This window comes from Colius striatus, chromosome 1 (genome assembly GCF_028858725.1).
Source record: "Colius striatus isolate bColStr4 chromosome 1, bColStr4.1.hap1, whole genome shotgun sequence".
Lineage (NCBI taxonomy): Eukaryota > Metazoa > Chordata > Aves > Coliiformes > Coliidae > Colius > Colius striatus.
The window spans coordinates 28,040,640-28,112,728 of NC_084759.1; the positions used below are offsets into that span (position 1 = coordinate 28,040,640).

General features: G+C 39.7%; 2 long non-coding RNA genes across 5 annotated transcripts; one reads left to right on the forward strand and one right to left on the reverse strand.

Moving 5' to 3' along the window:
* The first annotated feature begins 4,921 nt into the window (after positions 1-4,921).
* Positions 4,922-52,294, forward strand: LOC133625243 (uncharacterized). Of its 3 annotated transcripts, none has more exons than XR_009818551.1 (4): positions 4,922-5,480; positions 33,229-33,279; positions 49,723-49,836; positions 49,949-52,294. It is a non-coding gene; the product is annotated as an uncharacterized LOC133625243 (long non-coding RNA). The 3 variants fall into 3 exon arrangements; XR_009818553.1 differs by lacking the exon at positions 4,922-5,480 and adding an exon at positions 15,632-15,761; XR_009818552.1 differs by lacking the exon at positions 4,922-5,480 and adding an exon at positions 30,928-31,013.
* Positions 42,817-57,814, reverse strand: LOC133625244 (uncharacterized). 2 transcript variants are annotated; one of them, XR_009818558.1, is made up of 6 exons: positions 57,705-57,814; positions 52,962-53,036; positions 48,251-48,321; positions 45,326-45,552; positions 45,130-45,211; positions 42,817-42,934 (listed from the first exon to the last, which is right to left on the reverse strand). It is a non-coding gene; the product is annotated as an uncharacterized LOC133625244 (long non-coding RNA). The 2 variants fall into 2 exon arrangements; XR_009818556.1 differs by having other exon boundaries at positions 45,130-45,552.
* Positions 57,815-72,089: the final 14,275 nt, after the last annotated feature.

Here is a 72,089-nt window from a genome sequence, read left to right on the forward strand (position 1 = left end):
GGCTGGGACACCGCTATCCGAGCCCAGATTACCGCTTTTCTTTCGCTAAAGGCTGTCATTATTTGCTGTGTATATCCTCCCACAAGTCAAACGTGACGAGCACGTTTTAAACCCTCCACTAATTTACGCAGAACAAAGACGTTTTCTAGCTACGCTAGGAAAGTAAAAAGAAAACGAGAAAGAAAGAAAGAAAAACCCCAACCAAATCCGAATCAATTAAAACTAACGATTTTTTTCTTGGACAGCTACCAGTTTTTTGCTCTTAGCGTCCCGGGGCTTTCATTTAACCTCGGTAACACCCTGAAAGGCTACCGTCATTTTGCATACATTGCATCGTACCTTTACAGTCCTGTACTACAGAGCAGCACCGAGCTGACCGCAGGCTGCCCGGATAGCTAGTTTGTTCGGTAAAAGAAACGGGACGACGCGCACGGGGTTAATGAAATCTTGCAGAGATCCAGATGGCATGACTAAAAATCAACCAGTCTTTAACAACCTGGTGGCACACGCTGGATATAGACAGCGATGTCTGAAAAAATAATTACGAAATTACGTAGCTCTGGACACACCCAAAAAAAGTTTCCGAAGTGAAAAAAAAGAGGGGGGGAGGGGAAGCCCCCAAAATCTCGGTAAAAGTGACTGGTGTTAACTGCGGCTGCTTATCTTCGCCTTCGCTTTGACGCGCAGGTCACGTCCATTCCCTCCACAGGTTTCCCGGAATCTCACTCTTCGACCCCATTCTCTGGGCTTGACTGCACGGAGAGCGGTTTGGAAGGAGTTTCGCCGGCCGCCTTCGCCCCTCTTCAGGACTGTCCAATTCCTCTGGGGGCATTTGAGCGAGGGGCAAGGGAAGGGGTCGGCAGGTCCTGGGGCTGCCCTGTCGAGCCTAGGGACTGTGGCCCGAGGTGAGCCGTAGGGCTCCCGGAGAAGCCCCGGGCAAAGCGCTAAGAGAAAGTGCGAGATGTCGGAATCGCTCCCGCTTCGCTGGAAGCGGAGAGTCATTGGGTTAGCCCCAACACAGCCAAAACTCTTCTCACCTCTTACTCCTCCCTCACATCTCTTTTTTTCCCCAGCTAGATCTGATTTTTCTCTCTTTTTTCTTTTATTCCCCCCCCCCCCCCCCCCCCCCCCCAAGCACAAACGCCTTCTCACACAAGCAGAAAACGCCTTTGACATTTGGGGCTTTGTCAGCAAGGAGAGCTCTGAGGTGGCAGTTACCACCGCTCTCTTTCCGGGACATCACGGGGGAATTTTGGGGTTCTTTGAAAGAAAAAAAAAAATCTATCAGGCGAAGGCGTTGCCTTTCTTTGGCGAGGGTTGGCAGCTCCCGCCCAGAGCAGAGCCCGAGATGCCTGCGCGCCCGTGCTTCGTCCCCACGGGGAGGCAGCGGAGACACCTCCCCCGTGTCCAGCTGCAAACACATCTGGTAGGGAAACAGGGCTTGGAGAGGTGCCATCTCCTCACCAAGAAACAACTCGACCCTCAAAATTCGGGCCGGCGTTTTCCAGCCCTCACTCTCCGCTCTCCACCCCTGCTCAGGGGTTATGGGGAGCTGCGTTAGACCGCTATCTCCAAATTGCGCTGCTTTCTTAAGTAGATAGACTGAAATACGACTGTTGCAGGAAACGCACAGCTGTTAAAAGTTGTTCGTCAAGAGCATCAAATCAACTCTCCACCAAAAAAAAAAGAAATTAAAAAATATTACATTGGATTTGATGTCTTTGTCCCGTTTTGAAATGCGCTGAGTTGCCGTACTAGCCCAATAAATTCCTAAAAGTTTGCAAAAAGAGAGCAGTAATAATGCTAATAACACCAAAAGCAGTGTTCGGAGCGGTGTGTGAACCCGCTAAATGCCCGACCGGAAGATACAGGCGTTTGGAGGTGAATTTTGGCGTTTCGCTTTGCCTGCCGATGTCAGCGGCGTGTCGCTGAATGAGAAGGGAGAATTGAGGGGAGCGGTGGGGGGCAAAGGAGTCGCAGACAGTGCTTCTTTCCAAAAAGCGAAGGTTTTTTTCAGTTTTATTTTGCTTTGGTTTTTTGAGGTCATTTAATCTCGACTCTTCCGTCATTTTTTAACAGAAAAAAGAAAGCTATCAGGTTGATTTCGCCCAGCCTCGCCGGGCTGCTGTGATGTGGTGACTACGCGCACAAATTACTTGAATCGAGATGTTAAAATATTCTCGGTTCCCTCCCTGATGCTGACGGTGCATCGTTTAAGAAAAAGTCAGTGCAACTGTCCGAGCTCGCTGCAAATTAGATTAAGCTATGAATCTTGAAAATGTGTACATTTGGATCCTAATCGTTGCTACTTTAATGTTACACGCCAGAAGGAATATGGGAAGCTGTTTGGTAAACTTTCGATAGGAACTTCAGAATTTCCTTGTGTATCTTAAGAGCAAAGCAGTCCGCAACACGTTCTAACTTTTCTCTAAAAGGCATCTACTGTCCGGTGCAGGAAACAATCGGTATCTCCTCGGAAAACAAGGTACAAATCTTAAAAAATTGGGAGACAAAACCCCACGTCCTCCGCCTAAATGATCTGTGCCCCTCATCGACCAGCCGGTGAGGCACCGGAGCGAGCACGCTGCTCTGTCCGCCAAGAAAAAACCCCAAAACCCAACCCCAAACGCGGAGGAATTCCTGACGGCAGAAGCGAAACCGCCTCGATCCAGGCGAGTTTATTTGTAAACGCGGGACGCAGCGAGCCCGGGCGGGCGGTGGGGGAGGGCCGGGGGGGCGGCGAGGGCGGCCCCGCCCGCGGGGCGCGGGGTGGCAGCGGGAGCGCGGCTGGCCCCGCCGGGGCCGCGGCTGCAGCTGCTCACTCGGAAAAGCAATGTAGGTCATAACGAGTTTCCTTAAGTTACCTAAGTTCGAACAATTCAGCTTTTCTTTCGAGATTCGCGAAGCGCCGCTGCCGAGCGCCCCGGCTTTTGCCCAAGTTCGGCCCCTGGCTGCCGGTGCTGGGGCGGGCATGCCCGCTCGGCAGTACACACGCATTTCACCTCTCGCTTTCATCTTCCCTCGGCTATTTCCATCACAAAGCTACTTAAAAAAACCAAACCAAAACAAAACACAACAAACTTTTATCTGGTCTTTAAAAAAAAAAGCGCCAGAGAGTCACACTCCCATTTTCTTCCACATTTTCAGAGAAGAAGGCAAGGGGATCGCCTACCTATCCTCTACTCAGCTCATTTCTTTCCAAACAGGCTTATTCACGGTTCTATAGTTTGGATCTATTCTTTATTACCACTATTTACTACTTTCCACCACCAGTCAAGTTTTACATCATCAGTTAAAGGGCTCTTTTAGAGTTCACTTTTGCTACGGTCCGATCCGTGTTTTGAGTGACACTTTACACCTCCCGTCTTCGGGCTCGGCAACTTTCGTTATTTTCTAATTTTCCCCTTCTTTTTTGGGGGGGAGGGGGGCAGTGGTGGAGTTGGGTTTTTTTTAAGCACAGCAGAGCAGGAGAAGAGGAGCCGCAGACCCCACGGAGAGCCCACGGCGGGTGTGAAAGCGCCGTGTCCTGTCGCAAGAGTGGTGAAGCGGGACGGAGACCTCCTTTCGAAGCACGAAGTTGTAGCGGAGAGGGAAGCCCGGGATCATAAAGGCAGCACGCTAACGGATTCTATTTTATTGCCCTCGGAATTTTCCCCAGCCCTCACCTTTCCTCCCCGCTCCCCGGCCCCACTCAGGCAGGGGACTGGGGCGGGACAGGAGAAGAGGATTTCGGAGGGACTCGCCTTCTCCCATCGAAAATCACCATCGTGAAGACAGCCGTTGTCACGAAGCATAACTAAGGGGAAATCATTCGTCGTAGATTTCACAAAAGCGGGGTTGGGGGATCCAAACCATGCTCCGTCCCAAGGCTGTGTTTCTGCTGGCCATCCGCGTGTCTATCACGGCTGTTTTTAGGGCGAACATAAGAGCGGTGTCACGGTCACGCATGTCTCCAGCCTTCCTCCTTCCTCCAGCTCCTCTCTAACCCCGCGGTGACACCCCGCCGGCCTTAGTGCTGGCAGGCAAGGATCTCCCCGTCTAAACAGAGAAGGTTGTGCCAACGGAGCCGGAGTCCTGTGAACGTTTCCACGGGCACGTTACAAGCAGCAGCAGCTCCACAGAGCCCCGGGGCCGGAGCCGGGAGCTGCCGGCAGGCTCGGGCAAGCCCGGTCCCGGCCTCCGCCCGCCCGGGACACGGCCGGCTCTGCCTCCCGGGGCGGGAGGGGAAAGCCCTAGCTCTCCCCCCCCGCAAAAAAACAAACCAACCCACAAACCAAAACCCAAAGCGAGTTAAAAGTAAAAAAAAAAAAAAAGACGCCTTTTTTTTTCTTTGCGTCGGTTTGCTACCCTGCGCCGTCCCCGCCGGCGGAAAGCGCCCCCCGGCCCGTGGCACCCGAGGGCGGCGGCCGGCGTGACCGTGCGCGCTGAGGACGGGGACGGAAACGAGCTGGGGGAGGGAGGGTGAAGCTCGGCACCCCTTTGGGAACGCGTTCCCCAGCCTTGGCGGCGGTGGCAGGCCCTCCTCTGGTGTTTGCAGTTTTCTTTGTTTACATTCAGTTTAGAAACATTGGCCTTCGGCCACAAAAGCGCCGGCCGTGTCCGTCGCCCCCAGCCCCTCCCGCCTTTTGCCTCGAGTAGCGGAGGAGAAGTGACTTCTAGCTTTCAAAGACCCCATGTTTTCTTTCTCTGTTCCCCAAATTAACCCTTCGGTCACCTCGAAGAGAAAACAGGGCCGGGCGATACATGCACCTGCCCTCTGAGTTGCCAACCGAGGGGTCACAACAGGTTCTAACCGAGGGATTGGAGGTGGAGGATAGCGACTAGGCGAGGAGCGACGAAGCGAGCGGCTCCAGGGCCCTCGGGGCCCCGTAGCCACTCGTTTCGTCGCTCCTCGCCTGGGCGCCCGCGGGGCGGTGCTGTGCGGCGGCAGCCGGGCGGGGAAGCAGCACGGTTCTCCCTGCCGCCGCCGCTCCGCTCGGTTCTCTCCCGGTGCTCGGGGCGACGGGTGTGGGAAGGAGAACGGCTGAGGTCCACTCGGACGCGCCGGGCTCGTATGTGTCGTTCCCCCTACCCTCCCCCGCCCCGCCTCTCCACCTCGATATCTTTCACCACCCCCCCTCGGCGAGGAGTTAGTGCCACCGCTCCGCCTTCTCCTTTTCGCAATGTTGACGCAATCTATAAATAGTGGAACAAAAGGACCAACTTCCTCGCAGCTTTGCTGAAACTGCACAAAAAAGGCAACCGGGGGGGCGAGGGGGGGCACAATGTTGGGTTTTTAAATTTTATTTTTCTCCGGTTAAAAGGCGAATCCTGCCTCCTCTTCCCCCCACCCCCCACCTACGCTACTGGAAGATTATTTCTTTTTTTTTTTTTTTTCTCGCTATCTCCTTTGCTGGCAACGTCCTGCGAGCGGCTATTTTGCTTCTGAATCGAGAGAAGGGTTTCCCCCTCCCTCCCGCCCCCCTCCCGCTCTTCTGACAGTAAGTGCCATTTAGCTGCTGCCTTTTCGGAGACGGGGGGGGGGGGGTGGTGGAGGCGGGAGTGGAGGGGGTGCTGCCTGCTTGCCTACCTGCCTGCTGCCCCAGAGAGCGGGCAGGAGAGATCAGGCGTGAGGGGGACAGGGGACAGAGGGGAGTTGGGGTTGGAGGCGCTCGGTGCAGGAAGAGGGTCAGCGCCACGGAGAGAGTGGAGATGCGCGCACGGGGCACGGGGCGTGGGGAACCCGTGGATTTAAGGCGGTGAGGGGGCAGACACGGACACCCACTGGTGAAATAAGATGATCGGGAGAGGGGACGGCTGCCGCTGCCCGCTGAACAAAAGCTGACGCTGATATTAAACGGGCTTTTGTTAGGGGGGAAGTGTGAGTGTGTGCGTGTGCGGGGGGGGGACGACGACGACACCCCGCCTGCAGCAAGTTGCCGTGCGGCGGAGGGCACCTCAGACTTGTTTACCGCTCGGCGCGGCGCTCACCGGCGTTTACCCTGCACACACGACGCGGGGCTCCCCGCACCCTCCCCCCCCCCCCCCAACTCTTTCCTACCTCCGCGCCCCGCGGAAAGGCGGGAGGGGGGGAGTGTATGAGCAGAGCGAGGGGGGTGCTGCGCGATCAGGAGATGCTGATACGATCACGCGTAAAACAGCCCCCTCCTCCCCTTTCGCCAGTCGGATCGGTGCAAGCGCAGGCAGTTACTGGCCGGAGGGAGAATTACATCATCCCCTGCTCCAGTGATGCTACCTTTCGTGCCGCTACCATCGGCGGAGGGAAACAACCGGGGGCGCGCCTTCCCCCGCCGCGCGCCCGAGCTGGGGCGGGGGTGGGGGGAAGGCGCGCCCCCGCGTCACTCACACACACACACATACACACTCTCACGCCCGCCCGAGTGTTTACACCGCTCACACAGGCGTATTGTGACGTCGCGTTGAGTGACAGCCCGCCACACCAACGGGGGGGGCGGGACGGGGACACAACACGGGGGCCCCGCCCGCCTCAAACCACCACGCCGGTATCGCGACGGTTGGGGGGTGGGGAGGAGGGAGAAGGGGGCGATGGCCAGACCAAAATACTGCAAAACTTCGATGGGTTAAGTGATGCCGATTAAATTGCGTTTATGACGCTTTATGACGTTTTTAGTGCGCGGTATATGCTCGAGAAGCGATTTCTGGTGAGAGAGGCGAGGGGTGCACGGTGGGGAGGGGCGGGTATCTGTGAAGTCAAACCGCTATTTCGAGGCTTGCCCACTCCCCAGCCCTGGGAGCAAAGGGGAGGTGAGGGCCGGTCCCTTGCCCGGGAACATGATCCTGGGAGGGTTTGGCTGAGAGAAGACGTGAGTTGTCATATCAATGGCCTCGAACATTTAGTTGTCCAGAGTGGACAATAAAAAGCTGATTATTACTACTATTATTTTAATAAGAAATAAGTTTAAGCACCGAGGACAAAATCTAAATGTCACACACATCGTAAGCTTGCCACAGTGTTAGGAGTGTAACGTTAGAAGGTTAGAAACTTGTTGCAATGTGCTACCGGGGGGCAAAAAAAAAAAAGAGTGTCTGTGGGGGTTGGACTCGGTCTGGGAAAATACTGAAGTAGTACTTACCCACTGCAAAGTCAATACGTCCCTATCACACTAAAACCAACAGAAAGTGTTTTACGAACTGATACTTGTCGTGAGTTGTTTGCCAGAACGCGTCAGTGTAATATTATTACTAAAACATCAGCATTTACTCACTCCAAATTCAAGTAACCCTGAACCCCTGTGTTTAGCAGTACACACAGCTTTTAATGTGTTAATGCGTTGGGTTTCTTCAAAGTGTATTACTTTTTGAAGTCTGGGTGTTTCTATTTGTGCAAAAAATAGACCGAGAAGCTTTGAGCTCCTCCTGTTACAAAAGTTAAAAGGAAACAAAGTTGAGCTGCTAAGTCGGCAGTCTGGAATGAGTCAATAGTATCTCCTTTGTCCTGCTAGCTCTCTCTGCTCTGGTGTATCTTTGCTCTATTTCCTCTGCACAAGCAAACGGGCATTTCTACCCTCAGTATATGTAATAGACTTTACAAGTCTCCTGGCTTTTAAATAGTCTAACCTCCCAGTAAAATTCAAATGCATCTGCCTTTGCAGGCTGTATAGAGCAGTCATGATACTGTCAATGACAGCAAGCTCACTGCTTTAACCACATAGATACTTACACATTTTCCTTTATCTATAATTAATGGGGCAAATTATTCTTGCTTTGTTGTAGCAAGCCTTCATAAGGGAACAACTATGACTTTTTAAAGGATTCCATCATGTCTTGTTTTTACAAAAAAAAAAAGGATTGGGAGGGAGACAAGAAGGAGATGTAAATAACTCCACCCCCCCCCCCCGCCCCCGCCCCCGCCCCATTTACTTGGGGATTCCCTGGGAGTCTCGGAGGGCAAGGAGGTAACATAGCTGGCTTTTACAACAGGATCACAGGTCCTGACACAAGGTCACATTGAATCTATGCTTGGCTAGCCCTGTGCTCCAGTTTTGTTTAGCTGGTAGCTAGTCCCTTGAGGGATCAATGTCAACTGAAGCATGCTAACTTCTACAAGCAATGGGTTGGCCAGTGACCGAGAGCTGTAACTGGCTCCTGGAGGGCTCCCTGGTTCTGCTGCACTCAAGAGTTCGAGCACTGCTGCCAGGTTGCTTCTGCAGCTCTGGAGCTCCTCACAGAAAGAAATCAAAGTAGCAACAGTATAAAGCAAACCTCAACACACTGTCCGTTTTCTGAAAGCAAAATGTGGGTAGATGTATTAGGTGGATTTGAAAAGCAGCTTGGGTAGGGACATGGCTTAAAGAGTGAGGCAAAGAAACGAGCCAACTCTCATCGCTGTGAGCTAAGTTTCTGTGTACTTCAGGCTCACTTTGCTCTCAAATTATGGCCTTAGGACTGGGACTAGTCGTTCTGCAGATCTGTCACACTCCCAGAGATGACAAACAAATGTCAACAATATCTCACATGTTAAAGTATTAGTATTCAGCAAATAAAATAGGAGCATGCTTTCTCTGTATTATATATATGTTTTAAATTAATGCACTAAGGAAGAAGGTGCACACACACACACACACACACACACATATATATATATCCTCACATTAATAGCCCCTTCTGGTTTAACTATCAAAAAGCATTGGAGAATAGAGTTGGGTTACTAGACTACAAAGAAAAGTGAAACTGTATTAACTCACTAGGAGGTTGAAACCTGTATTTTAATATATACAGGATGTAGTTTTTACTTAATTTTATGTTACAATACAAAGCCTTTTTAGGTTTGCAGGATCAATATTGTGTGTGTATGTGTGTTGTTTTATAAAAACAAGGCTTGTTTATTATCAATTTATGTAAGTCTGCTTTTCTTCTGATTACTTGAATTACATAAATGAGTTATGTAGCATATGATTATCTGAATGACCATTCCTTTCCCTTTTCACACTTCAAAAAGATTATCAGTGAACTGTTGTGTATCTGTGACCATTCTGACTGTACCAATTTTCTGTCTGATACTTTTAGATTTTTTAATAGACTTCTGTACTTCACCTCCCAGTTATTTTTAAAAATGCAGCCTCATAATTTCTAATCATAACGAGCAGCATTCTCTGGTGGCCATGAAGGCCTACACTATAAATTTCTACAGCTTTGGTTTAAAACTCTATCTTTTCAGTGGCAAAGGGTGTTGCTAACTTAGTTGGACTGATACAGGCCGTGTAGTCTTCCTGGTTCTGCAAGCAGGCAGTTCCAGTGTTTCGGCTTTTGCACAGTAGCACTTTAACAAGTAGCAGCCATGCATAACTAACAAGACTGCAAGTCCAGCTACTGCTTTTTAGAAGCCTGTACCCAGCTCTTAAGTTATCTGAAATGTCCATTGTTGCAGCCATATGACAAAACTATTAACAGCAGGAAAGTGCAATAATTATTCACAATGGGTAAGATACAGTGAGGGAAATCAAAAGTTTTTTAAAATGGAGCCTGAGGTGCAGGAAGAAAGCAGCACAGCTCCAGCTATCCTTTTATAGTAACTGGTGTTTTATGGAAAGTAGGAAAGAAAATAAAACTTTCTCTTCCTTCCAGCAGCTAGCCAGTGATGGCCTGACCCTTCTAACTGAAGACTGATAGCACTCTTGGAGAAATCTTTATGCGGGTTTAATTTCTAGTGTCTGGAAACAAGAAGTGTTGTTTTCCTCGGTTCCTTCTCTCAAACCTACTTCTGAATCCTGGGTCTTATCCTCTAGCTATATTGATGAATGTCTAATATAACAATTTTTGAGTCTGGCATTAATGCTTTGTAAAAAGTAAGACTTTTTCAGAGTATTTTGAAGTACTCTAGTAGTTTTCATTAACATTTTCTACGTGTACAGTTATCATTCTGAATAGTACATATGTATAGACGATATTAGCTAATCAGGGCATTACTTTAAAACGTGCACATAGTGTGTACACAAGATGCACCTAGAGCAGACTAAAAAATTGGTCTCAGCATGGATTACAGCTACAAATAAATCTGTTGTAAAAGATGAATCGAAATTAGTAAGTCAGTAGGAGTTCATCAGATGAGAAATATGCCCTTTAGATTGCATGAAGAATTAAAAATTGAATTTGCCCAGAACTAGGCAACAGTAGCTGGCAAAACAGAGCATCAAAACCACCGTACTTTTTCAGGACTCTTAGTATCCTCATTTCTGGCTGAATGTGGTTATGGGCATGAACATCTTCTCTTACAAAATAATACATTTCACAAAGATTGCACTGTATGACAGTGTACTGATTGGCTGTCACAGCTACTAAGTAAGTATTAATTTTGGTAGTCTTTCCAAGTTAAATCTATGAACTACTATATCTGGATAACTTTTAAATTCCTACCCTCAAGTGAAACTCCAACAAACGCATTTCCTGACTCGTACATTCTCTATCTTTGCTTGCAAAGTTATGTTTAGTAATTTACTTCAGTCCGCCAATTTTACTTTTATTAGTTGGTTAGAGAATACCAGCATCTTTTGATTTGGAGTTTGTTTCATTTTACTTTTGCAACACTAAACAGCGCGATAAATGCTGCAGACTAACTACAAGCAGCTCCACATTAGTGCAATCACTTCAGTTTCATAACTCCTACAGATTTTTATCCCTTACAAACAATGATTTACATACCAGTGAGGGAAAATGAAAATGAGGGGGAAGCTCATTATAACCCTGTAAGTGTACTTAGTTTCTTCTGACAGGGACTAGATTAAACCTGGCCTACGTCACAAGAACAGTGAAGGGTGAGAGCAAAGCGTCCTTTCTTATAATGCTCATGCAAAATTGATGTTTTCTTCACTCTACACAGAAAACCAAACTCAAAATGGGAAGGAGGATCTGGGCTACTATTCTTCCACCTTTGCTCCCCACCCCCACTCTTTGAGCTGTAAAGAAAGGATCAGGTTGCACTATTTTAAAAGCTGGTGCAGTACACTTCCTTGGTGTATTGGAGAGCACCGGGAGAAATCTCTCTCAGAGTTTCCTGCAGGAGCACACACTGCTTCACAACATCCTTTACCCAGGACCGTCTGACTTATCAACAGAGCTCAGCCCTTCAGTTAAGTGACGAAAACTTCCCCTGTAAACATACGATATTTTTAGGGACGCATATAAACAAGAATAGTATTGAACTAGCTTACCTTTGATGTGTGGTTTTGAAAGCCTCACGCTCGTTGCAAGCCATAAAAACCAAACCATCAAAATAGCTCAGCACTACAGGTAAAGTAGACCTGCAAATAAACAGAAAAAGAAATTAAGTGACTTAGCTTAATTTCCTGAACACAAACTACATTGATTAACACAATAAATAACGTAATTGCTCTCTTTTTCATCCCACCATCGGAGTGCAGACTGTAAGTTACTGTTCCTACAGACATTTCAAGTTAAATCATCTAGCTGATGTTAAATCTCTATCAAGGTGGAAGATGGATAGTGTTTTTGGTCAAGGTTTGCAGTGTGAGTTCAGATGAGGGCCTTAATCCTTTTCCTGACTTGGAATTTCACCAATGGCTTTTTGATTCCAAGGGACAATTAAAACAGTCTTACCTCTCACTGAATTTAAGAGACAAAATAATGCTTTCAGAAAGTCCCAAGGCAACATATAGTAAGGTTATAAAAACTCTAAAATAACCTAAGATCCGAAGTAAGTGTTTGGCAATGCTTTGTTCACCAGCGTGTTTGTTTTTTTGGAAACATGAAAGTCATAGTTCCAGAGGTAAGGTGCCTAGTTACTAGTGCCTATTGCATATCAAAAGGTTAATCCATCTAGGAAGAGCTCCCTTAAAGGAGGTCTCATGCTGTATCTATCTCCACATAAAAGAACCAAAAATTAGTGACTGAAAACCTCACCAGTCTTGCACACTCTTCACTTTAGATACGAAGACCTGCCTGGGGAAAGGGCACTGAAAGCCTCTTATCTCACCCAGGGAAAGACCTTTCTGTAGGAATTGTGGAAGGAAGCCTGAAGCCTCCTCCTACTGGAAAAACAGAAGTTTTGGGTGCAGCAGGAGAGCCTGCACAAAGCACTGCGTAGATGCTGGGCTGTGAGTCAGTGGCAGTCGGAGCCTAGAAGAGCTGGATCATTACGGTATCATCTGTCAAGTGGTCCAACAGTGAGAGGGTATAAACATGGTTTAATCCTGCCTCAGCCCCTTCTAGCTGAACTCTGTGAGTTTTAAAAGGAACAAAATCTCATCCCAGGCTGAAGAAAATGTTGAGATCTATAGATAAAAAGCTGTATATTAGATCTAGGTATTCCTATTTTAGTTGTTAATAACACATGATTTCAACATACAGGCAGGCAGACATTTAATTTGAAAGCAAGAATTAAAACAATAACAGGTTGTGTCATATGACAACAAATTTACAAGTAGTGCCAAAACTATCCTTTTCTCAAGAATACAACTCATCATTCTAAGGGAGAGCTAGCTGAAATAAACAAGAGGCACATGAAAAACGGTGGAAAGAAAAGAACTTTGATGGAAGATGCTGAGTTGGATGACTGAAGTCTTCACCGAATAAGAAAGCAGTATCCTGTTTACTTTCTAAGGCTACATAAATGAATGCGTCAAAGCCCACACATTCTCTTGCAAATCATGTCACAAGGATTCCACCCCTCTAGGCCCCTGAGGTCATGAGTGACCATGTACTGACCCCTGACAGACTCCTGACATCTTGTATGTCTCTCTACAGCCTTTCTTGCACTGAGAAGTTTCTCAGTACTTAAGTAGACGTTTGTTAAGAGACAAGGAATAACATAAAAAGATTACTTCAGGGAGATACTCGTTAGCTTTTCAGAAAAAGGAAAACTTTATTTCAAAGAAAATAAATATATTTTTCAACTGAACGAGGCTCATGCTTATATTATCACTAAAACATTTGATGAAAGTGGAGGAAACAGTAATCGTAGACAGCAGTTCAAAAGGAAGTTCCATTACAGTACAGACCCAAAAATTTAAGTTCTCACTGCGTATAAAACATAATCAATGAAGAACTTCTGCATTTCCCTTAAATACCAAGATGTGAGTGTGGACTGCAGTTTAATGTGTTCAAGAGCCTTAATGCTGAAACCTATGCAAGGAGCTAATTAATACAATAGCATTGACCAAGCACAAAACTGAGATATTCTTCCATTGAAACTTGTCCAGCTCTAACAAAGACATCATTGAAAAAAAAAAAGTATTTCAAAGACCACTGTAGATGCTGGACATAGACTGATCCTTGAGTTAAAGACAGACATCCATTAGCCAAAAGCAGTAACTCAAACAAAGGAGAGACTTTCAAGTTTCAGACCTAGTGTGAGACCTCTAGGTTGAGCTTATCGAAGTTTTCACACATCAGTAGGTTCAGTGGAGTTGGAAATATCCAGTATGTATAACAAAAACAATCTCTATCAGCGGATACAGCATGAACATGACAACATATGTCTTCCAACCCTAGAGCAATTGTCGAGCAGATACTGTTTTTCAAGACAACACACTTGATAGTCAGGGTCATCTAACCTTAGGTCATCTCCTTCTACCCTGTTCTGAGGTGAGTCTCAGTAACTCAGCTACCCAGCTTTCTTTAATTTGCTCTGAATGTAAGTTGCAGATGCAGGTTTGTCTCATTGCGCTCCACAAAAAAGCCGAGGGAGGCTGAGGCAGCGGCGAGGGGTGCAGTTACTGCACCATCATGGCTCATGTAAGCAACAGCTGCTGGGGTTTTGTTCCAAGACGACCGAGGGCCCGCGCAGGTCAGAGGGGACTCCTGGACAACTGATTATTAACCAAGGCTTTCTAAAGCACTTGCAAAGCCCATATTGTGTTTGTTTAGGACTCAGAACTACAAGTACATGTTATCAGCAGACTAAGTGGATTGGTTTGTGTCTATGAGTTAAATAATCAATTCTAGCTACCTTTTAAAAGAGAAAAGAGAAAGATCTTGTCTTATGCAGTCTATTTTGGTCTGGTTTTGCTTTTTTTTTTTAATTTTAAAGGCCCTTATTCAACTAAAACATGCCCTCTTTACAAAACACGACTCTTTTTGCTATCCGGATTGTTATTTCATGCCTGTACAGTTTTTACTTAATCCTTTATATAACTAACCTTTGATTCTTATTTTTTACATCTTATGATAGAAGATGTAATGGCTTCTCTCTACCACATGATTAATTTTTTCCAGTTATCTGGAAAAAATTTACAGTTTACAGTTGTAAACTGTATGTAGATGGAAAATCGAATTCAGTTAAAACGCAGCAAAAGAGCATTTCATTTTTTTATTGGTTAAATATAACCATAACATGTAAGAAAAAAAAATCAGAACATTCTGCATTGAAAACTGAAAAATTTACTCAACAAGGACTAACCACAGCTAGTTGGTGAACTAAAGCGATTGTTTCTGGTCAGCATGACCTTCAAGACTTTAGAACTAGTACATCTCATCCTCTTACACTTCTCATCCATGGACCCGATGATAAAAAATTAAATTGCCTGCTTTCTCATCTCTCAGTGGATTTTTCAATTTTGAACATACTAGTCATTAATATAAAGCAGATGAGTCTGTTAAAGGAGGGGGAAGAAAAGCCATCAGACATAGGTTCAGCATCCCATAGGCTGTAGTTCCAAATGCTCTGCCAGTGACCTTCACCTCTTCAGTGGTTTGAGTTTCTCAAAAACTTTGGCATCCAAAAATGTGTTACATAGTATTTTTACTGTGTTATTTTAAAATACTATAGTAAATTTAACCTTAATACCGGCTTGCCCAGCTTCCATACTTCATTTTTAAGTGGTCTCGTTAAAAAAGAAACATTTAATTTAAATAAAGCATGCATGTAGAACTCATTAAATATATATTAATCATTCCAGGAGGCCAGAGAAGTAATAGAAAATGTGGATTCCTTCCTTTCTATCAGCCATTTATGCTATATTATGTTCAAAACAGAACGGGTTCCTACTGTGCCTGCTGGTGTACATACAAAGTTAAAGAGACAGAGCCCTGGCACAGAGGTTTGCATTCATTTGCTCAACATCTGAGGCGTCAAAAAGTAAAAAGCCAAACAGGACAGGGTTTTGGTTTGTTTTTTTTTTTTTTTAAAGCACTGGTTGTTCAGGTGCAGATTGATCAGCAGCAGGAGGCAGAGGGTGAAAGGATGCTATGAAGGGCTCTAGATTCTCCCCTGTTCCTCCATCTCTTCCTACTCCCCTCCTCCTTGGGCTCTAGCTGCACTCATCTATGCCTATCTACTGAAAATTGGAAGGACTTTAAGCTGACCAGGGAATTGAACATAAGCATCGACCACCTTAATCTCTGCTAAATATAGTCTTCCCATTGAATTTCTTTGTCCTTGCTAAGTGACTTAGGAGGATAAACCTACTATCAGGACAACTCCCTGAGTTGAAAGGAAGGGAAGTTATTTCTGAGACTCTCAAAAGGTTGCGATCCTGGCTTGCTGAATTTTGGAACACGACTTACAGATTTGGCATTATAGATCCATGGATTTTATTTCTTCATTTAACAAATAACAGAATGAAATTCTTTCTCCCAAATTACTGTGATGGAAGCAACACTATCCCATGGATTTTCTATTCATTTTCTTGCTTTTTTTCTCTCTCCAGTAGAGCAAATCAGAAGGCCAGCATAAGGAACAAGAAAAGTCACTACTCAAAATGACAATGGTGGAAACAAGTTTCCAAAGAGATAAAGATGAATAAAATTTGGTTTAGGTAACAGCACGATTAAGTGAAGAAGAAAAGGTGAGGCAGAGGCATTTTGTTAACATATACCATAAAATCTATGAAATACCACAGACTATGTAGTTAGCAAAGCTGAAAGTGCAGTAAAAGACTGACTGACTAAGGTTGTCTCGGGTTGGTTGAATTTAAGAAGGAGAAAGACTTGAAAGTATTTGTTTCACTTTTGCAAAGAGTGCAAGCATGCCAAGATTCATAAATAATCCTTATTTTAAGAATATGAGAGGTCAGTGTGGTAGAGGCCAGGGTTACACTTGGCCCATTTACCTATCTGCAACAGCAGACATAAGCCAATGCTTAGACAAGTTAACTCTCTCAGAGAACACCAGGATCAGGACAAGCAAACTCAATAAGGCCCATGGGTTCCAGCATCCAGCTTTGTTTTAGCTTGAGGGGTTTCCTGAGGCTGATGTGGTTTGTCTAGTCAGTGACCTTTAATAGATCTCTCTTCCAAGGTCTTGTGCAGTCTCTCCTTGGATCCATGTGAGCTTCTTTTATCCATACTGTCTTTAGGCAAAGAATGTCATGGGTGTATTGCCCATGAACATATAAAACAATATAATTTATTGTATTTTCTGCTTTGAATCTGCCTACTGCCAAATTCATCTGATGCACCCTCATTTTTTTATTGATGGAGAAGGTGAAAAGTTGGTCTCTTTTCATGTGTGATTATAAAACATTTATTGCTGTTTTGAAAATAAGTTAGAGGGGTGCTGTAATTAAAGTCTCTGAAGAAGAGTCTATTGCCCCTGCACTGGAAATCTATTTCTTCTTAGCTCTGCCAATCACCCACAGTTTGCCTGCTATCTGTGGCAGATGCTGAAGCTGCTATTGCACAGAAGTCCTTCCAAGATCCTGGGGAACTGGAAGCTTAGATGAGCATATTCTGAGAGTGCCATTCTTTCCCACTGTTAGGGAAGATGCATTAGAGGAAAAGATGCAGTCATGCATATTGTGCTCTTAAAACCCTGCTGGTCTTTCTGCAAACAGAATCTAAAAGAATAGTAGGGAGTGGAAATGATGAGAAGAAAATTTGCCAATCCAGAGAAATCAGCCCCATTCCAAGAAAATAACTTGCTAAGGAACTAAAGCTCAAGGAGTCAACGTAAACTTTATCTAAAACATGAGGCAGAAAACTGAACATAAAGTAGTTCAAGCTTCCTCTAAAGGAGGAGAGTATTGTTTCTAGGGTTTGGCAACAGGCCTTAAGTGGGCACAGTTAACATCCTAACTAAATCAGCACAAGTTTGTGAGAATCTCCTATTATTTCAGTAGGCAATCTCTAACCTATGCAGTATATTCCCACTTTTCCTACTATGTGTTTTACAAGGCACGGGAATACTTCTCAAGCAGACAGGAAAGGCCAGTTACTGTTAGTTAAAAAATATACAGATAGGTAAGATAGATCTCAATATTTTGTATATCTGTAAATATTTTTACTCTTAGGTAAAAATATTAACAAAGGTCTTTCTGAAATCTTACTACAAGGTAAGGTATATTGTATCCTTGTACAGAAGAAGAGAAGCAGCTATTGAAGAAAAATGCACTTTTAGAGAAATTAGGTAAACTCCAGATAGTGTCAAAGCTATTAACAGTCCTGTACTACCAAAGGAGAAGAGGTTATGAGAGACTGATGATGCTAGGATACTCAAACAGAAAGTCTTTTCATTTAGGTTTGTGAGTAACTCTAGTTAAGTGACTCTTTGACACAAAATGATCTGTACTGTTGCAAAAGAGTTTCTGTCAGCAGATTTCACCTAGGCAACGCCCAGTCTATCAGCTATAATCATACTGGGTTTGGCTGCAGGATCTGCTGATTATTTCAGAAGAGTATGTTTGGCTAAGCAGGTAAAGAGACTGTACTGAAAGTTTCACAAGACACAAAGAAAGGTAAGGGAAAGAAAAGGCACACAAAACCCCAAACTCAATGTTACTACACAGGTAAACAAAACATTTTTTCAGGAGCTCTCAGCATCCCCATGGTTAGAACAGGACAGCTATTCATGTCTGTTATGAATAAGCACGTGTTTAGGAGTCCTCATTTGAAAAAGGTAACTCCAGGAGACAGGTCATTGCTGTTGACTCCCTGCTACAAGGGTTAGATATGCTGAAGGTTAGAAAGACTCTCATGTTACCAATTCTAACCTCAAATGTTGGTTCTGACCAACTTAATTCAGAGCTATATGTCACATAAAAGTTCCTGAAGAGGGTCTTACCCCTCACTAGCTTGTTGACAAAACATATACTTAATGATTATCTTCTAAGTCTCTGAAAAATAATGTACTATGTACTATTCTTCAGAGATGTAGAAGAATACTATTTCTTCAGAGTGTCCTGACTCTGAGATATTTATATGGAGACAAAGCATGCCCTGAGCATGGTGGAGGTTTTGATTGTGAGCAAATACCTATCTCTGATTAGACATGCCCATCATGCAGACCCTTGATACACTGGGGTATGAAGACAACACTATACTGAGTTATCATTTGTTCAAGTTTAATGAGGAGAGGACTTCTTTTTGTACCATAGACATCTGATGCAACGTGTACCAGGTAGTTGCAAGGCTGTGGCGTCAGTCAACTTTGTGCACAATGTAGATAAAGTACAGAATGTTTTGTGAGAGACTATAAATGCAGAGTTGTTTTCACTCATCTTAAAAGATGACTTAAGAAGCTGATTTAATTGACCTGTTACTGTCTAGGATCTCTCCTCTGGGAAGCAAAAAGCTCTTGATAATATAATGTGTAACAAACCATAACCAAGTGTTTCAAATCAATGTTAATAGTTGTTTAAGTCTGAGAACTATTGATCACATAGTTTTAGACCTGTGTGAACTGAATCAATCACCTGTTGTGGTACTATACTTCAGTCCTTTATCTTCTGAGGCAGGCTGTGAGAATGGCTACTTTTTCTAGGAGGAGGCAGGGAGAAGAGAAAACCAATAGAAAATTCCTGCTTGGTGCATGAGTAAAACAGAAGGGTAGCACTCTGTGACATAGTCCAGTGTTCCTATGAGGAATCTAATGTCTTGTCTTTGCTGCATGGACCCCTATGTAAAAACAGACATCTTGCAGGCTGGCAGTTCAAAATCCCTGTGGATTAGTGATTGGTTAGGAGATTATGGATACTTCTCCAGACTGTATTTGAAATAGCAAATGAAAGTGCTGAGACACTGATAGTTGACACTGAACTGCTACCCCCCTCACCCCCTTTGTGATGCTGAGCATACAGAAGGCTCTGTCACTGATTTGTAATGCAACATTTGCTTTTGTGATCAGTCATAGAAGGGAATCTTTCTGGTGTTTATTGTTTCTAATAAGCTGGATAGCTTGTTAGAGAATAAGAGAGAGAAAAGCCACGAGACCAACAAGTCACTCTGCGGTATGTACAACACAGTACTGAAAATACAATCAGTACTATTGGGGCTATAAATACATAAGGCATCCAACACAAAGACAGTCACTATCAAGGTCCCTTGCAAGGCACATGCAAGTAATAAAATAGGTCTTTTCAGACCCTGGACTTGAAAATACATAAATCACCATCCTGCTGATGAATCTTTCATCCCTAACTACATGCATGGGCAGCAACTTGTGCAGGAAATCATGGTTCTCTTGCCTCCATCAACCTCCCCAACGAATAAAAGTGGATTCTGGTAACAGTCATGTTCCAGAAGCTCAGAATCACAGCTTTTAGGACACCAAAAAAGAGACACTGTCTTAAATCATAACTACAGCTTTTCTTGTGGAATTTAGAAAGAAACTGATTTCTGTTCAAGAGAAGTATTTTCCCTGTCATGCTGTATGTTTCCCCTTAAAAGGGAAATGTTACTACCAGACAGAATCCCTGAAAAATCACACTGGGGAAAATCTTAAACCCCAGTAACTCATGACTCCTTTATCCATATCCTATATCCAGTATGCTAAATCAAATTGTACTTTGCTAATGGTCATAAGGAGACTTACTACATATAATTAATTATACTATTACACATAAAGTTAAATGAATCACACAGTAGATATACTGCATCATTTCCATCTTTGTGGTATGCTGGAAATAATGAAACCATGATGTTTGCACCCATGTTGCTATTTAATGTCCCGAGGATAGTGGACATGAGGGTACTTCAAGTAGTAGTCTGCTGATACCATCTAATGGGCTTTGTTTGTTCAAATAATTTGTCCTTCCACTCATGGGGCACATACACTCCAGCAATAAAATCCATTTACACAGCCACTCAAAGCAGCAGCCAAAAGCATCCCAGATGAGTTATTCATGCTCTTTATAAAAATTGGGCAATTAAAATAATTCTCTGTGCTTTGGCCAACTTAAAACTGGGCTATATGAGTTAATACACACACATAAACTCCATTAAGAAAGCAACCATGTCTTTATACTGTTACTGCACGTCATAATATCAGTCTGGAGATCTAAAAACTACATACAAATACAATTTCTCTAGCACTCTACAGAAAATAGTCTCTTAATTATGACATTTTCTTATTTATTTCTCAAAATTGGACAAAAAATGTCAACACACTTAAATGCTGACACTTAAGACTTTCCAACCTATATCCAACCATAGGATTGTCTTTCTGCAGCAGTTTCTACTACTTTGTCTGATCCAATTGCAGTTATGTTAAATAAGGAGAATGCCACCACTTTAAAATATTATTAAATCTGCTAAAATATAATAACTCAGAATAACTGCATACCATGTTTTCCCAATTCTATCTTCAATTATACATTCTCCTGCCAACTTAAATAAATATATCATTCCAGTTTCCTTGTAATATGGTTGTTTACTTTGCTTAATCACACTTCATATATTCTGATTCTTCCTAACCACTCTTTACTTACTTTTACTTTTTCTGAATGTCATTATTTAATCTGTTATATTTTCAACATTACTAAATTTTAAATTCATTGGCACCTCTGAAAATGTAGGTTAGATCCTACAGTATTAGGTCTATATTTTTCTGAGTATCACACCGTCCAAAACAGGCACAGGCTCCTTGATAGAGGTTGATTTCTGTAGTAGCTGCATTGGGCCTCTGAAGATACACAGGAAAACTAAGTTTCTCATCATAATAAATACCCTCTGATTAAGCAAATATTTTTGTTAGTCAGAAAAAATATTTTAAAACTGCAAATAAAACATTAAATGGGAAAACTGAAAGTAGAGTTTGCATTTTAAAACTTCAAACTACAAATATAAATGTGAATATTCAATTACAAAAATCATTGTTAATATACAGGTTGAACAGCAAGTTCTGACAAGTAAAACCAGACAACCTTAGGTTTCAACTGTAAGTAAAAGAAGACTTAGTAGTTTTTTTCATTTTTTTCAATTTACTCAATTTATTAAGGCATCTCACAATTTAGAACTATTATTTTCTCTTCAAAAAACATCTTGGATCATGAGCTATTTCTTTGACTCTAATTAGAAGTCAAGTCACTTCACTTTCCAAGGCCTTTTGAAAGCAGTATTTCACTTCTATCCAGGAATTATATTTTCCTATCCTTGTAAAAAAAGTGAGTTAAACATGCTAAAATTATGCTCTAGACATGTTCCTCCAAAAGCTTCTCTGACCTATAGTGGTTTTCTTCTGTATAAACTGTATTAATAGAAAGGTGCAGTGGTTTGTGATTCATGTTCTTGAACAATTCTATTCAAGTTGACCACAATCTTTCTCCAGATTGGCTCGTATTATAGGCATTTTTTGACTTTGGTGGTCTTTTTGCAAGTTGATTCTCAAAAAGCATAAGTAGGTGTCTCCTATTTAAAAAAAACTCCTCAACATCAGCCAAAGCCAGGTAAATTGAGATGATTCAAGTTCAGTATTAAACAGAAAAGTTATGTTGGAACCCCTTGGTTCTCCATCAAGACAAGAAGACAGAGTGAGCTACAAAAACAATGGGATGCTACTTATCTTACTTAGCTCTTTGTCTCTGCTAGGATAACTGACAGCTACTTGATTCTGTGTACACCATTTACATTTTTAATACAGCTACTTCTAACAGTTGACACATTTCTAACACAACTTGAGGGAATAACGTAAAATAAAACGTCCATTTGCACGTGTTCACTGCCCTTCTTATCACAGAACCAATGCAAGAAGAACCACTGGAAGATAAACACTTTGATTTGAAAACTTTAATTATTGTTTGATATGAACATGCAAAGTCCTTAAGCAGCTAACAGATTGATAATCACATTGATAAATACAAATGGTTTGCTCATTATCTTTCCAATTGAATTTCTTAGAAAGAACAGACATGCCAGTCAATATTCTGAATAGACTGAACTCTGTCAATATAGGCAAATGATCTTCAATCCTTCAATATCCTTGCTCTCTGATGTAGCATATTTTATGCTCCATAAAAGCATATACACAAACGATTGACATTAAAATCAAGGTCATGAATATTGGTAACGTGAACCATACATGTTCTTTAATGTTGTTTTTAAGCACAGGAAAATAAAATATCTTGAGGTTTGGTGCAAAAACACAAGTGATACTTTTTAATATCACTAACTAATTTCATTTTAGGGTTCCATTATCACAGCATAGATACTGGATTTCATTTTTATTACTCACAGGCCTTACTTATCACAGTAAAAATAGGCTGTTAACCACAGAAAGCAAAATTCAACATCAAAGTTCTGGTTTTGTTTAGGAATCAGACTTCTTCAGACATTTTGTCAAATAATAAACTCTAGTTATTTATATGAGACTGAAAAGAAACTACATATGTTTTGGATGTGGAATATTTCCCCATAAAGTCTACAAAGCTATACATACCTGAAGAGCATGTGCTACATAGAAATAGAAGCCAAGGAAAAAGAGTATTGACAATGCTGAAACCAGTTTCCTGACTGGAGGACCAAGTAGTGTAAGCAGAGTAATAGTACTGTTTGCATGAACAGGTAAAATGCTTTATCCTTATTGATGATCTGTAAATAGAAATTATACATATATGAATTTTAAAGTAAAATAACAGAAAATAAAAATACAGAAAAGGCATACAAAAGGTAAGAATACATTGACTTAAAATGATACCCGGATTTTTGATGATTTAGCGTGTGTTCAGTCTATCCAATTTCTTCTCCACATTCCAAATGTATTTTTCAAATTACTTCTTAATATTCAAGATTATTTATTGACTGGAGCCAACAGTTATGAAAGAAAATAGATGTAAGACCATTGTGATGACAGAAACTTTTTGTCTGATTTGTTCCAAATTTCCATTGAGGAAGATGCTCCAGCATTGCCAGATAGTCTGCTCCTGTTTTGAACTGTCCTTGCACTTAGAAGGATTTTCCAAATATGTAGCCCGTTCTTCTTCACTGGAAATTAAGGATGTATCTTCTTGTCCTTCCAGAACTGGGTACAAAAGACAATTGACCATCTTCACAATAATCTTCAGATATCTGATTATTTCCCCCAGTCTCCTCTCTCCTCTCCTCTCCTCTCCTCTCCTCTCCTCTCCTCTCCTCTCCTCTCCTCTCCTCTCCTCTCCTCTCCTCTCCTCTCCTCTCCTCTCCTCTCCTCTCCTCTCCTCTCCTCTCCTCTCCTCTCCTCCCCTCCCCTCCCCTCCCCTCCCCTCCCCTCCCCTCCCCTCCCCTCCCCTCCCCTCTCCTCCCCTCTCCTCTCCTCTCCTCTCCTCTCCTCTCCTCTCCTCTCCTCTCCTCTCCTCTCCTCTCCAGACTAAACAAACACAACTCTTTTGATTCCAAAAACTTTTTCTCTCATCTGATCTTCTACGTATTCACCTTTACCAGGAAACTAACATAATCTTCCTTTTTCAGACTTTATTTTAACACAGAAATAAAACCATTTTATTAACTGACTTTCATTCTGGCTGTTTTGCATGAGAGTTCCTTGATTTTGCTTTATCTGTAAAGCTATGTGGTATCAATGTTACTTGGAATTTCGTGGTATTCTAGCACAGTAGGCCTCACAGACTCTTGAAACAAATTACATCTGTTCATATATTCTGTAACTTTTCTGAAAATCAGTAATGACAATTTTCACTAGATGTAGAATAAGTCAATTGTTCACATTCTTTTTCATTTTCTTCAAAGAACAGGATAAACCAGGGATTTTTTTTTTTTTTATAAGCTTCTACTTAGGAATACTATAAGCTAAACCAAGAACTATAATATTCTTAATAAACAAGCAGACAGATGGATGAGCAGGCAGGCAAAAATCTAGTTTTCTTGGAGAGTCAAGCATAATGGAAGGAAGACTTGATTCAAAGCCTGTATCTCTATTGTCTCAAAATAGATAATGTCAGCTAAAATGGAGGTGGAAGGTTGTTGCTATTTGAAGTATACTATGGAGCCTCTTTTTGAAGATTACATGATGAATGTGATTACACCATGAACAATTATTAGTTCATGGTAAAAGAATGTCATGTTCTGCATTGTCCTCAATGAGTTATATATGAATAAAGCAGAAATTCTGGACCAAGAAAAGCAAAACCAAAAGATGTAAGATAATAACAGATCAAAACAGTGCTCTAAATGCTGCAGTTACTGACTGTCTTCACATTTACTTCCAGATGCCTGCCTTTAGAGAATCTAGTCTCTTTACTTTTTTTTTTTTTTTAAACAAAACAGCTTATCCCAGGAATCTCAAATAATTTCTTGGAAAGAAGAAAAAAAAGAAGTGAAAAACTGGGCAGGGGTTTATGACATCTAGCCCAGATTTTCTGCAGCTTTACTCTATTTCACTTGCATGGACTATGCAACTATACCACAGTCACATATGAAAGTTCTTCTAAGAAGTGGTTTCTATGGTTTGGTTTTGCTTTTTAATATTCATTTAGTTTATTCATAGGGTACTTTCATAATGAATTCCTAAAATTTAGTAGACATTCTTTGCAATCTAGTCAATCTGCCCATATGTAAAACATCCAAATCCTATGATACCTAGGTGTGCTCTCAATATACTAAATAAGAAAATAGGCATAAGGGCTCGCAGCAACATACACTCCTGCTCAGAGCCACCCACTCCCCACCTCCAGAAAAGCCTTTCTACAATTCCTCTACCCTTCAGTCAAAATTCTGACATAGTCATCTCTTCCTTGACATACTCCAACTCAGCTTCCAGCAGCTCCTGAAAACTATGTCCCCCTACTTCCTCGGGAAACAGAGAGGGAAACCCCCAACAAGTGATTATTTAAGCAGGAGTGATAGGCACAGAATGTATTCACAATGAAGAGAGAAACAGTTTATGAACACCTCTCTAGCAGAGAGCCATACCTGCACCATCTGCCATAACATTTTTCAGAGTATATTTTCACAGCAGTCTTAACCTTTTTTTTCCCCCTCAAAACAGGAACTACTGGTTCTGGCAGTTCAGACATTAGGTTGAGAATATGTAACACATTCAGAGAGAAGTGGACAACTCAAATATTTTGTTTGGTTGTTTCATGTAATTTTCTAAAACTATGCTTAAGGGGATCACATTATTACCATTTTATATAATGCATTTCATAGAATCATAGAATAGTAGGGGTTGGAAGGGACCTTTAGAGATCGTCTAGTACAACCCCCCACTGCTCAAGAAGGTCCACCTAGGTCAGGTCACATAGGAACAGATTTTGAAGAGCTCCAGAGCAGGAGACTCCACAACCCCTCTGGGCAGCCTGTGCCAGAGCTCCCTCACTTGAACAGTAAAATAGTTTTTCCTTATGTTGAAATGGAACTTTTTGTGTTCCAGCTTCATCCCATTACCCCTTGTCCTGCCACTGGATACAACAGAAAAAAGGGATGCCCCAACCTCCTGATGTCCACCATGCAGATATTTGTCATCAACTGTGTTGAATATACAGCTGATGTCAATACAGTAAAGCCAGAATAGCCAGTTAGTTCCTCCAGAAAAGTTGCCTGCATTTCTGCAGGACTGCTTCTCCCAATACTTAATCTACAGCCAAATTTATTGCTGAATAGTTGTTACAATGATCCATTTGCTTCACAGTGTTTCATTAAAAATAATTTTCTATTAAGAATTATTTCCAAACACATGGTCACAACTTACTTTTCTACTTCTGTCTCTTTTCCTTTATCTATAGCATCCTGAAATTTTGCCCAATTTATTTAATTTATGTTCTTTTTGTTCTCAGCACTCACCAGAGAAACCAACTCCCTTTCAGAATCTGCATAGATTTGAGCCGTTTGCCTCTGCCTGAAGTAACTTAAGAGACAACATTCAAGTGAATGCTAACACGTTACATTCCAACATTATCTGACTTGCCACATTTTCCCTTCCCTTTTTATTTTCTTTCTTGAGACTTCAGCAGTTAATCCCAGGTCACAGAGCAGTCTATGAATGTAAATAGATTTCTCTCCTTTTTCCGCATCCCGTATATAGTTTTCCACAACCCATAAAATTAGAAATGATCCTGAAAATAACTGGTGACCTCACTAGGTCAAAATACGACCTGGAACCTAAGAGTAATTATCTCACATATGGAAAACTGTCCACGTAATACCGAGATTATGTTAATCCCAAAATTTTATTGCATATCCCTTTTTGAAATCTGTATAAATATTCAGCAAAGCACTTAGCCCATCATGTGCATGAGATCACTATTTTATATTGCCCACTTTTTTGAGGTCTTTCTCAAGACCTTTTTTGAGGTCTTTCTTTTATTGTGAGCCTCATAATAAAATAGCATAAGATATTGCATTATATTTCAGCCTTTTATGCTACAAGGACATCTGCATAGGTAGGACCAAACTGCATTTTAACAATTAGCTAAATCTGTTTACCCAAATAGTCATAGATAGACTTCTTTATTGTAATGCTTACTCTGAAAATAGTATTCACTCATCTAACTGGCTTTCCAGTTTCCATTAAAAAAACTCTTCTGTATTAGTTAAGTATTGCTTCACCTTTCATTGTCCTCCTTAATTTACCGATGTTTCAGATTTTCTATGCTTTCTTTCCTTTTCATTCACACATTACACCAAAATTTATACTTTCATTGACCTTTCCGCTCCCAAAACAGTAGTCTGAAAGTTACCTATGGCTTATTGGTTCTCATGCCATTGCGACTTTACCTTAGAGCAGGTTAGTATGGTTTTAATTATTGACAATGTGATGTCGTTGGTAATGTTCCATCACTGTTACTGAGCTAAACGGGGCCCAGACACAGGCTTGTGCTCTACCATGTGACAATCCATGCTATTTAAGTGTTAGCACACTCTCTGGTATGCTCTTGGCCAAGGCCAACAAGCACTTAGGCAAGACTGAGAAAGATTTGGGGAACAGCATGGACTAGGGACTGCTGTTGGTAGGCAGTATGAACGAGGTCACTCTAGTAGCTCTGATTTGCTATCAACTGTTGACTGGGCCCTGGTCCATTTTGTTTTATAGTACAGATGTCATGTAAGGAATGAAAAGCACCTAAAAATTGGTAGAGAATAGGTGTGCCTTCTGACATTCCCATCACCACACATGTGCAAAGGATGAGAGATGTTGGCATGAGAGAGGAATAGATCAGAGCATGGCTGACTGGGACTTCCCCATGGCAGGCAAATTCTCAGTCCATGACTAGAAATGGATCTTGGCTACCTTGTGCTAACTCCAGTGGGCAGAACAGGGGTACAGAATCTGGACATCTTCATACTTTCAGATACTCTTCTATCTTCTCAGTCATCATTTTTGTTTGCTGTCTCTTCAACTAATTTTTTATCTGATTTGTAGACAGTGGTCTGAGATTTTCTTTTATTCAGTATTACTCTATTGGAAATGAAGAGAAAAATCAGAAGTTGAAGATTTTTTTTTTTAAAAATCTGCTTTCTAGTGTAGCTTTAAAAGTTTCATATGTTTGTATGCCAGATAATTAGGTTTTCGCAGATTACATCCCATGGCCTGAGCTTTCTTTCTGGTTTATTTTGTCTTTACATGATGGCATGCTTAAAGTTCCCATTTCCAGTTCCGCTTTCTTTTCTGCTACTTCGTACTTCCCTAAACATTTATTTACAGAGGAAACTTGCTCTTATTCCACTTCAATGCTATTACTGTAGCAGCTTCCTGCTATTACTTTTCAAACACTTTACATTTCTGTCACTGATTTTCACAATATGTTTACCCTTTTTCTGGTCTCTTTATTAAACCAGAAGTACTGTACCTTTATAAGGTCATCATTTTAGATCTAGTTTGTTGATGATTTTTTTCTGATCACTATCAGATCCGCAACTTAATTAACTCTTATTAATTCTTCCAGTTGTTTTAATTACCATACAAAATTATCCTCCTGTAGCCTGTTTTGAAACATTTCTTGCATGTAACTCAAATTCCTCTTTTACAGCTTTTCACATATTTATTTTCATATACATACATTACAACACGTGTGTTTATATATTTCTCATCATCATAGAGATCCTCACAGTTCCAGAGAAATTCAAATGAAACAAACCTTCAACACAAGCTTCACGGATTTTTTATCTTCTATTTCAGTTGTGAAATTATTTCTGTGTCTACCAGTCATGTGAAGTGTAGGATTGCATGCTGTGTGGTTGTTTTATAAATTATGCTCCCCTCACCTTATCTTCCTTATATAGCAACAGATAGTTATGTTCTATTTATGTCTTAGCAAGACTTGTTTGTAATGCAATCAAAGAACATCACATGGAATCTGTACTAGTACGGCACCTTGCAAATCCATATATACCTAAGCTGTGTTTGTGAACAGAAAGACCTAATTTTTCATTATTTTTTCCTGCAGGACTTTATAGATGAAGTACGTTTTGACATCTCAGTGTAGCAATGTTCAGTTAACTTTATTATCTTCTTGCAAGCATTTCCCTATGGTTATGCTTACTCGCTGCAAAATCTTTCCTGTTTTGTTAGTATTTACAGCCATGCTTTTCTCACTGTTTTTCATATATTTAGAAGACAGATATTTTAACTGGTTGCTTGAACTGAGATATTATCACCCCAAAATTGAAAATAAAAACCACATAAAAATGAGTGTAAAAAGAATTTTATCTTCAAACTACAAGTCTTAAGTTTTGGATTAGTAGTACTATCAACCAAGCAAGAGTTTTGTAACATAAGAAGTGATATCAATACAGTACTCTCTAAATCAAAGTAATTTTCTAAAGCTGTGCTAATTCAAGTCAGCTTGATGCATTTCCTTCTAACGATAATATGCCATTGTTGGAATTATATTATTTCTCATGATGAGTAAGACCTTGTTCTATAACTACTACTACTGCAAAATGAACACAAGTATTAAGTAAGGAGTTATTTCAGGATCTGTATTGTATTATATAGTTAATAGAAAAGACAAATCTTCAGTTAGCAGTCTTGACTTAACTTTATACATGCCAATTTATACCATTTGAGGATATATCCCAGAAATTCCTAACAGGTTTTACATAGTTTTTAATATTCTTTCATTCTCTTTCTATGGATATTTTTCATATGGTTCATTTTTTGTAAGAAAAAACTCTTTCACTGTTCAGGTGACGGAGCAGTGGAACAGGCTGCTCAGGGACGGTGTGGAGTCTCCTTCCTTGGAGGTCTTCAAGACCCACCTGGACATGTTCCTATGCAACTTGATCTAGGTGAACCTGCTTGAGCAGGGGGGTTGGACTAGATGATCTCTGGAGGTCCATTCCAACCCCTACCGTTCTATGATTCTATGATTTTTACAAAATTAGTTGCAGTCCCAGAATCACAGAATCTTAAGGGTTGGAAGCTCATTCTAACAAAAAAACTACTACTACTGCTACACACAACACAGAACACTCATCATCAGTGTAACGATGTTAAGAGATTCCACATTTCCTCTGCTTTCTAATCTGCATAAGTAAACCCAGCCTCACGCTCATCAAATTCATCTAGAAAAGAAGGTGCTTTTTTAATGGGCTCAAAATTATGCTTATAACTACACTAGTTAAAAACTTTCAGACACCATAAATGACATACTCAACCTCCACACTGTTTTCTAGTGAGCTGCTATTACTACTGTTATTGCAAAATGCAGTATCAGAAGAGGCTTCAGTATCATATTTTACACTTTTAACCACAAAGTTTTGAACTTCATTACTTATGTTTTATCATGTACTTGGCATCCATTTTATTGCAACCCAAAGAGTTCAGACTATCTAAAGAACATTTAGTACAGGTGATATAATATGTAGGTATCTACCTCTGAGAAAACATTAACTTTTATTTAATATCTTTGCTATGGTTTGCAAAAATTCTTTTGATTTTATAGATGTGCATATTTTAATTGTCTTTTTTTAAATCTTTGACTGCTTTTAATTACTAACAAAGCACTTTTTCCATGAGCATTTTACTTTACCTGCAAGTAAAATCTGAAAACACCTGCCATAACATCTATGAAGGCAATGTGTTTGCTTTTATTCAGATGTTCTTTTTAAGTTAGCATTCCTATATACCACAAGTCTATATTTTTACAGGAATATTTATCTCTGTCCGTAATTATTATTCCACTGATCCAGGGGGCAAGGTAGTTTAATCTTATGAAGGTGTGTATAAGAAAATCTAAAATGCTGTCACTGTTGTTAAGTTTCTCATCTGGTTTACTGGAAGTCCTAACATAACAGATCCATACAGTGTTTAGAAGTAAATTCATTCTTGAATATATATGATTGTGCTTAAGGCAGTATTTTAGTCAAATGGATGCATACATGAGAGAAAAAATGAATCAGTATTGAACCAAAAGATTTAGGAGAGTCCAGTGCAGAAAGAAAGAGGAAACTTAGGTTAACAAAAATAACAAAAAAGGGGAGAAGACAGAGAACTTATGAGAAGGAGACATCTTTAATAAGTATAAATCAAGAAAATATTACCACAGGGAAGAAGAAAATAATTTCACCTTTTAATAAGTCAGACTTTACCAGTACACAATTTTAAAAATCTATCCCACTTTTTGCAAGTGAGCCATGTAGGACTCAGTTTTTACAATAAAGACTAATGCTGTATTTTGTCAAATGTAAATGTCTTTAATATGATTTCATATTCTTTACATTTGATTTTACATTCTACAATCATCTTTAAATTACAAGTACAACAAGAAACCAGCACATTTTAATGAAGACAGAAGAACAATACTTCAAAACCACAAAAAAATATGAGTGCCATATTCTTCTTTTCCTTTGTCTTCACTACAGGACTATGTCAGGAAATACTAGTCTCATCATCAAAGGAAAAAGGTCAGCAATCTTCCACATCAGAAGTTAGGACAATATCCTCAACATGGAAGGTAGGATGGTCAGAGAGGTAGCAAGTGAAAAGCTTCAGAAGGGATGGTAGCTAAAAAGAGTCAGGGAAAACGAGAAAAAAAAAAAAAAAAGAGAGAAAGATAATAAGATTGAAAAGGACAGGAAAAAACAAAATACATAGGAAACGGCAACAGTAACTTCATTTTAGAAACAGTACAAGAGCACTGACAGAAAAGGTGAGGATTAAGGCAGCCATTTTTAAAAAGAAAGAGGGCTACAGAAAAGACTCACTTATTCTTCTCTTAACGTGACAGGCCATTCACTCAAATTGTGCTTTGAGCTAGTCAGTTCAAAGCAGGATTCCTGTGAAATCAGTAAACTAAAATGAGCACCTCCAGAGGGCGATTCATCCCATCCTAAGGTCTGAATCTTAGGCTCTGAATCACATATTCAAACTGTAATTAATTTGGTGAAATACACTACGTATTTGTGAACCTAGCAGTGTATCTTTATGATGAATACTTACAGATAACAATGTTTGGATTAAAGTAATATGAGAAACAGCATATTTCCAACTTCCTTAACTCTGAACAAAGAAAATTTACTAATGACTTTCATCTGCACAGAACATACAAGAGGCTTGTTCTGCATAGTATTTTTTGTTACTGAATATTACTCATGTTCTCTCTAAGAAGCACAAAAATGAAGTCTGATCCAAATAAAAGGAAGTTTGCTTTTCTATTAGGATTAACTATGTGCTACTGGAGCTTTAAGTTTATCTGTTGTAAGTAAAATTCAAAGTCTGACATCACTGGGATTCTATATTCCCAATATTAAGACCTGCTTTAGGAAATGCCACAGTGCTAAAATGGCACTGCTGGTATTTCCGTAATTTGTTACTAAATACAGTAAGCACTGCTGTGAAAAAAAATGCTGAAATCCTATTGTCACAGTCATGGACACTTACATTATAACAGTTATTATAAATGAACTGTAAGTAAATACAAAAGTCATGGGTGAAGGGCTGGTTTTAAAGATAGTACATAGTCCAGTCTCTGAAAGCTTCAGTGTGGAGCAGGTTTCTGAGGACAACCTCTTCACAACATCTTCACCAGCTTGCCAGCCCAGATGCAAAACCAAGACTCTGTTCTTACAGAACTGTAGTACCAAAGCCTAAAATAACCAGAGAAAGGGATAGGAAAGGGATCTTTCCTCCTGGGCACTGATATAGTGGCTGGAATATACACCAAAGGGACAGTTCACAGCCTGCACTTTCTTGTTAGTACAGAAAGTCTGAGAGACATAATTCTTGGACTGTACAAGTCGTATCTCGCTGGAGACATATGCATACAATGGTCTTCCCCTAATGACTATTTCAGAATACAGTCATCCTGATGCTGTTTATTACATGAAGACAACAGAGAGCTGTCAGTTACAACAGACTTAAAAAGTCATTTTTAAAATCTAACTATTGGTCCACTTGAAAAGTAATTTTGCACTGAAGAATTTATATGATTGAAACAATTATAAGTCACGTAACATTTAATAGCATAACACTAATGCAAAACAATGTAACAGTAAGGGCTAATTAAAAAATGCAGCATGAAGTCTCTTATTTAGAACTTTAAAAAGCTGTATCTGTAGTTAATTTCATTTTCCTTTTAGAATGAACACAAAGACTACAGTGATGTAAGGTTTTCAGTATTCATATCTTCATTCTGTGCCCTTAAAAACTGCTGCCCAGTGATGCAGACACAACAAAGAAAAGGGAACACGGTAATTTATAGCATAATTCCTATGCACACCTCTCTCTATCAGAAGAAATTAATACACTACCTTCCAAACAGTAGGCGTTACCAGTCCAAAGTTATTTGTGAACTGGCACCACAGGCCTCTTCCTGCTCCACCCCAGTCATCAATGGGGATATTTTAGAGGGGATGCTACTCTGACAAGCATCAAGAGTGCTTAGGTGGATAATGCATAACACCAAGAGGATATAAGAAAATGGGAAGTCTCTGTCTCTGTATTAAAAACAGTTTTTAGCGTGGCAATTCATGAAGACCACTTATAGTCACTATATAAATACTAGTTAAACGCTCAGCTTAAAAGGTACACATTTTCCCTAAACATTTACTCTGCTATAGTACCATATATATACTTATGGGAATCATGCGGTAACTAAGCACATAAATGAACAGATTACTGAATTAGATTTTTTTTTACAAATTTCCTGATTCTATTTTATTTTATTACAGCTCATGGATGAAATCCACACACCAACATCTAACCTGTTAATGAAAGTCTATGTAAGTAATCCATTGTTCTACAGCTACATTTGATTGTGAATTAATTGACTTTGTCTGCCCTGTTGAATAATGACTAATTAGCAGTTTTGATTTTCAATTTCAGCATTCTTACAATTAGATTTTGCAAATTTTGCCACTCTCAAGTGTTACTGCCTGCCCGCTTGCCTATGCCCCGCCCCAAATGCTACCGGTTAGACTTAACAGAAATACACATAAAAACCTGGCTGTGATTTTTCTGATGTCTGATAGTGGGTTTTTTTAAAAGACAACTTACAAAGACAGAATATTGGCAAAGTCATTACTTGCCAGTAGGATAATATATTTTCTGATTCAGGTCAGTTTTGAAAGTCAATTCCTTAGAAGCAACCATGCTAAAGCAAAAATGCATGAAGAGTGAAGTGCAGCTTAATCCAGCAGTTAGTCAGAAAGCTAAAGTCTCAATCTGTTTTCTACGCGAGCATAATGCATAACACACCTGAGCACTAAATACAAAATATTAGTGTAAATACTTACCTGGCTCCACCCTTTTCACCCTTTTATTTCTCCTATGCTCATTACATTGTTTTTCATCTTTCCCTTCCTTTTGTAAATGAAAATAATTTCCTCCTCTCCATTTCAGTTTCTTCCTTTCACATTTGATTTTTTCCACTCATCTGCACAATTTCAGAAATTCCAAAATTTAAAAGGGATATGGATCCAATCCTGGGGTGAAATACCAAATCCTGAAAGCTTTTAGCATGGCTGAAGATCAAGGACTTTTAAGGGCCTGTGTTCTCTCATTTCCAACAAAGACACATCACCACAATAAAGTTTAGCAATGAAAATCTATTTAGATAACTGTAATCTTAGAATGAGATCATGATTCTGTGAAGAGCCCTGCTAATACAGCAAAACACAGCAATGACTTTTACCAATTTGGAACTATATGATCTCTGATACCTTGCTTTTATGCTTGGTTTTTTGAGAAGCGCACATCCACTTCTCTCCTTTAGTAGCCATTTTCAATGATGCACTGAATGTTTTAACAAATGAAATTATTGATATCTTGAAATACTTTATAACCAGCTTATGATAAGATATTTAGGAGGAGATAAAAATAACTAGACTTAAGAGTAGCATCTTGTGCATAAACGTAAACATTTTTCTCCTGTAGCAATATTCATAAAGAGCGTGTATTACATATATCCATGACAGACATGTTTGGATGGCGGCTCTTCTAAACACAAAATCCATCTTTAGGAAATTTTTCTTCTAGTAACTTAATAACCATTATATCAAATGTTGTTTCTCGAATAGTATCAACATTTGATGTTTCACTGACATGTTAACAGAAAGTCAGCTCAGTATAAGTTACTTTGTAGAGGGTAGTGACAAAACTTCAAGGTGTTATCTCTCAGTAATCACAAGCTCCTGTAGTTCTTAAACGTAAAATGACATCTGACAAGCAACAAGCTAGAGCCAATTTTTAGTGACCAACATTGACTAACTAAAAGAGTGATTTCAATATCTGCTGCAAAAATCTGCTCAAGAAACACCAAAATAGTTTTCCATTAAAATGTACCTTCTAATAACAACAACAAAAAACCTAAAACACACTCAAAACCAGAAGTATGCTTTATTGTTATGAGCTTGCTTCCTAACATGTTTGCACTGTCAAGTGCTGGAGGACTTACTAACTAATTACTGAATTTGCCATCTTTTTCAGAAAGCATGCTTCTGGCTCCCTAGGTTTAGCCACAGACATAAGCATGCAATCATATATTAAAATGGAAAACTGTTCAATCAAAGCTTAAGACTTATCAAACCGTCTTTGCCAAAAAAACCCACCCTTGCATTTAAAACTGAACTTGCATTTAGGGTGATGCCCTAAGACATCAGCTTCAATCTTTTTGCAGACTCTTTAGTCTTTAGTCTTTATGCAGGGATCTGCAAGATAACAATTAAGAAAAGCAACCATTCTGTCAGTAAGCTTCAACTTCTCACCAGCAGGTGCAATCACTCATTGGATTATTTAATTAATTTATTTTTAGAAAGGTCATAGAATACAGAAAAATTCAAATCAAAAGGACTAGGCTTTAGAAATCTGAGTTTTTTTCTGATTAGCAAGGCAAACATTATCTAAAAAGCCATAATTCATCATATAGAAGAGGGGGAAAAAGAAGAAAATAATTCAGTGATTAGCACATTTCAGACGATGGGACATGTCCCACTTAGAGAAGATGCAAGCTGTATGTTGGAAAGGAGAGGTGGTATTATTCTGCACCGAGCACTTCTACAGCATCTCAACTGAGTCCCTTTTTGCTCAGTATCAGCAAGACCTCACCTCAAACACCATGTTCAATTTTGGGCGCCTCACTACAAGACACTGAAGTGCTGGAGCATGTCGAAAGAAAGGCCACAAAGCTGGTGAAGGGTCTGGAGCACAAGTCTTGTGAAAAGTATCTTAGGGAACTGAGGTTGTTTAGCCTGCAGTAAAGGGTGCTGAGGGGAGACCTCATCACTCTCTACAACGACCTGAAATGAAACTGTAATGAGGTGGTGGTCAGCCTCGCAGGTAACCAGTGACTAGATGAGAGGATGAGAGGAAATAGCCTTAAGTTGTGCCGGGGAGGTTTAGATTGGATATTAGGAAAAGTTTTTTTCACCAGAAAGATTGTGAAACACTGGAAGAGGTTGCCCAAGGTACTTAAAAGGTGTGTAGTCTGATCACTTAGAATCATAGAATTGTTTTGGTTGAAAAAGGCCTTTAAGATCAGAGTTAATCCACTAACCTAACCCTGACAAGCCCACATGGTTTGGTGGTGGACTTGGTGGTATTATGTTTACAGTTGGACACAGTGACCTTATCTTTCCAACCTACATGACTATGATTCTGTTCTATGATGCATTTGTCTGTCTGCACCTGCAGAACAGAACGCTATAGGCGGGAGGAAGAAATTAAGTATAGTTGGACAGAAGAGAAGCTTTAGATGGGAGGGATTTTTGAGACTGTTTGTACCTTTCCATGTAACTGTTCCTGCAGTGAGCAAGAATGTAATTTTCCCACTTAAGAGGGTCATGTGGAAGAACTGGAGAAGCTGGGCTTCCAGAAGACACAGGAAAAGGCAAGGGCAAGGGAAACACTAGGGCAAGTCTGGAGTGAGCTAGTTACAGATAGAGAGCTGTAGCCATGTTCTGTGGTAAAGTGACTTCTAACTGACCTGAATATATTTATCCACATGTGATCTCTCCAGCTCTCACAACAACCCTGTTCTGATCTCTATTCCACATTTTCTGTTCACAGAGAGTCATCCCCAGTCCTACTCATATATCTCATTGCTGCTTGTGCACCCATATGCTTTGCCTACTCTTCAATCCCTCTCTCTGTCACTCCCAGATGACACCAGGAAATAACTTTTTTCTACACTACAGCAGAAGTCATTCTCTCCTCCCTTATATGCTCCTTTCTGATCCAAGGCAAAGATTTCCCTTGATTTCATATTCAGGTACTAGCTTAAGCCCGAGCAAAGAAAACTTCAGAATCATGTAAACTAGGAACAGGTATTTAGCAAGATAATATAAAAACATGCATAAACACCCTCATTTTCCATGTATGTATGAAAATATGAGTAAGAAATAGGAAGCAAAAAAAGGTTTCACTGAGCAAGCTTAGCTGCTAACTTTCTTCAGTTCCTTTTAAAACACTATTATAAATCACTTTTGTTTCCAGTATTTTGTTTAAATTTCATAAAATACAATGCAGTAATTTTAGATTGGATGATTGGTTTCTTCAGAATAAACATATTTACACCATTTAAATAAGGCTAACATAAAGATAAACGGTATGTTGGAAAAGACAACACCTCTAAGAATTACTTGTGGATGTGCCTGTAGGGTACTCAAGACAATGGGAAGTAACCTAAAAGGGCAACTAAAAGTGCTGATAATGCAAATATTTTATGACTTATGGAAAATTTTCAGTCAGGAAAAAAAAGTAGAAAGAGATGTGATAAGAGGACAAAGAAGATTTTTGCAGTCTAAAACTACTATTCAGGGAGATGACTTAAATTAAAAGATGCTGGTCAAATAGAACTGGGATTTTTTTTTTAAGAAGCAATTAACAGATATTGTAATAACACATGGTAATACTTGTAAGGAAAGTTTAGGCCTGTTAATAATGTCAGAATAGAGAATTGTAAAAACTGCTTTTCTGGAAATGAGAAACCAGGTATTAATTCAAAGATGGATATATATTTTAATCTAGTGGAGTTGACAAGTTTCGTCTTTGTCTGAGGAGGATCCAAGACTTGAAAAATTATACTCAATTCTCAGAAAAAATAAAACTACTAGTCATGAGCATGTATAAAAGTAGGGTTAGCAAGGACTTTTAGTGATACTCAAGGACATTGCAATGATTAAGAACTGCACAATTCTGTTCCTGGGGAGATTGTGATGAGAACAAAAGGGCTTCTCTTCCTGGCTCCTTTCTGGTGGAGAGGCATCCAACCTATGCTGAGAAAGTGGAGAGTGTTCTCTACCTTTTCAAAGATTCTACAACAGTGATTCCCATCCTTCAGGAACAACAGATTGTTAGCAGTCCTTAACGTTTTTCAAAAACCACCACACACTCATCTGAGCAACCTTGTCATTAGAAACACTATTTAAAACACTGTCAACTATGGTTTAGCCAAAGAGCTGTTTAAGTTACTATAGCCATAGTCATAGCCCACTGGGTGGTTGTGGATGACAGCCTGGAAACCATTCCAGTTATTTCAAAGGTAAAAGGATGTCTTTTGCTCCATCCCTCCCTCCAGATTTTCCTCTGTTTTATCCAGTTTCCCCTGGGGTGAATTCTAGGGCCTGCTACTGCTTTTAGCTTTCTGATATAGCTGCAACTACAAGCTATAAGTTGACTTATAAATCTGCACAGGTTGAATTTTGGTCACAGTTGGTTCAGGACAAGTGGAATTTTCAAGAGCAGTAAACAACTGGGTTCCAAAAAACCATGGCAGATAAAACTGGTACTTCGCAAGCTTTTGCCACCTTAAAGATAATTTGAGGGTTTTTTTTAAAAAAATAAACCAAAAACCAGTGACTAAAGGGCTCTTATTCTTCTATTATGGGAAATAGAGTCCCCTATTAAAAACTTCTATGTATTCAAGAGACTTTTCTCACATTACCTACTCCTCAGTCAATGCTCTTCCAAACCAAGGAATTCTGATTCATTTACTGTCCCTGCAAAAGGCCGTAATTCTTAGTTAACCTTTTCTATATAATAAATAGTTCTCATCAATGCTCAAAATTGACCGGCATAACAATGCCCCTTCTCTCTTTCAAATACCATTTTGTCACTTTTTGCTAGCATCAACTCCATCCAGAATGATTTGAGGAAATTAGCAGAAGCTGCTAAAAATCTATGTAAACACTAGTAAAATGGCTTGAGAGACCTGGCTTCTCACAAGAGCAAGATACTATTTACCAATTTAATGGTAATATTGCACCTCTGTGACAGGCAAGAACTCCAGAAACAGCTTGTCAGGGCTGTGAAACCCTGCAACAGAGAGAGGAAGAAGTCTCTTCAACTTGCAGCCCCTGGCGTGGTTTGAAAGAACAGAAACAAGTCCCTGCCTTCCTGAGTGGCAGGACTGGTCACAGCCTGCTGAGCTCACATCTTAGGGGGTGATGGCTGCTGTAATCCAACAGCCACTGTCTCTCTCTGCTGATAGATATGGCTGAACAGTGGGGTCAACAGTATCTGGCCTCTGTGACAGCCATGGCTCCTGGATCACCACAGGTCCTGCTGTGAGATCCTTCTCTGACTCTCTAGGGTCAACATTAGGTCTGACTCCAGCTGAGTATTTTTCTTTTATCATCTGCAACATTTATCACTGCGCTTTTTCAGACCATTTAGGAACAGGTGGGCCAGCAAAGGTGCCAGTACAAATCTTTGTGAAATGGCATTGTTAAAATTGCCCATTAGTTGCTATACTGTTGCTTATCTTGTAACCCTTTACTAATCCACAAAGAATTTGAAGTAACTCAGTACTTCATTTTGTTAACAGTCTTTAGTTATGGAGCTTTTAAAAAACTTTGGGGTCACCCTTTCCAGTGTATCTGTTGACTCCTTCAAATAACTAGCAAAGCTCTAACACAAAACTACCTTGTACAAAAGCCAAGACGATGGTTGCCTATTACACCTATCCAAATTGTTCTTATTACATGCTTTATCACATTCACCAGCATTTTGTTTGTCATGGTAGTCAGACTTACTCGTCCATTAGTCCACAATCATCCCGAGAGCCCCTTTTAAAACTAGTGTCACATTTGTTACATTCCATTCCTCTGTTATCAAGGCTAATTTAAATGATAGATTATATAACACAGTTCATGTCTCAACAATTTGATTTCTGAATTTCCCCTAGGACTACTGGATGGAAAACGTGCTAGCTGGCGGTCTGTTGATGTCTATTTAATCTATATGTTCAAAAGAAAAAAAGGTTGATATTTCATATCTGAAATACCTTCTCAAAGAACAACTTTTATGTGGGGATGCCTCTAATCTCCCTGCAATAAATCTTGCCAGTGCAGAGCTCATTTATTTCTTTCTGTGATGGCATTGTCTTAAAATATTATCTTTATCAACATTTATCTATTGAACTTACCTTCCTATTAGCAAATTTTACATTAAAAAAAAAGTTTCTTTGATTGTAGGATTTTAGCCTGTCGCATTACAAACTTTTTGTTCTGCCTCAAAATAAGTCTACATTTAACTTGCCAGAATTGTGCTCTTTTCTGCCTTGTTTGCTTGGATCTAACTTTTTGAAAAACCTCTGTTTATTTCTAGTAACTTCCTTTACTATTCCCTTGGGCTGGACAACTCTTAATCAACTAGAATAGGGTTAGAATCAGAAAGCAAGTCCCTGTCTCTTTTAATGTTTACTTAAGCTGTATCTTCATTCATAGGAAATTCTTCTTTTTAAAGAATACCGGACTTTTTCATTATTATTTTAATATTTTTGCTTTCCTCTGAGCATGAGAAACTTGAGAATTATATGAGATATCGCTACCAAATGTCTCTTCCATGGTCATTTCTTGTGTACTAATCTAGACTAAATCAAGGGCTGTCCCCCCTCTTCTGGATTCTCTAGCTGATTTTCTAGTATTGCAAAAAATAGTTCTTGATGATACCTAAAAATACAGCCTGTGCATGATGGCCTAATGTGGCCTAATGTTTATCCAGTCTATATATAGATAACCGAGAACTCTTGTTATGATCAAGCTTTCGGGTTGTATAGCCTCTCCAGTCTCCTGCAGTATTTTACACACATTGTCTCCATCCCATCAACTAGCCCAAAGCTCTTACTAGACTTCTCCTTTTCAGACACAGACCATTTGTAATTATTTTTTGTGGTTTATTCTGATAAAATTAACTTCTTTGAGTATATTTTCTTTGGTATGAACCAAATGACACTGTAGTGTCATTTGTCTGCATAGTCCAATCTATTATTTCTGTATCAGCTAGGCATTAAACGTTTCATCATCTCTGCATAATCTATACACTGACACTTCTGTGTCCCCTTGAAAGAAAGAGAAGGAAATACATGCACACCCACTTCCAGGGAGAGATGACATACCTGGGGAATTCCTGATGCTTACAACTCTTCTGAAGAATCATTACTTTCAAGACACAATGGAAACAGAGCACTACAAGATAACAACGTGCCAAGACAACAAATCAAAACTATTTTAAGTTCCTTCTCAACAGAGATGAGATGAGATGGTATTTGAAAAAAGACTGACCAACTGTACGGCTGGAATAACTGCTTCTGGTTATTCAAGATTTCTGTACCAAGAGATGCTGTGTCAGGGAGTGCACTAAGGAGCAGAAGGATGCTACAGAAGTATAGGAAGTCCTTTAACCTTTGGCAAACACTGCATGATTTTGTAACATTTGTATTTACTTCCTTCTATGAGAAGTGAGAGGGTGAGCTGTGGAGAAAAGAGGGATGCCTTCACGACACAATGCCAGTAGCTATTGACTTAGGTTTGACAGTTGAGAAGGCCTCTGGGGCTAGCTTTTTATCTGTTGGCTGCAACTCACTTATTTCCCTTTTGTGAGGCCTCTAGTTTGAGTACCTTCTCTCTGCATTAAATATGATGTGACATTAGGCAGAGAAGAATCCAACTGCTACACTGCAGTATCTAGTGGGTATTCATTATTATTTATTTGTATTGAAATAAATCCTGGGAGGTCTCAGCCTGGACCACTTCTTATTATGCTGGGCCATGAATAAACATACACCAAAAGGTAGATGTGCTTAAATTCTACTTAAAGAGACAACAGACAAATTATGACAGAGTACAAACGCAATGACACACACAGTACTACTGTGATGAGTGTTGGAATTATTATACTTCCAACATAAATGTTGTCTAGTTGGATTGTTTTAAGTTTCACAGTACACAAAACTTCTGAAAAGATATTGAAAGGAAAACAGGGAACAGTTCTGTTTATGAAGAGGTCAGCCAAGGCCATGAGAGGCAGCTGAGGAGAAAACTTCCAGTGGTCTGAAAATTTAACGTCTGAGTGATGGAAACTGGCATCATATGTTGATCAAAACCAGAGTTAACCTCTTCATACTGAAGGAGAGGTATCAGGTAAAAGTAGCCTTGATGGGCCTTGAAAATAAAGACATATAGCTTATCTTTATTGCTTTAAACTGAAGGAGGAAATTGAAAATATCAAAGAAGTAAGTTTGGAAAGTGATACATACAGCGGAGTAGTACTTTTACTAGATAACAAGCATGGCAAGAATGTATTTGTCAAGATAAAAGAAAAAGATTTTCTAATAAACCCACGATCCATGGAAAACCTGGATGCAAAATATAATCTGACAGAGAAGAACGACCATCCTTAAAGGGTTGGAAAAAGATCCCCAAAACTCTGTTTTGGCCTAGATTTGGTAACTTAAAACAAACAGCGTAACGGTGTCACTCACATATGATGCAGAGATGTTTTCTGAGGGCCTCAACTTAAATAAGAGAAAAAACTACTAACAAAAGACTAATAGCTGCAACTGGAAATGTAGAACTGAGAGCACTACTGAAGAAAATTTTCATGCACTAGATCTGCTTAGGAGGGGAAAAGAAGATGGAAGGAGGTATATGAAACACATAAAATACTGGTTTTCCTATAAATACTGTGAAATGAGAAAATTCTTTTATGTCACAGTACGTATTAACTGACAGCTGTCTATGCTATCACAGCTTGGCTTTCAAGGGTTGAAGAAAAACAATATTTGTGACATTATACTATGATGGGTGCTTCATTCAACAAACAAAAATATGCTACATCCAGCTCAGAGACAGGACAGTCACGATACAAGCAAAGTACAAACAGCAGCAAAGAAAAAAACACCTCACAACTTAAACTTACAACAACGAACATACTGGATGTTCAGGCACATTCCTTTGGTCTTCCTGCTTAGTGCACAGAATCAGGGCTATCACCTCAGTTTTCCACTAAAGGAAACTTACTCTCAGTTGCTGTAGTTTGGTATTCCAGCTCTTGAAGTATTCCCAAGCCCATGCAGTATGTAGCTGTGTAGCAGATGCCCACTTCCTACATTCCACAACATCAGCTCCATCTCTTGGTATCTGCTTTCTTGCTCTTCTCCTAGTTTGAGACATTTACAGCACCATGGCATGGGTTAAACCAAAGAAAGAATCAGATCAGGTGCTCAACAGTGGGGGTCAGCAGCAGTGAGCAGTGGAGAGCTGGTTACAGCAGGAGGCAATTCAGAGTTCCTTTTCTTCCAAATGATATTTGGAGCAGCACTACTGCTGTGCCCCGACGTTATCTCCCTCAAAGTACTGGGAAGTTGCCATAACAGGAAGGAGAAGCATTCAAACCTAGGTGATCTGCCTATCAGTGTTGATGACTGAAAAAATTGTTTACGTATGAAATATCCAGGGGATTCCAGTCTCTAGCATGTAACTTTCCTCCCTTTTCTCCCCTGAAACTAGATCTATTCTGAAGCGGCTCTTTTAATATGGTTTGCACCAAGGTGGGCACAGCTAGGGTGAAGGGTTTGGGTTTTTTTTGCAATCACATTATCTCCCTTTACTTTCTTTTACCCAATTTAGTACAAGTAAGAATAAATATGGCAAACAGGATCAAAAGGTAAAAACATTAAACTTTTAGGTTTAAACATTTTAAAGACAAAATACTGATCAAGTTTTTTAATGCAAAATGAAATATCCCATGTTCTCAAATTTTTATTTCACTTCATATTGAAAAATCTCAGTTTCATTTTATACAGCAAAATCTCAAAAGAATCACTGTTCCGTGTTTAAAGTAGAACTTTGAAAATTCCCATCTTCTAATGAATATAATGAAATTGTGGTTTGAGCTCCGTTGAAGGTGATGCATTTAAAAATCATTAAGTTTTGTGTTAGAACAAGAAATTATGGCTTCTGCTTAGCTCTAATTGTAGTTTAGCATACACATCCCACTGCCTTCTGTTCTTAGTTTTAACTATCGCCTTAAAACCCCAATTTATACAGGTAATTCACAACTAGTGACTGAGTATTTTTCAAAGCCCACAGACTCTTCTCAACAGAAAAAAAAATAGAGAAAACCACTTGCTGAAAATTTTAAACTTAAATCTATTACATGTTCAAGTACAATGAGAAATGCCAGTAGCTATGCATTTAATTCTACTTTCAGGCATATTTTTGCCACTCATTTGGGGATTTCTTGTTTTGTTGGTTTTTTTTAAATTAGACTCTAATCTGGTTTCAAACTGAGTTTATGAGTTCTTCTTTGGTCCTGTTCTTTCTTCAAATTACTTTCATTTCATGCTGCTCTTGTGCCAAGCGAAAAAAAACCATAATTCTGTTCTCCTTAATCTTTACTCACCAATTATTATCTGTGTCTTTGCTCCATGGGAAAGAATCTCTAATTGTCCTTACATTTAACTTATAGACTTTACAGCCTCTTAATAATTATTCCCAAATTCAGTAACATTTCCAGTTCTTCAATTTTTCAGATACTAAGACTGCATTGAAAACATCCTTGTATTTGAATACCAGAAAGGAAATACGTCATCATAAAAAAGGGCATAGAGTTTATAATACTCCTTTTGTTATACACAGAAAACACTTACATGTAGTTTCTGCTCATTTGTATATAAAAATAGGAGCCATAGCAATGACTGTACCCATAGCTACAGGAAAAGAACTTCCTCTTTAATCCAAGCACATATATTTATAGTTATTTTGGGTGAATCCACTGACATATGATATGGCTATTATTACTGATTAAGCACAGAGTACTTAGGTACAAATAAAATATGTAGTTCCTGCCTAAGACTATAGCTAATCGGTATGCATGATCAAATTCATTCATAATGCCAGCTCAGTTAAGTTTAATTTAACCAAGTTACACTGACAAAAGCATAAGTGTATATTTATTATCATTTTAATGTTCAACTCAGCGAGACAACTCTGTTAGTAAATCCATCTGCAGTATCTACACAAATGTTGGTGGTATAAACAGTTTCTATAGATCTATACATTTCAGAAAGTTTGAGTGAAAATATAGAGCAAGTCAGAGACACACTATTCTGAACAAAGAAAAGAAATTAAAAGTTCCTACCTAATAGCAGTACAGAAGGGCTACAGGTTCACATGGTGAATTACCCAAGAATAATGAAATCCTTATGGATATATTGTGTATATTTTATAAAAAGAACTAAAGTCAATTGTGTCAATAAGTCAAACCTCTTGAATCACCTTTTTATCATTATTAGTTTGTCAATATCAGTAAAGACTAACTACTGAAAAATTCAATCATTTCAATGTACTTACAGCTGAATTTTCTCATCATGTGACCAACTATCCACAAAGCCTCAGTGCCATTAAGAAGTTTTGAGGAATATATTATTTGGTACTGCCAAAAAAACATAATTAAAAGAACGCATGTAAATGATACTAAGTTGCTAATTAGAAATGTGTTATGATTATTTCATGTCTAAAGTACATTTGGGAGAAAAGCAGGACTTACATTATCCCAAAAGGCAGGTTCCAGCACAATCAATGACACACTGACAGAATTCACAGTAAGGAGTCACAGTAGGGTCCTGATCTTGCAACTGAACTTTCACAAAATGAACCCTGTACTATTGCAGAATCTCCTTAATTTCAATAGAGCCCTACCCACACATAATCAATTACAGAGTCCGCCTACGTGGGAGTAGCAACAGCGAGAACAGGACCCGTTCTTCCACACACCTGCAAAAATATCAGGATTTAAAAAAATCAAATTAGTAACACAAAGCAAAATCTACTGATAGCCTCTTTTATATCAGCATTTAGAACCTAATAAAAGGGTTCCATACATCTTTAAGTTGTATATTATTTAGACAATTTTTTAGTTCCTTCTTTAAAGAACGTTGGCTTAAAATTGCATCTGGATTTTACAGGCAGTGACAGCTCATTATGGGAGCTTTATTGATATGTACTTGAAATATGGTCTTCAAATTATTATTTTCTAAAAAAAAAAAATATCCTTCTTTCTTGGTCTATGACACAAGTTGCTTTTTAGTCCTCAGCCTTCTAAAAAAGTGTCCCACAATACTCATTTCGGGAAGATGGCATAGCCTTGTGAATTCACTGAGATCTTCATGATCATGGAAGTATCTGACCATGTGTAACAGCACGTAAGACCAAGGTCTTTGAAAACACATGACAAAAAAGTAGTTTAGCATTAGTCATTTTTAGGCTAAAAAGGGTCAGCTTTTTTAAACCAAAAAAATCCTCAGGAAAATCAACTCTAATTATTTGCTAAGTTTAAGCTCTTAGTGAACACCGTTTAAAACACAAGAAGCACACATCATAATGTTACAGAAGAATATGCCATCACTTTGCTGTTCCTTACTGTTCTTACTAAGAACACATCTATATTTATCTTTTTAAGGAAAATATTGTAGGTTACAATGGTTTTATTTGTTATGAAGCATTTAAAAACAAGTTAGCCATAGGTTCCAGAAAATAATATTTAACACTATGCAAGAGTACTGGCAGTAAAGTTTGTAAGAGCAACCACTAAATCCTTCCAACATGCAGAAGACATTTCTTCATTCCTTTAATACAGATGGCATTAGGGAAACAACCATATTTTTCTTAAAAAAAAAAAAAAAGCTGAGACCAAATGAAAGGATTTGAAAATCTCAACAGAAGAACCAGAAATTCCATATAAAAGGAAGACAGTATTTTCTTTTTTTAATGACCAGTTGTTCTTTTACTGGCTTTGATTTCATGAAACAAGAGAATAAGCAGAAAAAAATGAAAATAAGCAGAAAATGGAGAAGAGTATCACAGCTTTGCTTTTCTTGCTGCCACGTTGATGTTTTTCAACTGGGCAGGAGGACAAACAAAAAAATTTTAAAAAACCCACGTCTCAGACTTCCTGACAAATTTCAAGACAGTTGTCTTAAAATATTGAATTGGAAGTGTTTCTTCTTGTGTTACTACTTTTAAATTTTCTGTTTCATATGCATGACTTGGGCTTCTGTTATACTGAGAAATTGAACTGTTTCTAAAGAACAGTGCTATAGTGCAAAGTTCTGTTTAAAAAGCATTACAAGATATCTTGACTCCTGTCTAACATTACACAGAAAAATTTTAAAATAGCAGACATCTGCCAAGTTAGCACTGCCTACCTGAGATTGCAAAGTGAGTGAACCAGTACCTCTGGCAAATGTAAATCTGCCCATTTCTCACTGACTGAGAAGAATGGACAGACTACACCTTTCAGGACAATCATGGTGCCCATAATCATGCAGCTATAGATTTAGCATTTCCCATGCTGCAATGCAATGTGGTAACTCAATGCAGCCAGATCCTAACATTGTTTTCTGCCCCTGTGCCTAGCTCCACAACTTTCTTCACAAAGGAAGTTAATTGGAATACAATGCTTGCTTCCTGTACTGCTCCAAGACTGTAGGTTGTAGGATGGGTCAGGGACACATAGTTGCTGTCTAAATTACAGTCAGTTTCTGGGGAGAGCTGGAAACAGTTTTACAAACAGTCAAAGGAATTAAATATTGAAGCTGTCTCAACAGTTCCCTTCTCTGACGAGGACACGAAAAACATGCATCTAATCCAGGTATAGAAACTACCATAAAATGGAATGATTCACAAGTGGTTTGGGAGACTAGAAGGCCCTGGGAAAAGCAAGGTTTTTTTCATAAATAGCAGAAGTAATGAAGTCTAGTTACCTATCAGCATACTTGTACGTGCCACCAGCACACCTGGGCAGTAATCCCAGGCTGACACTACCCTGGCTGGTTTCCCATTCCTTTCTAAATAGATTTCCCTAAATTCCTGAAAAAAGCACCAGCTTTTGACTTCCAGGAGAAAATGAGGCAGCTCACATTGTAGCTGGGTCTGAGCTACACATGTGTTGACTGACAGACCAAGCAAGCATGCTGACTGACAAGTCAACAGGTTGAACAAAACTGAAAATTTCTGAGTCCATGCTACAGCTTTTTCTACCTCAGGGGCACAAATTTGAGTCTTTTATCTACTCCGAGCCTCTAAGTTTCACTCAAATTGTAGAAACTTGACTTCGTGGCCTCTATATCAAGTGCAGCCAAAATTAAGCGGTGGATTCAAAAGTTATTAGGAGACAATACGAATCTGTATTATTCTGTTCTGTTCAGAAACTGGACATGAAAACACTGTAATCACTCTGAAAATAACTAATGAATTTTATGTTGCTTGTTGTTTCCATTCAGGAGCTGCACCATAACTTAAAACAGAACACATATTTTTATATGGCAATAGCATAAATCAATCCAGAGAATGTAGAGACTATTTCAGTAAAACTGGCTTTGCTTTTCCTCTGTGAACAAGGCCCTAAATATATGTTGCTCAATAAAGGTGAATATTTATGAGAAATAATATTCTATATATTATTTTAACTTACCAAGACTGTAGTTGGTAGCCCTTCATGGAGATCTCTGCTTGTCTTCCAATTCCATGCTGTCTCTCCTAAAGCTTAAGAGAAGTCCAGTGATACATAGCTCAGTAAAATAACAGTGACATTAAGTGTAATTAACATACTCTTGGACTTTTCTTGTGTGAGGTTTGTGGTTTGTCTTAGGGGATTTTTAGAATAAGCATGGTGATTTTTAAAGAACTGCCTTAAAATCCTGATATCTCAATTTAGGGAATAATTTTTAATAATATGCAAGTCCCAGTTCCCGTTTTTATGAATGGCATCACAGTGCTCTGCTTACTCCTTTTATTGATCTACCACTAAATTTTGACTTGTCTGTTTCTCACAAAAAAGGCATAGTTGAAATCAGAGGGTTTTATTTGTTATTGGGTTCCAGGAATTGACAAATAAAAGGAAAAAAAACCTGAGAAGTATAATGACCTCTCCAAAACTCCAGTAAAAAGAAGAGAGACAAAGGACAGTCAGTGTGGAAAAGTTAATAGAAAACCAGACATTAGAGGAAAGGTTAGCAGGAAACAATAGGAGTAAGAAGAGTCAAGGAAGTGAATTAAACAAAAGAATGATGGTATAGAAGAAATAAAAGTATCTTATTAGCGGAGCAATAAGAATGGGCTTTTTAAAACTCTGATATCAGCTTATCTTTTCTTCTACTGAAGTAAAAGAATTGTATCAATTCTAAAAATGCTTTAGGAAAACCTTTCAGCTACTTAAGTTGAACCATTACTTTAAGCATATAGAGTATCTAAACTCTGCTCAGATGAACAACTAAAGAATTGCTTAATAATCACCTTGTAATCTTTCACTATAGCTGTAGTACTGAGCATGCACTCAAACCTGAGCCCCAACTCCTTACCCTGCTAACATGCAGACTCATACTTTGGTGCTAGTCTGGATCCAGCACATTGGTTATCAAGACAGGCAAAGTCAAGTACAAGACATAATGGACTAATGTGGATTCAAACTGTTCTCTCAAAAGCCATACTCATGAAAGTAATGTTACTTAAGTATCAGATTAATTGCCTGATGAAGCACATTGTAAATAGTTAAGTGATCTTCAAGCGTCACTTTCTCCAAGCCCAGGATCGGTGTGTGCCCACATGTAGAAAAGCAGGAAAAGGAGGCAGGAGGTCTCCATGGATGAACAAAGATCTGCTGGGATAACTTAGGCAAAAAGCAGTCATCTATGAGAGGTGGAAACAGGGCCTGGTTTCTTGGGAAGAGTAGAGCAACTTTGCCAGAGCTTGCAGAGGTGCAATCAGGAAGGCTAAAGACGTTTAAGAATTAAACCTGGTCAGGAAAGTTTTTCAGGCGGTTTTTCAAGTACACCAGCAGCAAAAAGAAGATTAGGTGGGATGTGGGCCTGCTGCTGAACACAGAGGGTGCATTGGTGACAGAGGATGCAGAGAAGGCTGAAGTACTGAATGCCTTCTTTGCTTCAGTCTTTACAGCCAAGGACGGCCCTCAGAAAGCCCAGTCCAGCAAGGATAACAGGATGGCCAGGACAGCAGAGGACTTGCTCTGGGTGGATGAGGAAGAGGTCAAAGACTTGTTGGGTAAGCTTAACACTCATAAGTCAATGGGACACGATGGGATTCATCCAAAAGTGCTGAGGGAACTGGCTGATGTGGTTGCTAAGCTGCTCTCTATCATTTTTGAACGTTGAAGGTGCACAGGCGAGGTGCCTGAGGACTGGAGAAAGGCCAATGTCACGCCAGTCTTCAAAAAGGGCAGGAAGGATGACCCAGAAAACTACAGGCCAGTCAGCCTCACCTCCATCCCTGGAAAGGTGATGGAACAACTCATCCTGAATATCATCACTAAATATATGAAGGAAAAGATGGTTATCAGGAAGAGTCAACATGGATTCACCAAGGGGAAATCCTGTTTGACCAACCTGATAGCCTTCTATGAGTGCATAACCGGCTGGCTAGATGAGGGGAGAGCAGTGGATGTCATCTACCTTGACTTCAGCAAGGCTTCTGACACTGTCTCCCATAACATCCTCATCAGAAAGCTCAAACAGTGTGGATTGGATGAGTAGACAGTGAGGTGGTTCGAGAGCTGGCTGAATGACAGAGCCCAGAGGGTGGTGATCAATGGCACAGAATTGAATTGGAGGCCTGTGGCCAGTGGAGTTCCACAGGGATGGGTTCTGGGGCCAGTCTTGTTCAACATCTTCATCAATAACCTGGATGAGGGGACAGAGTGTACCCTCAGCAAGTTGGCTGATGACACCAAACTGGGAGGACTGGCTGATTCCCCAGAAGGCTGTGCTGCCATTCAGCGGCATCTTGACCAGTTTGAGAATTGGGCAGAGAGGAAACTCATGAGGTTCAACAAGGACAAGTGCAGAGTCCTGCCTGTGAGGAGGAACAACCCCATGCACCAGTACAGGCTGGGGATTGACCTGCTGGAGAGCAGCTCTGCGGAGAGGCACCTGGGAGTCCTGGTTGATAACAAACTAACCATGAGCCAGCAATGTGCCCTCGTGGCCAAGAAGGCCAATGGCATCCTGGGATGTATCAAGAAGAGTGTGGCCAGGAGGCCGAGGGAGGTTCTTCTGTCCCTCTACTTTGCCCTGGAGCCGTCTCATCTGGAGTCCTATGCCCAGTTCTGGGCTCCTCAGCTCAAGAGGGACAGAGAACTTCTGGAGTCCAGTGTAGGGCCACCAAGATGATCAGGGCACTGGAACATCTTTCATACAAGGAAAGGCTGCAGGATCTGGGGCTGTTTAGTCTAGAGAAGAGGAGACTGAGGGAGGATCTCATTATTATTTACAAATCTCTAAATGGTGGATGTCAGGAGGTTTGGAGCATCCCTTTTTTTCTACTGTATCTAGTAACAGGACGAGGGGTAATGCAATGAAGCTGGAACACAAAAAGTTTTAAATAAAAACAAGAAAAAACTATTTTGCTGTTCAGGTGAGGGAGCCCTGGCACAGGCTGCCAATGGAGGATGTGGAGTCTCCTTCTCTAGAGGTCTTCAAAACCTACCTGGACGTGTTCCTATGTGACCTGATCTAGGTGGACCTGCTTTGGCAGGCGGGTTGGACTAGATGATCTGTTAGGGTCCCTTCCAACCCCTACCAGTCTATGATTCTATAAATTGCTTAAAGTTAATTCAAGAATCATGTCTTAAAAAGAAAACTAAAGAAAAAGTGGCCGCCAAACTAAAATGAAACTGATTGTTGAACCTATATCAAAAATAAACTACCTCTGAGTCATATCTCAATACATTCTGCTTGAAAACTACTGCCTCTTTCTTGCATAAGTATTACATCTTATTTCTAATATAAAAAATAGCAAATAATCTTGGCAAAGGTTAAATTAGTTCAGTGGTTGATAACACTATTAAAGTAGTTCTTAAAGTAATTCTCAGGGTGTATATCAGTTATTGGCATAAAGGGTGCACCATGTCTCCAGTCTATTTAAACAGACTTGCACTTCCAAACCCAATTTGGTAAATAGCTGGGAAAGGGTTACAATCCCATATTACAATCTCTATGGTAGCAACCATAGAGATAGGAGAACATGAGGAAATCATAAGCCAGTAGTAGGGTTCTATGCCTTTTACTCCTTACTCAACAATACAGTTACTAACAGAAAACAGAAACTGAACCACTTCTTGGGATACCAAAAAAGAGGTCTGAGGCATCTCTCCAAATCCTGTGAACTTCAGACTACTGTGATCTGTCTCCTGAACTATGGATTACTCCGTGCAACATTAATTTAAGCTGTGAGCTATCTAAATGACTGGACAGCCAATATCAACACTCAACAACTATATTCTTAGACACATAAGAGGGTTCTCAGCTACCAATATTCTACCCTTTATCTGTAGCTATTTAAAAGGAAAATCCCTGTGTTTAAGATGTATGCTTAATATATTGATACATACAAGAATCATTACTTACTGAAGGCAGGGAGATAGAGTAAGATTAAAGACCTGATTAAGGCAGTAAGTTAGAGACAGAATTAATTCCTCTATAGATTCAGTCACCTTTTCATTAAATGGTTAAATAAAATAATGTTTTGTTCTTCTCAGGAGATTTATGAGCATTACTAAAACTTTATAAATGTTTTGAAGCTCAGATTTCAAAATTTCCCAGAAATTGGGAAACTAGAGAGAGAAGTAAATGACCAGCTTGCATCAAGCTGTCTTAAAAGAAATAAATTGAACAGTATAAAAGCAAACAAATTAGTACTAGCTAAAGCATTTCCAGACCTTTCACTCCTGCTTTCATTTCAGTAGCATTTCATTTAAATGCAGGCATATGCACCTGCAGAGTTTAACATTCAGTCTTTCAAACAACTTCACATAACTAAACTTCACTCCTCTAAGCAGTGCTAATGATAAAGCTACTCATGTGAACAGAGTTAAGCACATGCACAGGACTAAGGTTAAGGCAAGTAATAGAGAAAATAGCTAACAAATTCAGAGTATCACAAACAATTATTTTTGAAAAGTCAAGGACAGCTAAGAAGATAGCAAAGACTGAGAAATTAACAGCTGAAATACTGGGGGAAGGGGGGAAAATTAGGTTATGGTCCCAGTAATTACCCTACAAAAATCTAACTTGAATACCTATTAAATAAAAGAATCAATGTTGGGAAGAAAAAAAATAATAGAGCATCTTCTCAATAAGTTCATAGTTGCAACAATCACAATATTTTCTCACCATTTGATGGGTCCTCTTCAGTTCAAGGTTGAAGCTCATGGCTGCTTTGGAGAAGATCACTTGGCAACTGCTCTGCTGTAATTAATCCATAAATAAAGAAAGGGCTTCAGTTTTCACAGACATCAAGCCAGTACTTTTCACAACCATTAAATCCACAAAAATATTAAAACATTTAGAAGCTACAGTTAGGCTATTTTAGAAAAGCTTTACCACAGAACCTAAGTTTAATAAAAAATCTTTCTTAAATTATCAGGGATATGCACATTATTGTGAGTCAGGCCTGTAGGCATACTACAGTCAATATTCTAAGATCAGAATGAAATACAGTAAATCCAACCATTTACTGCACTGTTAGTCTCTATGCTATGTGGAGCATTATAGAGGCTGAAAAAAAGTGAAAGTTGGCGACTGAAAAATCAGGAGGTAGTCTACATTTTAAAAAAAAAAAAAAGGCCTTTTTTTCCATATGGAAGTTTATAGGAAATCTAATAAAGTAGATGCAGGTTCTAAGCCACCTAGCACATACTTCTTGAAGTCTTTACTGCATATAGAAGCATCCCTAGATCAGGTCTATATTGGCAAATTCAGAACTCTGTTTTCATTGTACAACAGTAAATGCTGTCCACTTCAATCCTTTCTAGATTACAAACTCTGTCATTGCTAGCAGATTGAAATTGCAAAAGCAACGAATTCCAAATCCTATATTTGTCAGGGTAAATCAGAGCTTGAATGGCTACAGAAGGAAGTAGAAAAAACTCATACATGAAAGAGGACATTCAACTACAGTTACTAGGTTATTAAACTAAAACTTTTAACTGATATCAAACTTACAGAAGAAGTATGAAGGGAGGCTTAAATGAATCTATAACAAGGATCTAGAAGGCTGGATGAGTGTTAGGGGCCAGGCAGGGCTCAAAGTAGAAAAACAAATAGAAAAAAAGTTTGCAATTCCCACTGGCTTTTATGTCCTTACTAACACAGGCTACCAAAAAAATTATGTAGATATGTAATTATTCATTTTTACATGTAGGTGTACCTTGGTGCCCTTCAACTGGTCTAGGAACTGGACCAGATGAAGGTAATGGCATAACATGCAAGTACCCAGGCAAGCCAAAGAAACGAACTAAAAAGTTACACTGTAATGATGCAATGCCAGTTTTCATTACAACAAATTCCTCTAATCCTCACAGTTGTAAAATAAATCTTAGAAACACATACCAAGGCAATTTGTAAAGTAATGTGTACCTGAGTCAGAAGACAGCCTCCAGCTTTCTAATCATCCCTGACTAACTATGAGCTTCTGAGCTATTTTGGCAGACAAGTACCTCGTGTTTGGTTTTGCCACCTCTCAGCTGGACTTAGGCAATTCAGTATATCCAAGCACAAAATTTGCTGCTTGCAGGAAGCTCTAAGTACAGGAAGCTGGAGGCATGTCATCTCATGTGGGTTATTATCAGTCCCTCTCTTCCACTCTATACTGATTTTCCCTAGAATTTTAAACTAGAAATTCAGGGTCTCCAGATCCTCCACGGCCTAAATCCAGGATTCCTTAAAGAAATGCTTACTAGGTCTCTAGACTGGGTCCAGTTGTCAACAGGTTCCCTCTTCTGACATAAGAGAACCTGTACAACAAAGAGGGAAAAGACAGCATTTCTAGAGGCAGAACTTTCTCAGGACTGGTCCAAATCTACAGACTGAAGATGCCCAGGAACTAAGGGCCAGAAACTTAACTGCATTTTGCTTGAAGAACAAAACACATTACTTTGACCTTGCTTCCCTAACATAAATACATAACATGTATATGGAAGAAAAGTCAGATAAAATGAACTGAAAACATTCAACTGCACACACTCCTTCCCCTGGCAACAAGAAAACAGAAAATATGACAAATGCTGGTCATGCCACTTTTTACAGTATGAGGAGATTCTTTGACAATATAATGCCACTCTGAGGAGAAGAATCAGTAAGAGGACAGGCACTGCATGAAGGTATCCAGGTTGTTCTATACTGACAACTGTATGAGGACAGCAGTCCGCTGTTGAAACTACATCAGTATTTGCTACCACAACGGATAAGGCTGATTCCACAAGTTGAGCCCATTGAGCACCAAGCTGAGCACCATTCTGAGCCCAAGCTGTTTGCAAGGGGAATTTGATCTAACGAATTGACATGACTTTTGGTGAGGCTTAAAATCCCTTTCTCTCCCTTTTGTCCTCAGTTGTGTTCCGCTTTGACTTTTTGGCTTCACTAGTCACTGTGGAAACAAACTGATGATCCTATCCCAGATGCTACAGCCAGAAAATGCAATACCTACCTCATATTACATGGATTTTTAGAGTACAGCAGTTGCCTTTCTAACTGAATATCAGAACAAGTGTATTTACAATAGTTACTCATTCTGATCCTTAAATTATTGTAATTGTATGCTATTTAACTTGAGATATGAATGGAAGATGTAAATCAAGAGTATTACATTAGGTTTACGTTTCGTGCAGTCCTAAGTAATACTGAGAATAACAATTGTGTAATATCACTATTAGCTCCTCAAGTCTGAAATACAAGACCATAATAATGAAAATAACTACTCAGTGTGCTTATACATAATAATATACATTTCAGTCTGTAGAGGATCAGGGCCTATGTACATTAAGAATGGAATCTGAGAAGTATTAGATATTAGGGGATGTAAAAACTTCGCTTTCATTAAAAATCTTAATGAAACCTTAGAAGTTAAATCTGAAAGGACAACAGTGTGATTAATATAAAAGAATATCATATTCTTATGTTACAGCTGGAAAAATGGGTGAAAAATAATAACTAGAATTATTTTAGGACAAAATCATATATAATGTAATCATATAGAATGTATAATGAAGTGGGATCAGCAAAATCATGATTTTCTAATTTTTTAACTTTTTTTTTAATTGCTATTTCTACTGCAAAGTCCTCTTTTCATAGGCACATAACCATCAGAAAAAAAACCAGAAGACACTTACTATGATTCTTTTCAGTGGAAAGGCACATTTTAAAATTTCACTCATTATAATAAAATAAGAGAAAAAAACCCATAAATACACTGCAAGTCACTTATATTTCCTCTTTTTTTAACAGAAAGGTTTTACAAACTAAAGTTTTTTTTAATCTGGCCAATTTTCACTCAGAACTTGGTTTAAAAAAAAAAATCTGTTTGTTTAGCAATATCAAACTTAAAATCCAAGAAAAATATAATAACATAAATACATAATATTAGCTATGTGATTACTTATATGTTACCGTGCACAATTTTTTTAATTGAAGACCTCCCGAACTACATATTTTCTGAGTAGCAGTAGTTTTCGTAGCCATGATGGTCTAAGATTTTTGAGCCCCAAAAGCTTGCTGCTTTCAACTGTGTCAGTTGGTTAAAAACCAAAAAAAAAAAAAGGAAAAAAAAAGGAAAAAAAAGGAAAAAAAAAGGAAAAAAAAAGATAACATTTCCTCTCTCTTCAAAATTTGTTCTGCTTATATTGTCAGTGCAGCTCTAGAAGGGAGCAGTGGAATCATGAGAAGCATTAGGCCCTCAGCCTGCTAACGTTCGTCTGCAAGTAGTCCAACTGAGTTTAAGAGGACTAGCTCGCAGACGTGAAGATTTTGAAAGTCATTGGGAGTGGAGCTCCCAGACTCTCACTATGTACTTTTGAAAATCTTCCCCAAAGTCATGGGAACAACAGCCTGCAGGTCTGAGGCTTCTGCTTTTGACTGCTTTCCTTTCCCTTTTAAAAGCCTATCAGAGTAAATAAAGAAAAACCCCACTGAAGTACAAAAAAAAAAATCGCGAGGAGCCGCTCGCAGTGATGCGTTCGGTCTGTCTACAAAGGCAGGGGTCCGCACACCCCGAGGAGAGCTCACAGGAAAGAGCCCTTCAGCAGTCAAAAGTCAAGTGCAGACTAGTGGTTCGGGCGGCACTGTAGCCTGCCTTCCCTCCGCGGCTTTCGGCAGCTCGCAACCTCCATCTCGCTTTCGCCATCGGTGAAATGGGGATAGGAGCGCAAACCTTTATCAGGTACTTTATGATCACTCACAACTTGGGGCGGGGAGCCGAGGGGAGCGAGTGTAGGGGGGCATACGTGCGGCGTGAAAATGAAAGTTCACGTTTTCCCTTGAGCCCGGCGAGTAGCCGAGGAGGGAGCGCTCTCGGAGTTGAACCTCGCTCCGTCAAGTTCCTCGGAGAGCTATTTTTTTTCAAATGACCAGCGTACGGCACTCAGGGCCGCGATCTGCCCTGAGATGCGCCCACGCAGCACCGCTCCGCCACAGGCTGTTCGCAGACCCGGGGGGGGGGGAAGGGGGGGGAGGAGGGTGGTTGGCGGGGAACCGCGCGAGGGGGTGGGGGGAAAGGGGGGGTCGCCGGGCCGCTGCCGCGGAGCCGGTGCGGCGGAGCGCGTGAGACGGGGGGAGGGGGAGCGGCGGCTGCCAGGGCGGGATCGGGCCCGCGGGCTGCCTCCGCGCGATGTGGGCAAGCGCCGAGCGCTTCAAACCCTCCGGCTCCGGCGGGGTGCGCGCCTGGGAGGTGGCGGAGCGGCTGCAACCTGAGCGCTGCGGGAGCCGCGGGGGTCCTCGGAGGCGGGAGGGGGGGGGAAAGAGAGGAGGCGCTCTTCATATTTTCCTCAGGTCCTTTGGCGCACATCCCCCTCCCCCCACCGGCTTCCTTTCCCTACCTTCCCAAAAAGCGCTGCCCACCCCCCACCCGCCCGGCGCCTTTACCTTGACAAGTCCGCGGGGCCGGCGGAGGTCTCGCTCTCCCTCTCTCTCTCTCTCCCACACACATCTCTAACGCGCCACCTCTCCCCCAAGGACCGGGCTCCGGGTGACATTTCTCTCTCTCCCTCCCTTTTCCCCCTCCTTCTTCTCCTCCCCCCCCCCCCCCCCCCATTAGTGGCGGTTGGGTTAGTAGCGCGGGAGCGCGCGCTAGCGGGGAGGGCGTGGAGCGCGCGCGGGCTGCGAACGGCGGGGGGGGGGGGAGGGGCGGCATTGACAGCGAGCGCCGTGTCCGTACCGCTGCCTCAGCCCGAGCGGCTCCCCCCGCCAACCCCCCTCCCTTCCCGGCATGCCCCAGGGCAGCGGGGCTGGCTCTAACGAATTTGAATGAAGAGCCCTGCTCTTTCGGCGCCATTTTCGAGTGATGCCCGATTGCATCGCTGCCGCGGGGGAGCCGCGGCTCGCGGGGCCGCCCGGCGCCGCCAAAAGTCACCTCTTTCCCCTCCACGTTGCTCCCCCTCGCCGCCGCTACCACCGCCGTGCTTCGGAGCGGGTGCCGCCGCCGGGACAGGCGGTAAGAGCTGAAAAGATCGGGCGCGGCTGGAGCAGAGGGAACTGGGCGGGCAGGGGAAGCCCGGCTTCGAAAAATGGGGGCAACCTGCACCCCGCTGCCGCCCGCCGCCTGGAAAAGTCTCCTAGGAAGCCCGTCGGGCAGCGGCTGCTGGAGGCGGCGGCAGGTCTCGCCGCTGGCTTCTGGGCGGATCTGTCACTCGCTTCCCTTAGCCTCAGAGGGTGGGAGCGGGCGGCAGTGGCTGCCTCCTCCGGCAGGTAACCCCGCTTCCCCGGGGCGGTGGCGGGTAGCATCTCCTTCGGTCCGGGATCCCAGGAGCAGCTGCCGGCGGCCTGCGCCGGGGAGAGCGGCGCGGAGGCGGGCGGGGGAGAGCGCGAGGCGGGCGGGAGGGAGGCGCGGGACAGCCGGAGCGGAGGGTCGTGCCGCGGCCCCGGTGTGCGCCCCGCTCTCCTGTGACATGACATGACAAGCTATGCTCTGATCTCCCCCCTCCCCACCCCGTACCACCCCTACCCCCCCGCGGACCCCTCCTTCCCGCCTTCTCCCCCGCCTCTCCGCCGTGGAAATTTCGGGGCAGCGCTCGGGACACGGCGGCTCCTGCTTCCCGGCTCTGCAGCAGCAGCCAGGATGACTTCCCCACTTACATGCACATCTCCCGTTCTCGCCCCCCTCCTCTTCCTCCCCCCCCGCCTCCTTCCTTTCTCCCCGTGTTTTCGTAACCCGGATTAATGCCCCTTTGCTCTTTCTCTTCTCCCTTCCACCCCCTCCCCCAAAAAAAAAGAGGAGGACAACCTTTGCTTTTTTTCTCCGATTGTTTCCTTTTCATGTTAGCAGATTAACTTCTCCGTTTAAGCGCTTTCTCCACCTTCCACTTATGCGCTTAATTTCCCGTGTCACGATATTGGAGCCGCCTTTCGCAGAAACCTGGGTGACGGTTATGCTGCCACATGCTATCACATTTATCATCTCTGTCCCTTTGGGTATTAACGAAGGACCAAAATGCTGCTCATCGCATATTGCACAGCATTGCTATTTTTTTTTTCCTCCTCTTAGCGTGTTTCCTTCCTGGACTAGAGGGGGAAAACCTAATCCGAGGCCATTTGAATCGTGCCAGCTATTTGTAGGTGTTTTTCCTCTCCTCCTACACACCCCAAAAACGAGTAAATACCCTCCCCATAGATAGCCCAGCCTAATACTGTGATCAGAGCTGGCCATTCACCTCCTCTTCTCCGCCTACAAAATTCTCTGTCTCTGTCACTCGGGTCGCTATTTGTCATTGGCTTAGCTATTTTTTGGTGGCTGTTTCTATGTCATTTCTCGGTGGCCAGCAGCTCTCAGTCTCTCGTTAGCTGTATAAGCGCGATCGTGCTTATTGTGATAGGCGCCGAAATCGCGCTCGCAGTCTCTCCGCTGCTGAGCGATTCCCCTCCGCCACACACACATCATATGTGACACGGTGCGTTTTCCTCCACGACGCCGTTTAACCCTCTCGGGGCTGGGTTTGGCGTGGGTGCTGGCGTTTCGAAGTTGCTCACAGACACACACAAGATATCTTTTTGTCGCGGCGGTTCCCCCTGAGAGGGAGCGCGGGCGGGGATAACACAGTGCCGCGGGGCAGGAGCTCAGGAGCAGCGCGGTGAGCTCCGCCGCTGTCAGGCCAGCGGGCTTCTCAGCCACAATTTCTAGCGTTACTTTTTATTCCTCTTCCTACTTCCCTCTTCACTTTCGGCCGCTCGACCGTATGGGGGGGGGGTGGGGGGGTGGTTGTTTTTTTGTTGTTGTTGTTATTTTTTCCGGCGACAGGAAGGCGTATGGATATTTTCCCCGGTACCGTGCGACCCGCGGGTGCGCGGGGCTGCGGTCGAGCTGGAGGGCGCGCAGGATGCGCAGCGAAGGCAGCATCGGCCCCCCCCGCCCCGTTAAGGCGCCCGTTCAGCAGAGACTGACCCGGCAGCCTCCCCCCGCTCTCCACCCCGCTTCCCCCAGGGTGCCTGCGAGGACGCGAGGCTGGGAGGTTGGACCGGGTCACAGCCTTACCCCACTCCTCTCCCACCCTCCCTACCCACACTACTTACACCACCACCTTCCCCCCCCCCCCCGCAAACCCCCCCTCTTCCCTCCGAACATCCCTCCTCGGCGTTCAAAGCCAGAACCGGCTGCCCTGCGCCGTCATCACCGAAAATAACGAGTTAACCGAAGAACGTAGGAGGGACATAGAGAAGAGTTGGGGTGCAGAAGTGCTGTACAAAAGATTTCTGTGTACATGGCTGAGAGCATGTAGTCTTAAAGTGAAATGCAAAACTTAAGCATTTCCAGCATGGCAACTGGATTGGGATTCATTTGGTATTTTCTGTGTAACACAGAAATACAATAGTTCAAGGAGGTTTTTCTGCCTTGAATCCTTAGTTTCCATGGATTCTTTTAATCCAGTACACGGATTACACTTTTTTTTCAGTCTTTTTTTTTTTTTCCATGGGGATAACTGCTTCGTTTGTCTCTGCAATTTTTACCTTTATGCCCTGATAGCTAGAAAATTGAGTTTAATCTCTGACATTACAATACTAGTAAGATCTTACTGAATTCTAGCACTTATTTGTCTAGCTTTGCACCATGACTTTGAGAATGTTTTCAGAAACATTTTTAACGGTTGATGTGGGAATGTACACAAAGCTGTTTCATTGTAGTTTTAGATGCCTCAAAATATTAGGATTTGAAGAGATTTACACTATTGAACAGTAGAAGTGCACTCCCAGACACTGACTTTCGCTTTCAAGGAAATAACTGTCCTGATTCGTAGCTAATTTGGGGAAAAATAAATCTATAATTCAGTGTAGTACAGGTGCGTATGCATTTTTTTCCCCTCTGTTGGATGGCGTGTTCAATAGCACACAATTTATACCTATTTTTCATTTTTATTAAAAACCGTGTTTTGCACGGGTTGACTATATAAACCAACTGTTCCTTTCAGCTTTTTTTATTTCTCAGCTGCACCATTCCCATATTTTACAATTACATAAAGGTGGGTGTGGCTAAAATGAAAGCAGTAAGCAATCTAATATCAATATGTAGTGGATGTTAAGTAGATTTTCCTTTCTTATATTTGATGTAGTTCTTATTTTGAGATTTTGGGGGGGGGGGGGGGGGGGGGCGGAAATCATGTAGCTTAAATAGACCCTTGTAGAACTGCTTGCATTTTTCACCTTAGTTAAAATGTCAAACATTAACTGGGATTACTTGGCCCTGGAAAAGTTACATTTGAAGGAAATATCAAATGAACTTTAAAATCTAAGCATATATATTTATTTTATATTGATAAGTGAAAGTTAAAGTTCTGTGCTTAATAGAACAATGTTTAGGTATACCACCTAGCATAGTGTATTGGGGGGTGGGGTTTTTTCTTTCTTTCTTTTTAGTCTAATGTCTTATCTTGATTCTTAGGAAAAATATCCAAATAAGCTTCAGGTTTTTAGGTGGTGTTTTTGGGTGATTTTTTTTTTAGCCCACTAAGTTGTACTGAAAGTTTCCAAGAGGTACTCTTTTATTTTATGGATGTAAATCTAATGAAGCTTGGAATAACTGAGATTTTTAATTTTGAGAAATAACACTAATTTGGAAGTGTGACTATGTATCTATGTGACTTTTTTCAGTCTTAGGGTGGTATTACATAGAAAGCTTGCTGTAGTAACATTTTAAAGGCAAACTGTATATACGATAACAAGGTATCATGGAGTTCTTTTTCTGTTTGGGTGGTTGTTTGGCTTTTTTGCTTAGCTTCTGGAATTCTGAACTTCTTACTATTCCATCCAATGTGTAATGTCATAGAAGGAATTTTCCTGCTAAACTGTAGTCTCTGTTTCTTTCCTTAATTATCCCTATGACTATTAAGTCAGATCCTGTAGTGAAGTACAGCTGGAACTGCACACATGCTACCTATGTACACCCTGCCTGTGAGCACTATAAGAGAGGTGCACAGCTTATCCATCTTGAATGTCAAAAGGCATCCTAACAGGTGTATCAATGCTTTTTTGTAACTCTTTTACATATATACCAGCACACGACCTTTCTTTACATGCAAAGTAGCCACTTAACAGCTAGCACTTCTTTTATAAGACTTTACTGTTTTTTGTTATTTGCCTTGGGAAGCAATTAACTACTGAATATATGAGAGAACCAAGCAGCTTATCACTGTGTTCTACGAATATGCTGCAGGTATTCTGTTTCGTAGATACAGTCATCCACCCACACCCAAAGGCCCATTGCAAGTCATTCCAGAAATTTACATTCATTACAAACTGTCAAGGCTGGAGCGCATCTTAGACTAGTTTTGACTGTCCCTGAAGGAAATAGGGAATGAAATTGTAGGCTGTTTGTATACAACCAGAAAATTATTTTTAGCATAAAGCTTTTGAAACTAAAAATAACTTTATGAGCACCAGTAAATGTCCTCCAGATTTTTTTAATTTTTTTTTTTTTTTACACATCTGTATTATCACGATTTCTAAGCTCTTCACATCTAACACGGGAACCTGAGCTGAAAAATTCTGGTCTTTTATCAGTAATACTTTGAAAATTTTGTTTGAATAGGCTGCCCAAATTACTCTTGTACATAGTCCTGTGTAACTCCTCTCAGAGGCATCTTTTTTTTTTTTTTTTTTTAATAGAACTAGTAATGTGTTTTACAGATAGGAAAAAAAAATTAACATGCCCCACAAATGCGAAGGGGACATCAGACAGAGTAGAGATGTGTAGCCACAGATTTCCGGCAACTATTTTTTACTCAGTGAAAGATGTTGCTTTGCAGTTTTATTTGTGTTTTGTGCATTATTGGCAGGAGTTATGTAGAATTTTTAGGTCACTGATGTATTAATACACAACAGGCTAAATAAGTTAGGTTTCAGAAGGCATCTCTTTATTGAAGAATATCTTGATTTTGAATACTGGACAATTTCAGAAATGGTTTGAGCAAGCAAGGTATATGAATTTCTACATGTGTTTCATAGGATGTAAGGCAATGTCTGTACTGATTTTTTTTTTTTTTAATTAACCCTTTATTGAAAGTTTTTCAAACACTGCAATTCTAAAAAAGAAACTTTGGGCTCTATGTATTTGCAAGACAGTTGATAGTACCACAATTGAGGAATAGTTTTGATCTTAGCTTCGTATGTTGTGTGACAACTCCAGCAGACTTGCATGAATATTAGAAGAGAGTAGCAGAACTTGAGCTCTTATATAGCACAAAGTTCGGCAATTTTTTTGCTTTAATGTTTGCACCTAATAGTATTTTAGTATATCATTAAAGAAGATAGGCTCTCTATACAGAGTTTTTCTTTACAAAGTTTTATGAGTTTATAGCATTCTAAACATTTTTCCATACTTTCAAAGCAAATAGTTGCTAATGTGTAAGGTTGCCCTCGCACACACATTAATTGCCACATATCCATAGCAAATGTAAATGATATACATTTAGCTTTTATTTTGTTAAAAGTTTCCCAAGATATCTTCTAAAACTGAAGACAATATTGTTATATTGCTCAAAACTGAAAAATAGCAGTTACTTCCAATAATCGTTAGTAATGTCTAAAGGAAACCACTGTTAGAAATAGGACTCCCCCCACCCCATGACTATTTAGTTTGCTTTCAGATGCTGCAGTGAGTGTGTCCACAGTAAATAGATTATTAATAAACTTTACAACGTGAAATCTAGTTGCAACTAATTATTTTATTTAGCATGAACTAAAATTCACTTGAAGATTCAGTCTGAGATGAAGATAATTACACATCTAATAGGTCTTAGGCTTGTATTTTCATTTTAAATGGTTTTATGTAAGTCCAGTTTCAATATTATCTTTAAGTATGTTAAATCTCAATATGAGTGTATGAGGGAGGTGAATTTTCAGATCTTTCCTGTTTCTGGTTTAAGAACAGAAACTTTTTTTTTAAAAAGTAAAAGAGAAGATGTGGGGAATACATGAAAATGAAGAGAAATACCTTTTTCTTGTTAAAGAAGGATGCTTATTATAATTACTTATCTGTGAGGGGGATTTTAGTGTTTTCTGGAATACACTTAAAGAATAAAGAACAAATTTACAGAAATACTTGTAAGCAGGTGACCTGATCTAGTCATCTGCTCCTTGCATATTAGGCATAAGGATGTCTTGTCATGGTATCTACAGTGAAAAAGCCAAAATGCAGTCAAAATAAATGTAAGAATTTATCTGTGTGAATGCACTGTTTCCTCCAGCAGATATTTGACTGCAGTTACTACCTCTGTCAAGTTATACTTTGTTCTTACATGACAATGGCTAATTAATCTCATGACTTTTTTCTTTAAGTTTAAAAATTGTGTTTTGTCTCTTAAAATGTATTATGTGACTGTAGTATTTCCATTATATATTTTAAAATAACTAATATTTGTAGGCTACAAATATTAGCTTTTTAATAAAGGCAATAATGGTACTGCCTTGAAGAGAAGGAAATTGAAGCTGCTTAAAGAAAAACACTGAAAATTAATTACTCAACAGTCAATAGCATATTTTAGGAAATATGACAGTAGTAATCAGATATCCATTAAGTAGTTTATTTACTTTTATTTTACTTTTTATTTACTTACCTGTTTGCTTGTTGGAGAGGGATTGGGGGGGGGGGAGATGAGAACACCGTTCGTACCCCTCCCCCCTCCTTTTTTTTTTCTTACTTTCATCTTAAAATGCTGTGGGAAGAATGAAAGCAGAAACATGCTAATCTGATTTGTTTCAGGAGGCTTCTGATAATAAGGAGGCATATCACAGGTGTTCCTAATCAAGTCAGTTTGGTTAAAAAAAAAAGTATTTTTAAAATTAGGTTTTCCTGTAATATAGACAATGCGAGGGTCAAGCCGATGACCTACAGCTATGTTTGGGGATCAACCATGAAACTGTGGGTGTTGGAAATATGTTATAATACATGACATTTTTATTGCAGGTTTCGACCTTTCAATAGAGAGCTGATTTTGGAGAACGGCTTACTCCTGTGATTGAAAAACTCTCTGGAAGGTTGATGGAGCATGAGCATGGTATATCTTATATTAACATTTCTCTTATTGCATCTTTATTTTAAAAAATGTATACAGTAGTGTAACTTATTGAGATTATTCAAAATATGTCAGTTCTGCTAGATTTGTTCAAGACTTTTTTTTATTTGTTGAAATAGTTCTTGTTTACACTCCCTCTGTAAAATTATAAAAGACTAAGGAGAAGCATTCACACAAGCTGTGGTCAGAAGGAAATTAACTAGCCAAAAATATGTATTTAAAAAAGCAAAGTTTGCAATATTCTTGATCACTGGAGTTGTATAAATTCTCCATAAAGTATTGTTCTCGTATCCTTGTCCTGGGAATTACTCCAAATGAAATCTTACTAATCCAAAGTATGGATGATATAGTGGTTATTTTTAAAAAACTTTTTTTTTTAATTAGGGGTTGGTGTTTATAGAGAGCTTAGCTGAGTACGTTTCCATGTACTAGGCAAAATTTGTTTTTTAAAAGCATTAATAAACTAGCTATCTGACAAGCTGAGAAGCAGAAAACAGGATAAAAAGGTCTTCAGAGCCCTACACCTGTACTAGAAAAATTATCTATTTTTCAGTAAATAAGACCTTATGTAGTAAACCAGTGAACACTTAAGAATAATTAATTAGGACTATGCTACACTCATATTGCAAGTTCTGCTTTGCACTAACAGTACTAATTTGGCTGAAACTGAGAAATCCATTCAGAGTAATCATAACCTATCTATGTGTATATGAATAATCTTAACTAACCATTTACATAAACAATTGAAATTAAAATAGTAACTGTTCTTGGATTGAGTAAATTTGTTTAAATACTAAATGGAGTAGTAAAAACTGTAAGACTTTATCTCAGGCAAAATATATTACAGTACAACAAATTTTATGAACATGTCGTGACTTTAGCAATTCCAGCTTTCAGCTGGAATCCAGTTTTTATCCTTAATCAAATCTGTCTGTCTTCAAGAGCACATTCTTTTTTTGTAGGAAATAATTGTACCATAAAATAAGGGAGGTTTTAAACCCCAAAATTTTAGATTATCCCTGTAACTGCTAATTTATACCAAGCAAATCCAGTGAGGTGTAAATTTCATATTTCCTCATTGTTGTAACTAATGGCTAGTGTAACTGAAGCTGGCTTTTACCAGTAATCCACCTTCAGTTACAGAAGCATTTGAAGCAGACATGTTCTCAATGTATTTCTCATGTAATACTGTGATTTTTAGGGTAGCTAAGACCTCATATGGAAAATTATCACTTGAGAAACAACACTTTGAATACAGAAAGTGTAGGAAGTAAAACATAACTTTATATTAGCTTTGTAGTTTGTGATTAGTGAGTAGGTAATTCTGTAATTTTTAATCTTTTCTTTCTGTGATTAAAAAAAATCACAGTGAAAGTATTTTTTTTAATGCTGTAACAGTGTTTGGGTAACGTGCCTAATATGCTCCCAAATAAATAAATATTTATGTCAAGAAACTCTGCTCTCAATGTACTGCATTTCCGGTGGGGTTTGGGTTTTTTCCCTTTTTTTTCCTAGTCCTCTTAGGAATATAAGGATTTCACAGAACCCTTTTTTGGCTTTTTAATTTTTTTTTTTTTCCTGTACAAAAGCAATTACATTCTTGTTAATGAAAATCAGGATTATATTGCAAGGCAAAGGCATCTAAGGCTCCCTTGTGACATATTTAAAAGGTGAAAGTTTGATGGAGTGTTCCTTGGTCTGACACAAGTTCAGAGTATTTCTCATAGATTCTTATTCAGCAGAAAAATACAGTTTCTAGTTCACAACTGTAAATCAAAGGGATTTTAAATTTAGGGCCTAATCCTGCAAACTTTTAAATACACAAGTAGTCCTAGTGACTCACTACCATGAATAAAGATTTGCAGAATCATGTTCTCATTAGATATAAACTTTATTTCCTTTAATGAATAAAAAAAATATTAAAGTATTTTGAACTTTGAGAGAAGTCTAAATAACTTTTATCAAGTCCAAAGAGGAGAATTTTGCACTAATTGAATCTTACTCCTTTGCAAGCCTAAATGTCTTTCAGGAGTGCTGCAGTTGTCAGTTATCATTAGAATTCACTTTCTAACTTTTGATTGTCTGTAGAATATTTTTATGCTGAAATTTGGTCTCTTTTTTTTTTTTTTTTTTCTAGAACTATTTTGTGTTTGATAGTCAGCATATGGCTGTTTCATGGCCCAAAGACTAGGTGAAACTTTCAAGACACATGTGGGGTGTATTATTGTTTTATTTAGCCTGTGCCATTGTAGTTCTTATTTAGCAAAACTACCATTTAATTTGTTGGAAGCCTGAAATAAGGGCTGTAGTGCTGGCCCCTTAAAAACTGTTGGTGTGGCTATTGCAAATTGTATGCTTGACTTCGTAAACTGTTTTGCAATATCTAATTGTAATGAAGCTGAAGAGATAAAAATGTACAGACTTCTTTGCTGAAGTGCTTCTTAGGTGTAACTTTTCATGGCCACTTTTATTAATTCATGCTATAGGTACACACTTGAGGCTCTGAAGACATTTGAAAGCTGACAGTGTATGCTTATTGCTCATCTAAAAGAACTGTTGCAGAGCTCATCTATGCTTTCTTTAAGAACTTCTCTTGCTTTTCAAAGGCAACTGAAATAATTCTCTTTAAACAGATATGTATTGATAAATGCAACCCATGTGTAGATATTAAAACAAATGTAAAATCAGCCATTGTTTGCAACTCTGTGATATCTTGGGCATGGCTGTTTAGACTTTTGAAATCTGAAAAAACTGAATTTTGTGAATTTAAGCAAGATTCATCCTAAGACTGTTTTAAAATGGAGTTTTGTATACTATTAACTTTAAAAACCCATAATTTTTTATTATTAATTAGGCATTTAATGAAACATATATAGAGAGAGAGGATTTAAGATTAGTACACTTACACTTCATTTTTCCTTGTCTGTTGATAAAATGATCTTGCAAGGCAATAGGAAAAGAAAAACAAATAACATACAAATTCTCTAGGAAAAATAGTTAACACATGCTAATTTGAATATTTAAATGCTTATACTTCTCACTCAAATGCAAATAAATGAAAATAAGGTGTTGCCCCATTTTATTATTATAAATTTTATATATTTGTTTATTTATTTCAGCAGAAACCTAAGTAGAAATTTATGTAAACCCATACATTCAGGCAATGGGTGGGGGAATGAGAAGTGTAGAGTTCTTAAATGTTCAACTGCTGTATTGATGTCTCCTTAAACCACCATGTTTTAGACTGTTGTTTGCACACCAACATGAAATAGGGCATGTATGAAGGTGCAACTGCTAATTGAGCAGTGTGTTTGAGTAAACCACTGTTTCTAGCTTTGCTAATTTTAAATTTATTTTAAATACATATATAGTCATAGTAAATTTTTTCTGAATTTGCTATGGGCAAGAATTTTTTTTTTTTTTTAGGATAAGATTTTTTCTCTGTGAAATGATTCTAAATTTTTACAGCAACATTTTGGGAAAATTAGTGCTTTTTGGTAAAATATACTACTAAGATCATCTAGTCTAAGCAAGAAATAAAAAATAGCTGTTTATTTACTTTGTACAGTACTTGAAAATCTTAGTAATTGCAAATATCTCTAAAATATTTACACCTTTCCATTCAGTCACTAAATTCTAAGAGCTTGCTTTTTACTTCCTGTGAGTGTCCTATAGGTTTTTTGGTTTGTGGATTTTGCTTTGGTTTTTTAAACCTTCAGAGATTTTTATCTATAAACTTCTTAGTTGATATGAAGAGTGATTTATTTTGTAAAAAAAAAAAAAAAAAATCCCCCCCTCTTCTCAGAGAATGAAATTGATTCAACCATTAACATGAAAATTAACATAAACATTTTTAAATTATGGTAATTATGAACATGATTATGATCTTTCCAACTTTAATAGTTTCCCACTTTCAAAAGAGATAAAACAAAGTCACTTTTAGAGTTAGACAGGACTTCCACTGAATCTGATAGATCAAAACGTTTGCTTTAGAATTTCTTTGTTCTTTTGAAGCAAAATTTTCTTCTGGTAGAATGGTTAGATACCGTGGTCTTAAGTGTGTTATCACTTTAGTAATTCTGAGAAGGCTTTTCTTCCTCCTATTACGAGCCAGTCTGCATTTTAGTCAAGATGAACAATTAGAAAAGGAGGATGCTCCATCTGCTGTGAAACACTGTAATGGCTCTTATGAGAAAACCTCTCTCTAAATAAAAATCTGTATTCTATTCTGCCTGTTGCAGAATAGAGTTCACTGTTGACATTGTCACACTTTTATGTCAGTATCTTACACAAAAAAAACCCCACCTCCTTGTCAAAAAGAATGATTATGTACCGATGTCCCTGTGCTCCCCTAAGCCAAAAGATTTTTTCCAGGCTCTCAGGAGAAGAGAGGATGATGCTTTTGAAGCCAGGCACAGGAGTTATACAAGCAGCAGTCAAACGTGTATTTTTCTTCATTTGTTTTATCACCTCTTAAAATATGTTTCAGTTCTCAGGCAGACTAAGTATTAGTTAGGGTTGTAGTTCTGTATGAGCAGAGTATTTTTTTAAATGGTCATACGCTCATCCTTAATGCTATGGATGTGGGAATCCATAGCCTCTATGATATGCAAGTGTTACTAACATGTTCTTCATACTTTAAGTCTTAAATTCATGGCCTCTCTAATCAGTTCAAGTGTAGATAAAATACAGTTTGAAATAAACTCCCAGGAAAGTGCTTGTACTTTTTTTTTTTTTTTAGGATGAACATGTTTAAAATCTGGATCTTCATTTGCATGGTGCCTGTTTTGCATCCAGGTTTGGAGTGTAACTAGGAGACTCTTGAATTAACAGTGAGAGAATAATTCCTTGCAGGGTATTAGTACTGCTAGACTGTGTTCTGTTTTTACACCAGCAACTCTTCAGTTTTCATTAAGGTTTTGACTTCAGCTATGTGACTGTAATTACAGTGAATTTGGCTGTGAATATTGGTTGGTTGTTTCAGAAACTGGTATTTTTGTGAAATTACATAAGAAACTAATGGAAATGTAAAACACATGAACGTTCTTAAGTTATCTCTTAAATTTATTATTCTTGATATTTCTTTTCAGATACAGAGATTTATTCTTGCAGTTTTTGTGTTGAATACTTAATTTATCAACTTTACATTCTCCTGAAAATGATAATTCAAAATGCTGTTGAATTTTTTGATTGTTTTATTTTTAGATTAATATAACTTATGTTGCTGACCCACTTTCCATTATGTAAAAACCTGAACAGAATTTGTCATTGAGGTAGGAATTCATGAAGGCTAACACTAGAGGGCAATTCAAAGCAGCAGCTTGCCCCAGAACAGTTTCTGGTGCCTGTGACACTGTGTTGAAAAACTGGGAGCCTGAGCCTATGGAGGCTTTCCCAGGGTCTTCCTCTGGTAAAAGCTGGTCTTTGTGATTACCCTCCTAAATCATTTATTTAGCTCCCTTCTCATATTCTCTAGTGCTTCACTGATTGAGGAGGAAGTTAAGCTAGTTTTAATGTTTTGCTGAATTAGGAGTTAAAGAACATCTTTCACAGTGTTTTGCCTCACTCTTGCAACTGTCAAAAAGGCATAACTTGTTCAGTGGTGGGTTTTTGTTTTGTTTTTAATTTGCTCTCGTGCTACATTGATTGAACCCTTTGTCTGAGAGATACTGGGGTCTGAGAGGCAAGATAATGTTGCACTGGAACTTGAATGCCTTTTGTTAAGTGTCAAGGAAAATAGAATATATGGTGAGTAACATGTATTTCTACAAATTTATTATAACATACTGCAAGGTTCTGCAAATTAATGAGACAGTATAAATAATTAATTTTATGTAAAAAAAAAAGAAACAAAAAAACCCAACAAAAAAAACAACCCAAAAAACCCCATACCACAAACAAGATAAGGCAGCAAACAAGTACTTTGTGTCCATAATTTTATCAAGAAAATATATCAAATTAAAAAAAAAAAGTAGAAGTAGGATGAACAGTCAGGTGCTGTATTTAATATTTAACCGAGGAGGAGAGCTCATCTGTGTATATTGTGCAGAATTGAAGCAATTTATATAACAGTGTGTTACATAATAAATCACAGTTTTCACAGTTGCAATGTTCATTATAGATCTACAGAACATCCTGAATGCTTGTAAATAATAACAACCTATAATGCAAATGGTGATGTCATGGTTCTTGAAAAGCACTCGAGAATTCTTATTTTAGCAATGCAGATTATCTCGTTGAGATGTGTGTCCCCAGACATGTAAATGCTTGTGCCACAGTCTGAATTTCAACACAAGGATATTTCATAAGTGTGTGTTTATACCCATCTGTCTAATTTTATATACATATATAACATATATGTATATGTATTTTTGTGTTAATATGTGTTTCTATTTTAAAAGGCTAATCTAAGATTAAAATGACATGTTCATTCCAACACTCTGCACCAGTTTATCAAGAAGTTATCTTTGCACTCTTTTGCACAACTTACATATGTCTAAAATTTACTGTTGCTTTAACTGTTCTGAAGGTGTTCTTTTTTTCCATAAAGAATTCTTAAAATCATTCTGGCAGTGCCACAGACACTACAATGCTTTGTTACAGTAAACATTTATACCTGTTTTCTGCAGGTCTGACCAGCAACTCCAGTGCAATTTGAAAATATGTAATCTGCTGGCAATGATGTGCCCAACCTTAATCTGTGCTGAAGCCTTTGGAAGAGAGATTGTGTCATCGTACAAAATATAGTCTA